Below are 72,089 nucleotides of genomic sequence, written 5' to 3'. Positions count from 1 at the left end.
TACCCAGAATCCTTTGCAAACCTCAAAATTTGGCTAAAAATACACATGTTCCTCACATTTCTGTGGCAGAAAGTTCTGGAATCTGAGAGGAGCCACGAATTTCCTTCCACCCAGCGTTCCCCCACGTCTCCCGATAAAAATGATACCTCACTTGTGTGGGTAGGCCTAGCGCCCGCGACAGGAAACGCCCCAAAGCGCAACGTGGACACAGCCAAATTGGTGAAGGAAAACAGAGGTGTTTTTTGCAAAGTGCCTACCTGTAGATTTTGGCCTGTAGCTCAGCCGCCACCTAGGGAAACCTACCAAACCTGTGCATTTCTGAAAACTAGAGACCTAGGGGAATCCAAGATGGGGTGACTTGTGTGGCTCGGACCAGGTTCTGTTACCCAGAATCCTTTGCAAACCTCAAAATTTGGCTAAAAATACACATGTTCCTCACATTTCTGTGGCAGAAAGTTCTGGAATCTGAGAGGAGCCACGAATTTCCTTCCACCCAGCGTTCCCCCACGTCTCCCGATAAAAATGATACCTCACTTGTGTGGGTAGGCCTGGCGCCCGCGACAGGAAACGCCCCAAAGCGCAACGTGGACACAGCCAAATTGGTGAAGGAAAACAGAGGTGTTTTTTGCAAAGTGCCTACCTGTAGATTTTGGCCTGTAGCTCAGCCGCCACCTAGGGAAACCTACCAAACCTGTGCATTTCTGAAAACTAGAGACCTAGGGGAATCCAAGATGGGGTGACTTGTGTGGCTCGGACCAGGTTCTGTTACCCAGAATCCTTTGCAAACCTCCAAATGTGGCTAAAAATACACATGTTCCTCACATTTCTGTGGCAGAAAGTTCTGGAATCTGAGAGGAGCCACGAATTTCCTTCCACCCAGCGTTCCCCCACGTCTCCCGATAAAAATGATACCTCACTTGTGTGGGTAGGCCTAGCGCCCGCGACAGGAAACGCCCCAAAGCGCAACGTGGACACAGCCAAATTGGTGAAGGAAAACAGAGGTGTTTTTTGCAAAGTGCCTACCTGTAGATTTTGGCCTGTAGCTCAGCCGCCACCTAGGGAAACCTACCAAACCTGTGCATTTCTGAAAACTAGAGACCTAGGGGAATCCAAGATGGGGTGACTTGTGTGGCTCGGACCAGGTTCTGTTACCCAGAATCCTTTGCAAACCTCCAAATGTGGCTAAAAATACACATGTTCCTCACATTTCTGTGGCAGAAAGTTCTGGAATCTGAGAGGAGCCACGAATTTCCTTCCACCCAGCGTTCCCCCACGTCTCCCGATAAAAATGATACCTCACTTGTGTGGGTAGGCCTAGCGCCCGCGACAGGAAACGCCCCAAAGCGCAACGTGGACACAGCCAAATTGGTGAAGGAAAACAGAGGTGTTTTTTGCAAAGTGCCTACCTGTAGATTTTGCCCTGTAGCTCAGCCGCCACCTAGGGAAACCTACCAAACCTGTGCATTTCTGAAAACTAGAGACCTAGGGGAATCCAATATGGGGTGACTTGTGTGGCTCGGACCAGGTTCTGTTACCCAGAATCCTTTGCAAACCTCAAAATTTGGCTAAAAATACACATGTTCCTCACATTTCTGTGGCAGAAAGTTCTGGAATCTGAGAGGAGCCACGAATTTCCTTCCACCCAGCGTTCCCCCACGTCTCCCGATAAAAATGATACCTCACTTGTGTGGGTAGGCCTAGCGCCCGCGACAGGAAACGCCCCAAAGCGCAACGTGGACACAGCCAAATTAGTGAAGGAAAACAGAGGTGTTTTTTGCAAAGTGCCTACCTGTAGATTTTGGCCTGTAGCTCAGCCGCCACCTAGGGAAACCTACCAAACCTGTGCATTTCTGAAAACAAGAGACCTAGGGTAATCCAAGATGGGGTGACTTGTGTGGCTCGGACCAGGTTCTGTTACCCAGAATCCTTTGCAAACCTCAAAATTTGGCTAAAAAAACACATGTTCCTCACATTTCTGTGGCAGAAAGTTCTGGAATCTGAGAGGAGCCACGAATTTCCTTCCACCCAGCGTTCCCCCACGTCTCCCGATAAAAATGATACCTCACTTGTGTGGGTAGGCCTAGCGCCCGCGACAGGAAACGCCCCAAAGCGCAACGTGGACACAGCCAAATTGGTGAAGGAAAACAGAGGTGTTTTTTGCAAAGTGCCTACCTGTAGATTTTGGCCTGTAGCTCAGCCGCCACCTAGGGAAACCTACCAAACCTGTGCATTTCTGAAAACTAGAGACCTAGGGGAATCCAAGATGGGGTGACTTGTGTGGCTCGGACCAGGTTCTGTTACCCAGAATCCTTTGCAAACCTCAAAATTTGGCTAAAAATACACATGTTGCTCACATTTCTGTGGCAGAAAGTTCTGGAATCTGAGAGGAGCCACGAATTTCCTTCCACCCAGTGTTCCCCCACGTCTCCCGATAAAAATGATACCTCACTTGTGTGGGTAGGCCTAGCGCCCGCGACAGGAAACGCCCCAAAGCGCAACGTGGACACAGCCAAATTGGTGAAGGAAAACAGAGTTGTTTTTTGCAAAGTGCCTACCTGTAGATTTTGGCCTGTAGCTCAGCCGCCACCTAGGGAAACCTACCAAACCTGTGCATTTCTGAAAACTAGAGACCTAGGGGAATCCAAGATGGGGTGACTTGTGTGGCTCAGACCAGGTTCTGTTACCCAGAATCCTTTGCAAACCTCAAAATTTGGCTAAAAATACACATGTTCCTCACATTTCTGTGGCAGAAAGTTCTGGAATCTGAGAGGAGCTACGAATTTCCTTCCACCCAGCGTTCCCCCACGTCTCCAGATAAAAATGATACCTCACTTGTGTGGGTAGGCCTAGCGCCCGCGACAGGAAACGCCCCAAAGCGCAACGTGGACACAGCCAAATTGGTGAAGGAAAACAGAGGTGTTTTTTGCAAAGTGCCTACCTGTAGATTTTGGCCTGTAGCTCAGCCGCCACCTAGGGAAACCTACCAAACCTGTCATTTCTGAAAACTAGAGACCTAGGGGAATCCAAGATGGGGTGACTTGTGTGGCTCGGACCAGGTTCTGTTACCCAGAATCCTTTGCAAACCTCAAAATTTGGCTAAAAATACACATGTTCCTCACATTTCTGTGGCAGAACGTTCTGGAATCTGAGAGGAGCCACGAATTTCCTTCCACCCAGCGTTCCCCCACGTCTCCCGATAAAAATGATACCTCACTTGTGTGGGTAGGCCTAGCGCCCGCGACAGGAAACGCCCCAAAGCGCAACGTGGACACAGCCAAATTGGTGAAGGAAAACAGAGGTGTTTTTTGCAAAGTGCCTACCTGTAGATTTTGGCCTGTAGCTCAGCCGCCACCTAGGGAAACCTACCAAACCTGTGCATTTCTGAAAACTAGAGACCTAGGGGAATCCAAGATGGGGTGACTTGTGTGGCTCGGACCAGGTTCTGTTACCCAGAATCCTTTGCAAACCTCAAAATGTGGCTAAAAATACACATGTTCCTCACATTTCTGTGGCAGAAAGTTCTGGAATCTGAGAGGAGCCACGAATTTCCTTCCACCCAGCATTCCCCCACGTCTCCCGATAAAAATGATACCTCACTTGTGTGGGTAGGCCTAGCGCCCGCGACAGGAAACGCCCCAAAGCGCAACGTGGACACAGCCAAATTGGTGAAGGAAAACAGAGGTGTTTTTTGCAAAGTGCCTACCTGTAGATTTTGGCCTGTAGCTCAGCCGCCACCTAGGGAAACCTACCAAACCTGTGCATTTCTGAAAACTAGAGACCTAGGGGAATCCAAGATGGGGTGACTTGTGTGGCTCGGACCAGGTTCTGTTACCCAGAATCCTTTGCAAACCTCAAAATTTGGCTAAAAATACACATGTTCCTCACATTTCTGTGGCAGAAAGTTCTGGAATCTGAGAGGAGCCACGAATTTCCTTCCACCCAGCGTTCCCCCACGTCTCCTGATAAAAATGATACCTCACTTGTGTGGGTAGGCCTAGCGCCCGCGACAGGAAACGCCCCAAAGCGCAACGTGGACACAGCCAAATTGGTGAAGGAAAACAGAGGTGTTTTTTGCAAAGTGCCTACCTGTAGATTTTGGCCTGTAGCTCAGCCGCCACCTAGGGAAACCTACCAAACCTGTGCATTTCTGAAAACTAGAGACCTAGGGGAATCCAAGATGGGGTGACTTGTGTGGCTCGGACCAGGTTCTGTTACCCAGAATCCTTTGCAAACCTCAAAATTTGGCTAAAAATACACATGTTCCTCACATTTCTGTGGCAGAAAGTTCTGGAATCTGAGAGGAGCCACGAATTTCCTTCCACCCAGCGTTCCCCCACGTCTCCCGATAAAAATGATACCTCACTTGTGTGGGTAGGCCTAGCGCCCGCGACAGGAAACGCCCCAAAGCGCAACGTGGACACAGCCAAATTGGTGAAGGAAAACAGAGGTGTTTTTTGCAAAGTGCCTACCTGTAGATTTTGGCCTGTAGCTCAGCCGCCACCTAGGGAAACCTACCAAACCTGTGCATTTCTGAAAACAAGAGACCTAGGGGAATCCAAGATGGGGTGACTTGTGTGGCTCGGACCAGGTTCTGTTACCCAGAATCCTTTGCAAACCTCAAAATTTGGCTAAAAAAACACATGTTCCTCACATTTCTGTGGCAGAAAGTTCTGGAATCTGAGAGGAGCCACGAATTTCCTTCCACCCAGTGTTCCCCCACGTCTCCCGATAAAAATGATACCTCACTTGTGTGGGTAGGCCTAGCGCCCGCGACAGGAAACGCCCCAAAGCGCAACGTGGACACATCACATTTTTTCATTGAAAACAGTGCCTTCCTGTAGATTTTGTCCTCTAGCTCAGCCGGCACCTAGGGAAACCTACCAAACCTGTGCATTTCTGAAAACTAGAGACCTAGGGGAATCCAAGATGGGGTGACTTGTGTGGCTCGGACCAGGTTATGTTACCCAGAATCCTTTGCAAACCTCAAATTCTGTCTAAAAAAACACATTCTCCACACATTTCGGTGACAGAAAGTTCTGGAATCTGAGTGGAGCCACAAATTTCCTTCCACCCAGCGTTCCCCCAAGTCTCCCGATAAAAATGATACCTCACTTGTGTGGGTTGGCCAGGTGCCTGCAACAGAATAAGGCCCAAAACTTGAAGAGATAGAGGGGATAGCATAGCAAGTTTATAAGGACATATTCTTTTATACATCTTTAGACTGACTCTGCTTTGGGGACCCACATAAGTGAGGTGTCATTTTACTTGGGAGGCTGAGGGGAACACTGGGGAGTAGGAATTTTGTGCTGGAGTGGTGATCCTACCAAGAAAAGTCAGGAAAATATGCTTTTTTTAAGCACATTGAGGTTTACAGAGGAGTCTGGGTAAGAAAATGTTGGGGGATCCACGCAACCCACACCTCCCTGGACTCCTTGGGGTGTCTAGTTTTATAAAATGTCTGGGTTTGGTAGGTTTCCCTAGATGAAGGCCGCACACAGGACCAAAAACATAGGTGCCCTCTCCCCCCCCAAACACAGGTAGTTTTGTAATATATCGTTTTGATGTGCCCACATACGTCCGTGATGTGCCAAACACTAAAATTTTGAAAAGAAACACAGTTAGGTTATGTGAAAAAGACCCCTCACCCACCAACCAAGTTGGTGGCATGCTTCATCATCGGGGTCCCACCTGAGGCACCTAGCGTGTCACAGGTGTGCTGCGACGCCTGATTACAGCGGAGCAGGTTTTGTCATTTTTACCACACATACTGGTTGGATTTGGCACGAGGGTGAGTGATGGTTCAGTGGATCAAATTTTACTAACAAGAGCTTTCACAAAAATGAAATGCACTGTTAGTAACTGAAAGGCAAAAAACTGAACCAATGACTCACAGCTCGTGAGCTGTAAAGCCGCGACAAGGCACCAACCGCTTTACAGTCCATTCACACAACTTTCATACATGACACACACAAGGCCATTCACACCGCCAGCCACGGGCCCAGCACATTACAACACTCACATCGACAGACAGCGCCACTCAAGGGCCCATCACTTACATACGCCCACGTGCCTGATACAACAATCACACCAGCTGATGGGAGTGTGTGGACTGGTGTTTGGCTGGCAGTGTGTTGCAGTAGCCAACAGCAAGTCAATATGTACACTCTCAGCCAAGCCCCACTCCACCCACAATGGCATCATTTTTTTTTTTTTTTTTTTAACAGAGGAACCCCTAACTAAGTAGAAAGAATTACAAAACTACAAACACAAAAGCTCTAACTAAGACCATGACAGAAATGCTAACCATGAAACTAAACACATGAAAATACAAAACAGACATGAGTTTACACTCATGGTTGTTCCCAGAAATTCTTCTGGGTGTGGTAATTCTTAAAACAAGCACCGACACACAGCCCAGGCTTTGAAGGACAATCCGGGCAGTACATTCGAGACTCCCTCCGGATACCTCTTCGAAAACACACTCTACATTTCTTAGCTGGAAAGTCTTTTTTGGGTGTGGGAGGAATGTGCTCAGCAAAGTGGCGATCTTTCAATCTAGCCACATCCTCCACCACTGCTTCTCTAGGAACTCTGGCCTGTTCCACCACAATAAGGCTCTCTATCACTGACTCCTGAAATTTCACAAATGTCATCTTTGACTCTGGAGACCTATCCCTAAATACAATAAAAGCATTGAAGGTTGCTAAGTGGAAGAGGTGAAGTGCTAACTTCTTATACCAAACGTAAGACTTACGAATAGCAGTATATGGTTCCAACCTCTGGTCAACTCTATCTACACCTCCCATGTGCTTATTATAATCTAAAATGCACACAGGTTTGCGCACTTCAGCAACCTGGCCCCAAACAGTCACAGGGGAAGTACTCTCATCATGGATGGTACTTAGCATGTAGACATCCCTCTTATCTGAAAATTTCAAAGCTAGCAGCTCCTTGTTCCGTAAGGCACAGCACTGTCCTCTCTCAAGTTTTTTACAGACAAGCTCCCTTGGATAGCCTTTCCGGTTAGAACGGATTGTGCCACAAGCAACTGTGTCCACTCTAAACAATTCCTTGAACAATTGCACACCAGTGTAGAAGTTATCTACATACAAATGGTGACCTTTGTTGAACAGTCGTCTACCAAGATCCCACACAATTTTCTCAGTAACTCCAAAAGTGGGAGGACAACCAGGGGGGTCAATATTGGAATCCCTACCAGTGTACGCACGGAAACTATACACATATCCTGTCCTACTTTCAGACAGCATATACAATTTAATTCCATATCGTGCCCTTTTGCTAGGAATGTACTGCCTAAAAACCAAACGACCCTTGAAGAGGACCAAAGACTCGTCCACACTTAACTCTTTGCCTGGAACATAGACCTCCGAAAACCGATCTACAAAATGATCAAGGACAGGCCTAATCTTAAAAAGACGGTCAGAATCTGGGTGATCTCGTGGCAAGGCTAATGCATTGTCAACAAAATGCAGCATCCTAAGAAGAAGCAAATACCGATTACGACTCATGGTCGCTGGAAATATAGCTGTTGCCATCAAGGGACTAGTAGACCAATAAGAAGCCAGTGACGGCTTCCTTATCAACCCCATCAAAAAAGTCAAACCCAAAAACTTTTTTAACTCCTCCAAATTTGTGGGAATCCACTGGGCAGCTCTAGAGTGTGGCCTAAGTCTAGCAGCGTTGTCCCTCAAATGCTGCTCCGCATACAAATTAGTCTGCTCAACAATCTTTTCCAAAAACACATCATCCATGAATAACTCAAAGAAATTGATAGGCATAAAGTTCTCTGTATTGGCGTTACACCCCGGGAGACCAGTAAAGGCAGGCAACTCTGGCTGCTCCATGTTTGGTGCAACCCAGACATCAGGTCTTATAACGGGAAACCTTTCAGCCCCAGGTTGCTGCACTATTGGCACATCAATGTCCTCCTCTAAAACAGGCCCTTCATCTGCACTGAGTGTGGCTTCATCATCAGAAGATTCCCCTCCAAGAGAAACATCACTGCCAGAATCTCTGACTTCCTCCTCTGCCTCAGATGCAGAGTCTGTCTCATAGTCATGATCAGACTGTGACTCAAAAAGCATACCAACCACCTGCTGAGCGGTCATCCTGCGGCTAGCCATGATATCTCCTGCTAAAATTAACTGGACAAATTCACCACCAACAACCAGCACTGTGTAAGACAAGTGACAAAGTGTAGCTTTGTTAGTAAGAGTTATAAACTCAAAAACTATACCGCTCACTTGCCTGAAAAAGCTTGATTCACCAGCAACTACACAGCAATCACCAATGATATCCCACTAAAAATAAAGAAAGAAAGGCAAATTAGAAATAAGACAAAACAAATATCATTGTGCACAAACCTAAGGACAATTTCACACACAATCCTGCATTTAGTACACCCCCTACAAACATGTCATTCATGCATGGCAACAATACTCCTTTGGAGTAAATTGTTTTTACTTACCTAAAACATGCAACTGTGCAAACTGCAGGTCAACCACCGCCAAAACCGCAAGGAGCCACAGCAAATAAAGCAAAAGCTTTGAACTAGAACAAAAAGGAGGAAAACATTTTTTATCACAAATGCAAAGACTTCCTCAGTTGACAAACACCCCACCATCAAACATTTAGAAATTGGTGCCTAAGTGGATTCTGCCATAGGGGCAGATGGGCCTACTAATAAAATAGACCTGTCTACCCCAAGGAAGCCAGAAAATACCTTTAGTAGTGTGTCCCCATGGAGAGCGACCCTTGCCAAAGGGGACAGCCATCAAAAAAAAAAAAAAAAAAAAAAAAAAACACACACAACACTATCCCTGGTGCCTAAGTGGCTTCTGCCCCCACATAAATACACATAAAAATAAAAATAAAAAACCCTGGTGATCTAGTGTTTTCTGCCCCCCTTGGGGGCAGATCTGGCTAAAAAGTAGCCAATCTGCCCTCAAGGGGGGCAGAAATGGCCCGAAAAGACATGCCCCCCAAAGGGGAGCGACCCTTGCCCAAGGGGGCGCACCCCCATCCACTACACACACAATCCCTGGTGCCTAAGTGGCTTCTGCCCCCCTTGGGGGCAGATGGACCTAAAGAAAATAGGCCGATCTGCCCCCAAGGGGGGCAGAAAAGGCCAACAGTTCTCTGCCCCCTTGGGGGGGGCGCCCCTTGCCCAAGGGGGCACCCCCCACACATAAATGCACATAACTATATACATCCCTGGTGATCTAGTGTTTTCTGCCCCCCTTGGGGGCAGATCTGGCTAAAAAGTAGCCAGATCTGCCCCCAAGGGGGGCAGAAATGGCCGTAACTAATTGCCCCCCAAAGGGGAGCGACCCTTGCCCAAGGGGCCGCTCCCCGCGTGCCAGAAACAGGTAAGTAAACAACAACAACAAAAAATCCCTGGTGTCTAGTGGGCATTCCTGCTGCCCAATCGCAATGCGATCGGGCAGCAGGAATGCTCAAAGAGACACCGGGGAAAAGGAAAAGCCTTTCCTTTTCCCCGGTGCCTCTTTAGCCCCAACCCCCCACCCACCGGGAAGAGATTCTTACCTCATCTCTCGTCGCCGCACAGGAAGCAAATGGCTTCCTGTGCGGCGAGGATCCCATAATGAAGTCTGATGTCATTATGGGGGGGTGGGGGGGTCGGGGGTGGAAGGGGAAGGGCTTCCCCTTCCATCTCCGACTTTGGGGGGTGGGAGGGAAGCAGACAGAGGGAGCGAGAGCGCTCCCTCTGGGCTGTGTGCAGAGGACGTAGTGGTTACGTCCTCGGCACAGCAGCACTGTGCCGCGGGACGTAACCACTACGTCCGCGGCACAGAAGGGGTTAAAGTGTCTGTCTTTGTTGGCGGTTTCCGCCACGGTCGTAATTGCTATTTTTTTACCGCCAGCCTGTTGGCGGTCTTACTGCCGCTTTAACACCGTCCGCCGGGGTTGTAATGACCACCTAAGTGTTTTGTACAGTGTTAAAGAAGAGATTCATCTTGCACATGTTAAATAATCAAAACAATATTTCAACTCAAAGTAGTTGCATTCAAATGGTTTGATGAAAATTATATCATGGGGGTGGGGCTCTTCAGGTCTGATGAGATGGATCCTGATAATTCTAGAAGGAGTTACACACAGAGAAATAGGAACCTCTTTATGATTCTGTCATCCTTCCCATTTTTCACTAGATTGTTCGATTTTAGGATGAAGTGTGCTGTTAGTGTAATGAATCATTACAGAACAAGGGGGTAACCCAAAAAGTGAAAGGGCCTGGGTATAATGCAATGCAAATGACAATTGGTCCCACAAACAAAAATAAAAACAGAACACGTAAAGTATACAAATTATATACAAATTAAATTAGCATACCTTGATCCTAATTAATACTGTAGTCTATTCAACAATCATATAACAAAGGAGTGAGAAAAAAATAACAACAACAAAAAAGAAAACTGAAAAGGCATAAGTTTGTTGTATTTCTTTGTTTCACTCTCCTTTGTTATGTGATTGTTGAATAGACTATTTAATAGGATCAAGGTATGCTAATTTATTCTGTATACTTTAGGTGAGTGCTTATCCAGTAGATTTGCTCACTTGTAGGCCGAGGCAGTGGATTCCCAGTATCTGACCTCAATATAGAATTTCCTGGGCTGACAAATACAGAAATATACATTTTTAGTGGCTCTTTAAACGAAAGTATACCAAAAAAGACATAAAACAGGCAACAAAGTACTCACCAATATAGGTGACCATCAGTGTACTCAAAAGTGGGAGAGCCCTGCCTGGGTAACTCAGGGACCAACTGTAAAAAGATTTGCCAGGATTCAAGTTTTCCTAAACGGCTGAACTGGAAATTCATACAAAGAAGACATGGGCGGGCAAGGTGGGTTGCTCACGGCTCATGCAATAATGCAGTCCATTTCCCTTGAGATTGCAACAAAGTCAGAGATCCCAAGAAAAAGAATTCAAATGCAGCATTGCACCAGAGTGCACGTCTGTTATACATAAAAAAAGAGAAAAAAAGGTGTTGCCAGAATACAAGTGAAATTAAAAAGGGGGCCAGACAGGTGAATTCACATAAAGACGACACAGGGGGTCAAGGTGTATTGCTTACTGTTCATACAACAATGTAACAATGTATCTCTCACGTTTGCAGCAAGGTCGGTGAACCCAGGGTAAAAGATTCAAACGCCACGAAGTGTCAGCACAAATAATTTTTCTACTGCGTAGAAAACAACCTATTCCAGTGGTTCCCAACCTTTTGACTTTTGTGGACCCCCATTTTATCAATACTGGAGTCCGGGGACCCCCACTGAATCATTATTGGAACACAGGGACCCCCACTGACTCATTACTGATAGCTGGGGCCTAATATTGTTAGATTTTTTAAGCAGTCGCAGACCCCCTAAGGATGCTTTGCGGAACCCCAGGGGTCCCCGGCCCACAGGTTGGGAACCACTGACCTATACCACATTTGTACAATTTGGTTTTCTTTCCACTTTCTCATAGGTTGTCCTTTTATTAGTTTCGCTTTGTCCTAATGAAGACCTGCGTATACGATTTGAATTGGCACCTTTTTGTTTGGGTTGAAACGTTGAACGCATTTTCCTCAGTCTGTACTGGATTTCATATCCCCAAAGGGTGAATGAAGCAGATTGAGTCAAACAGCCACCCCAACTTCATGGACAATAGTTGGATGAGTTATTGCTTGATCCAGACAGGCCATATGCAGTTGCTTGTGAGCCCTTCTGATTGAATTTTAACTTGTCTGTTGTTTGGCCTCTTCTTACCTCTTCGTCACTTACACATGAGCACTCTTTTGAGCACTTTGTCTACACATAATCGAGCACCCATTGCATTTAAAGTCATGTATATGTATCACTGATTTTGAATACGATTAGAATTGTTGTGCATACTTTTGCCTTTTTTGTTGTATTCCTTTGTTTCTCTCTCCTTTGTTATATGATGGTTGAATAGACTTTTGAATGGGATCAAGGTATGCTAATTTAATATGTATACTTTAGGTGTTTAATTTTTCTTTTTTTCGTGAGACCATTTGTCGTTTGTTAGTGTAATGAAACAAATGCAGTTATGTAAAGGACACTTTCATGCCTGTCAATGACCCCTGAACTCAGGACCCTACGTACAGTATTCCAAAAAAGGGTGCCATGTGTCAGAGAAAAACATTAAACTGATCTATATATTATTCGTCGCAAAAGCCCATCCAGCACATTTTAATTTTTTCCCTCTTGTCAGTAAAATAAGAGAACACCAGAGTCTGTCAGTAGTATGGAGGAAACATGAGAGCCCTTCATAGCCACCCAGGAAGTGTCATATGGAAGGGCTAGCCTGTGCAAAGGTATTATGGAGCAACCACTTGTCTTAAAGTGTATTTCCAAATTTCCAGTATGGATCCAAGGTAGTAGATGTTGACAACATATGGTATTCGTCACAATTGGGTTGTTGACACCTCTAACATAGGGAGTCTCATAAGCGTTTAGCAATCTGTAGTCCGTGCAGTGTTCTTTACCAATGTTGTAGAATTTTAAAGTAACTGATTTTAAGTTGTGCTTCTATGTGGTCTGTGTCATGACTCTCTGATAGTGGGAATCATTCCACATTAGTATAGTCATGCTTCAAAATCTATTGCCAAGTCTCTTGGTGCAAGTTTTCTAAGGGCTTAGACAACAGGTGGATGATTATTGATTTGTACAATCCATAAACTGCCTCTTTACGTTGGTCTCCATCTTTCAAACTTGGTATCCTGTTGCCCCAAATAAAAAATCTGATTTCTCAATCTATACTGCAGAAGTTTTAATACTGAGGACATAGAGGAAGTAACAGGCAACCATAATTTTATCAATCTGGCTTCAACCCCATAGGGGCAACTGTACTTGGAACCAACAGGCAAAGCCTTTCCTAGTTTATTAAATAAGGGAATTCAGGTTATCTTCCACCACCTGTTCTAGGTCTCTGTTTTGAGGATGACTAAATATTTCAGCTGGTCTTGTTTCCATTGGATATTGAAGTCCTCTATGCAAACTGCAATGGTAAACCTAGATATGGGCAGGGCCCAGTCTTCTCCCTGTTTATCCTGTACCCAGGGAAGTCCAAATAGTGAATAATTGTGTACATTAGCTCTGGTAAGAGAGGATATTGCTCTGATAATGTGGGTAGAATATTGTGGAAGTATAATAATCCCTTAAAATCCCTCATTTTAATCAGGATTCCGTTAATTATTTTATTCTTGTGGACAGCTGAAAGTATGGGGTCTAGACTTAGCAGGAATAGTAATGGGGCAAGTGGGTACTCCTGCCTCGAGCCCCTGTGTACTGGAAATGTGTCAGATTGGAGGGAAAAGACAAACACATGTGACCTGTGCTGTAGAAGTTCTATGTGGTATACACACTTTATTAAATAATTAATTCCCCTGGCCTGCCCTTTTGAGAGTCTTGAACTGTGCTTTTAAGTCTGATAGCTAAGTTTTTTGCTATATGTTTCAGGTCTACATTGATCAAGGACATCAGGTGATTACTGACATAATGTGAAGGAACCTTCCCAGATTTAGGAATAATTGAAATCAGAGCACTGATGGAGATTATTGTTAGATATCCCAATGTACAGGCTCCATTGTATATTTCGTACAGCAAATTTCCAAGTTGGGCTTTGTTCCACACAAAACCTTCCCAGGGATGGTCTCCTCTCCATTTGTTAAATGAGAGGTCTGAAATGGGAATGGTGATTGCCTCTGTTAATCTCTCACAATGCAGGAGACTCATTCCTTCTGATGATAAAAAGGGTAGACTAAGGCTGACAAAAAAAGTGTTCTTCATTGCTCCTGGCATCTCTTGCATCTGAACTGTACAGAACCTTGTAGATTGAGGCAAAGGAATTTGTGAGGTATTTGGGCTATCCCCAATACCATACAAATGCTTCTCCAGGTCTAAGGTGGGCTGCCGGTAGTAAACTGACTGCCTCTCCATATTCACAGCGACGACAAAGGTGAGAAAGTACATATGCTACTTTTGTGGTTTAATAGGGAGATGAGTGACAAATTTGCTTTTTCTAAAAGTTTATGGTGGTGTCAGTAAAGTGCAGAACATATTACCTGTTCTGGACACTGATAGAAGGTTTCAGTTATGTTTGTTTCAGTTTATTTTGTTTGTGGGAATGCCTGAATCCCTCATCATGCGGCCCTTTAATCTCGCCTTTCTGGCAGCCCATAGTGCCTTAGTCTGTAACATTAAATCCTTGTTGTCACCTATGTAATTACTAATGGTATCATTGAGCCTTTTCTTTTCAGTCAGTAGTTTATACAGGGAGATGTTTATGGTCAAAGGTACCAACCTGGAGTCCATATTCCAGGTTCAGTAATAATGGAGCATGGTTCGAAGTAGTGCCTTTCAGGATCTCACATCTAGAGATCCAAAAAGGCTATGATGTGGTTGCAAAGAATTAATCAGTCCTTGACTGTAAACCTGGTATGTTTGGAATAAAGATAAATGTGCAGTTGCAGGAGAGTAGCCTGTGCAGTGTAGCCCAACTTCACCCAGTCTTTAGTGTTCAGTTGCTGTATACTGAGGCCTTGCCACAAGTAGCAGGTCATGGGAGAACATACCACTATTCACACCCCAAACTCTTTCCTGATACAATGCTGTGTGCAGGGTAATAACTGATGCATTGACCCATTGCAGCTCCATCCAATGTTTGCATAAGCAATCTTTCATATAATACAGTTGTTACAAATTAAGACAGCTGTTCTTGGATGCCTTTTCACGTATCACAGCTTTGTGTCTGAATATAATCTCTGTAGTATTTTGAACATGGATGTGAGCAGATCCGTATCCCACACAGGCCAATAAAGATGGGTCTGTGTTCTTTTGTATTCCCTTTTTTTCTCTTCCGCACTCCTTCCATCCTCTAGAATTCCATCTAGAGCGGTCTTACTTAGGCTCCAACTTCGTCAAAGCTCACTGGGGTTACTCTGCCAACTTGTCAACATTTAGCTTTCATTTGCATCCTACACAGTACCTTCTACTGCATAACTCCATGTGATCCTCTGTATAGTAGATTTTCTTCTTACAGATGTAGGGGAGGTGGCGTCATTCTAGGAGTCTGCAGACATGTAAGAAGCTGGGACGTAGCAAAAGATTGGTGGCTGCTGAATTTTGAGAAACCCCCCTCCACTCCAACTGTTCCTAGGTTGCATATACATTTAAAAGTGACTTGGAATCTGTTTTGCCCATTGCACAAGATATCACATTGTTTTGTGGTCTACAGAAGTCTAAAATGAAGTGGCAATCTTGTCTGTGACCATGCTCCGCTTTTCCTTTCTTTGCCTTTCTGACCCAGATTCTCTTTGGATTCAGTTCTCTTCCTAGTCATTTGCTGCATCTTCTTGCGGGCTGACTAATTCACGTTCCTTACACCTACTCTTCTATTGAAACTCCTGCTTCTTCTACCAAGCTCCTCTTCCTCAAACCTTCCCTCATCATAGTGCTCCTTTGTTTGGCTTTCTGTTCCATCAATATTTCTGAAAGCTGCTAGTGCCAGCTCACCTCTCCTTATAATTGCCACCTAACACCTCAAAACCAAACTACACAGTTTTAGCCATTCCTGGTTGACTCATTCACTGATGAATCACTGCCCACTTGAGTAATATCATGCAAAGACCAAAATGGCAGAGGAAGCGAAAGAGACATAACACATCTTTGGGCCTCAATAACATCAAAGGAAGAGATATCAAATGTTGGCCCTACATCACAGAATGTATTGCCACGTGACCCTGATTAAATCACAACAATTGATGTCACTGAGAACCTAGGGCCATATGTACGAACACAATTTCCCATTGACACAGAATGGGCAAAACTGCTTGCTACATCTGGCCCCTAGTGTGTAACTCAAGTGAACATTTTTTTTAATGACACACAGAGATTTACAAAAGAAAAAACAATAGTGATCATGACCACCAGTGTTAATTCATATGGACCATATATTGAATATGAACTATGTAAAGGGCTTGATTTACTCTTGATCATTGTTAACATCTTTTGATTTATGATCACTTGAAATGAACATTCATGCTTGTGAAGCACAAGGGTGACTGTTTTGTTCATAATGTGTAGCCTAGAAATAAATTTCACAACCCTCAAGAAATGAGGGAAAAACATAAATAAAACTCAAAAATACACATACCTAGGTGCTTTGAGTCAGCCATAATTATCAATTGGTATGTTCAACAGTCACTCACATTTTACTTTTACCCACTGCAGGGTACAGCATAGAGCAATGGGTCAGCCCACATCCACTGCCTTGCGCTGTAAGAGCAGTATTTTTGCCTGATCACATATACATAAATGCCTACAAAGAAGTTCACTTTGTGCCAGAAATAGAGTTGGAGGCGATGGTGGAGGGAAGGTGGTCAATCACTTTATTTTTTCAATGCATATTTCCTTTTCATTCTTTATACTTCTTTTAAGCTTTTTAGTCAGCCTAGTGTGTATATAACATTTGTTTTCGGGTTACAGTACTTCAGAGCCATTAGCACCTTTTTCCTTGAGCTAATAAGAATCACGATCGATACCGTTCAAATTAAAAATGGTATGCATTTTTTAAAGTTTTAAATTGTCATTGCAAGCACTTTTAGGCAGCATTATTTTATTTTTATGGTGTATCCTTGCAATCAAAAACATATGCAAACATCTCACCAGCTTGCAAAGCCCAGACATATTTGCTTTGCCAGTGCTTATTTTTCTTGTGTTCACTAAAATGACGAGTGTCAATGTTTAAAACAAGCATTTGCAATGCATTGGGTCTTGCGTTTGCTCAAGGTATACCTATTAGCACTGTAAGGGCTGTATGTACGAACACATTTTCCCATAGACACTTTGCTACATCTGGCCCTAAGCTCCTAACTGGACTTTTCTTGCCACATAAATTGAAAATGAAAAGCTGACATAAGCAAGCCAATTCAAAACGCTATGGCCGACAAGAGCATGAGCATGATGGAGAGGCACAAAAGGAAAAACAGGTTCGCTCACAATCAAATGTATTGGCAAACTTACAATTATCCATGTAATAGGGTCGATGGCCAAGGCGGTAACGAAACTGCCCCAAGGTGGGACAAACGTAAAGCATTTACCAATGATAACAAATAATTTTTGAAAGGTAAGCCCATGAACGAGTTATAGTGATGGGCGTGCAGTGGCGTGGTTAAAAGCCCACAGATAGATTACAAAACGTCAGAGTGCTTTAGTGCTCGACCTAAAAATTGCATTTTTTCACTCGTTTTCTTTTATGATGAACTCTATAGGGTGCTGCATTACTGAACACATTTATTTTACCAGACAGTAATGTCCCAGTGGTGCCTGCAGAAAGTAAGTAATGCATTGTTTACCCTCTGTTCTTGACATTGCTTTTGCCAGCCTGGAGGACAGCAGTCGCAGGGGATAAGCAAGGTGCTGCTTATACGAAAGCCAGGGCCACTGGAGTTATGCGGCAGGGGAGGACCAAGTTATGCAATGGAGTGGAATGAATTCTGCTGCACGAAAAGACAAAAGATGCAGGGTAAAGTGGCACATTTTGTGGTTTTATTTTGGCATTGTTACACATTTTAACCGTGTCTGGACCAAGGTACCACCTTATTAGTACCCATCTAACACTTATGTACAGCACTAGGCAACAGATAAGTGACAAGTTATTTGCAAATAACTTTCCACTTCTCAGCAAAATATGTCATTGCGTTTCAACAACTTGATTTATTAGAGCTACAAACCAAAATATTTGTTGTCAAAATCTGCCAATTAAGCAGCAGACGATAGAATATGTAGTATATGCTGCAAATCTACAGTTATGCAAAAAAAAAAAAAAAAAACACTGCAGTCACAAAACCGCTTAATTCCAGAGGTCCTGGCAATATGATGGATGTTGGGTTGTGGGGTGGAACATCCCACGCTAACAGACACAGAGAAAGAAATTCAAAACAGATCTCTTCTCCACATTTCCACTATGGTTGTGACTGTCCAGTGAGCGACGGTAGTAATAAACAGACCAGGGGAACTTCCTCTTGCAGGACATAATACTGCAACTAGTGTCCGGAGTTGTTATTTCAGCATTGAATCCCAACTCTGCGCATGTCAGCACCTGTGTGGCCTACCTGCATGGTGAGAGCTCAAGGCACACTCCCAACAGGTGGAAACGAGGGCTCACACATATGCAAGTTTAATTGGCCACTACTAGTGCTCAGCATCACTGCTGTCTTGCACTCCTTCTGAGTCCCTGTGCATACTACAGCACAGCCAATACGGCCCGCTCCTGCGGTGTACTGTCCTGCTGCTGCTTTCCACGCCATTCTGCAGCCCCTCAGTGTCTCGCTGAAACCCTGTGCTGCTCGGGTCCAGCGTACCTGTCCTACTGTTGCAGTTATCAGGACAGGTCTGGCTCTCCTACTGCTGCCAAGTGGAGGAAGTCTCAGCTACTCACCCTCCTGCTGTGCCAATGCACCTGTGTTCCTGCCCCAACTGTTGCAGTTATCTGGGCAGGCCTGGTTCTGCTCCCAAGTGAAGAAAGTGTCATCTACACACCCTCTTGCTGTGCCACTGCCCCAGCATTCCTGCCACCACCGTTACAGCTATCTGGGCAGGTCTGGCTCTCATCCTGCTGGCACCATGCCTTACGGCCCTCTCAGCTCTGACATCCAAGCATGCCTGCCGCTTGTCTGCACCTCAGTCAGCTGCCAGATGTGGTGAGAAGTCTGTGACAGCCCACAAGGTTGGGGGAATAGAGGTACATCATCCTACACTCTACAATACTTCACCTGATTCTTCACCTTGGGCTCCTCATCTCCCTGCCCACGGCAAAGACAGTGTCACTCACTGTAGTTTGTCCACAGCTCCCAAAGACTAATGTCCAATGTCTGACCATGCACATAGGTGGCGTCCATACCCTCTCAAGCCTTTTGTGTGTGACGTCCCGCTATCATCTCAAGGGGAAAAATGGAAAGACTCAGTGGACCGTTCAGAGGCGTATTTTGCTGTGGTGGCCCTAGACAAGGACAGGAGCCATACCTTGCTTCTTCACCTAGAAGGTGCTGCCATTCACAAAATTGCCAAATCAGTGTCGGAGGTGGGACCGCCCTTCACATACAACACCTTAAAGAATGCACTGACAACCTATTTTGAACCTCTTTCTAATCCGGACTATGAGCATTTGCTATTACGCAAGCGAGACAGCAACATGAAGAATCAGTTAACGCTTTTTATGTCCATCTCAAGGAACTGTCCAGCATGTGCATGTTGCTTGATGTTGAAGGTGAAATCAGAGCACAGTTTACCCAAGGATGTTCATCTGCGAAGGAAAACATACTCCAGGTACTGGGGATGTCTATAGCTAACATACTGACACTGGGCTGTTTCAAAGAGCTCTCCAAGACTTGTGCTGTGCACATGAAGGCAGCACTGGAACGGCCCTCATTATGACCTCAACGGTCATTTTAAAAAAAACACCAAAGCTGCTGCAGCCAGCATACTGCCAGTGCTGGTGGTATGCTGTCTGCCCTATTAGGAGTTTTCCACTGCGTTTCTGCCTGCTGGCTCATCAGAAAATGCACCACAACATTGACACCGGCTCATAATTGAGCCAGTGGCAATGTTGTGGTCCGTTGGGTGCGACAGCCCCCATTGCGCATTTCCCTGCCCGTAATTCGGACAGTGAAATGCATGACGGAGCTGTCCATGGGGGCCCCCATACTGCCCATGCCAAGAGCATGGGAAATACAGGGGCCCTCATGGGGCCCTCGACACCCCCTTTCCACTAGCCTTTGCATGGCAGTGAGACCGCCATGCAAAAGCTGGCGGAAAGGGGACTCGTAATCTCCAGGGCAGAGCTGCTTGCAGCGCTGCCCTGGCAGATTGCAACCACCGAGACCGCCATACTGTCGACAGGTGGCAACCTGGTGGTGCTGGCGGTCACAGTCATAATAGGACGCTCAGACCGCCCTGTCTGCAGTGGTCTGACCGCCATCGCGAGTGTGGCAGTCTTCAGACCGCCACACTCGTAATGAGGGCCTAAGTCTGTCAACACTATAGCCACCTCTAAAACAGACAAGAAGAAAACTTGCACCAAGCATACCACAATGATGAAAGCCTGGTACTGGTGTGGGGCCCATACCCACACCAAGGCAAGTGTCCAGCACAAGCAAAAGGATGTACATCATGTAACAAACTTATTCATTTTGCAAACCTTTGCTGGTCTACGCCTAACAAGAAACCACAGAGACCAAAGTCTGTGAACACTATGGAAGAGCTGGAGGCCCATGAGGAGAAAGAAGACATGGATGATGATGATGTCGCAGGTGCAGTACATGTCATACATGCCATGCAACCAGTCAAACATGAAAGGTGCTGCATCCCGAAAAAAGCGTAGCATCCCGAAATGAACTGTCACTGTTGCGGGTCACCCTGTCCAGGCGCTAAATGACACAGGGGATTCAATCTATATCTTGTCCACATAAGCTATCCATACCAAATTTATGTCCTTTTTTTCAACAATCCTAGGGATTCTAGGGGTATCCAGAGTTTGTGGGTTACTCTGAAGGAGATCAAGAAATTACCCAAAATACAGCAAAACGTTCGGGTTTTTCAAAACAATGGGAAAAAAGGGCTACAGAAGAAGGCTTGTGGTTTTTTCCCTGAAAATGGCATCAACGCAGGGTTTGCGGTGCTAATATCACCATCTTTCCAGCTTTCAGGAACAGGCAGACTTGTATCAGAAAACCAAATTTTTCAACACAATTGTGGCATTTTACTGGGACATACTCTATTTTTACTATTTTTTGAGCTTTGAGCCTCCTTCCAGTTAGTGACAGAAATGGGTGTGAATCCAATGCTGGATCCCAGAAAGCTAAACATTTCTGAAATGTAGACAAAATTCTGAATTCAGCAAGGGGTAATTTGTGTAGATCCTACAAAGGTTTCCTACAGAAAATAACAGCTGAAATTAAAAAATATTGAAATTGAGGTGAAAAAAACTGCCATTTTTCTCCACGTTTTACTTTTTCCTGCAATGTCATATTTTCAAAAGCAATATACTGTTATGTCTGCTAGACTTTTCTGGTTCCAGGGCTATATAGGGCTTGTAGGTTCATCAAGAACTCTAGGTACCCAAAGCCAATAAAGAGCTGCACCTTGCAACGGGTTTTCATTGTATACTGGGCATACAGCAATTAATTTGGTGAAATATAAAAAGTGAGAAATAGGTATCAAGAAAACCTTTGTATTTCAAAAATGGGCACAAGAAAAGGTGTTGAGAAGCAGTGGTTATTTGCACATCTCTGAATTCCGGGGTGCCCATACTAGCATGTGAATTACAGGGCATTTCTCAAATAGACATCTTTTTTACACACTGTCTTACATTTGGAAGGAAAAAATGTAGAGAAAGACAAGGGGCAATAACACTTGTTTTGCTATTCTGTGTTCCCCCAAGTCTCCTGATAAAAATGGTGCCTCACTTGCGTGGGTAGGCCTAATGCTTGTGACAAGAAACGCAACATGGACACACCACATTTTTACATTGAAATATGACGTGTTTCTTGGAAAGTGCCTAGCTGTATATTTTGGCCTCTAGCTCAGCCGGCACCTAGGGAAACCTCCCAAACCTGCGCATTTTTGTAAGCTAGACACCTAGGGGAATCCAAGATGGGGTGACTTGTGGGGCTCTCACCAGGTTCTGTTACCCAGAATCCTTTGCAAAACCCAAAATTTGGCTAAAAAACACTTCTTCCTCACATTTCGGTGACAGAAAGTTCTGGAATCTGAAAGGAGCCACAAATTTTCTTCCACTCTGCGTTCCCCAAAGTCTCCCGATAGAAATGGTACCTCACTTGTGTATGTAGGCTTAGCGCCCGCAACAGAAGATACCCCAAAACACAAGGTGGACACATCACATTTTCCCAAAGAAAACAGAGCTGTTGTTTGCAAAGTGCCTAGCTGTGGATTTTGGCCTCTAGCTCAGCCGGCACCTAGGGAAACCTACCAAACCTGTGCATTTTTTAATACTAGCCACCTAGGGGAATCCACCATGGGGTGACTTTTGGTGTTCTCACCAGGTTCTGTTACCCAGAATCCTTTGCAAACCTCAAAATTTGTCAAAAAAAAGAACACTTTTTCCTCTCATTACGGTGACAGAAAGTTCTGGAATCTGAGAGGAGCCACAAATTTCCCTCCACCCAGCATTGCCCCAAGTCTCCCGATAAAAATGGTACCTCACTTTTGTGGGTAGGTCTACTGCCCGCAAAAGGAAATGCGCCAAAACACTATCTGGACACATCAAAATGATCAAATACAAAACTACCTGTTTTTGCCGATGGGGTGGGAGGGTGCACCTGCGTTTTTGGTCCTAAGCTCAGCAGCCATGTAGGTAAACCTACCAAAACTAGACACCCGAGGGAGTCCAGGGAAGTGTGGCTTGAGTGGATCCCCCAATGTTTTCTTACTGGGAATACACAGCAAACTTCAAATTTAGCTTAAAAAAAAAAAAAATTCACATTTTCCCCACATTTCTGTGTGGGATCACCGCACCGGGACAAATTTCCTACCACCCAACGTTCCCCTCAATTTCCCAGTAAAAATGATACCTCACTTGTGTAGGTGAGCCAAGTGCTTGTGACAGGGAAGAGCCAAAAACATGTTGAAATTGAGGGGGAACCAAAGTGGGTCCAAAAGGGCAGTTTGAAAAAACATTTTTATACTGACAAGTGCAGCAGAATTTTTACCGGTATATATGAGACAAAGCTGAGTGGTAGGAATTTTTTGCATTCCAGAAGGTTTCATCACAAAAATGTGGGAAAAATGTGTGATTTCCTGCAAAGTTGGAGGTTTGCAGGGTATTGTGGGTCAGAAAATGGTGCAGGGTGCATGTGAAGCACACCACCCTGGAATCACCCAGCTGTTTAGTTCTCAGATGGGTATTGGTCTTGTGGATTTTTCTACATGGCAGCGTCCCAAAGTCCATAAAGTGCAGCCCTCACCATTCCAAGTGGGACGATTTTGAGAGTTAGCCAAGCTCTCATGGCCCAAATGTAAAATCAAAACCGAAAATAATCAAATGTCCTCTTGCTTGCCATAGAATAAGATATTTTAGTGTGCGGGCGGGAGAGCTGAAAGACTGTTACCCACTTCAATTGGGTTGGGGGCATCAACAGGCCCATACTGGTTGGTAGCCACCACCCCACTATTTTTTTTTTATTCCCTTGCATCTAGTAGACTTTCTGCTCCACCAGGGTGTGGATCGGGGGTAATTGCCCCATCTGCCCACTGGTGGGCAGAACAACTTTGGCCCCATTTATTTGGGGTAGGTGTATGGCCATACCCCCACCCTCTTATTTTGGAAAAAAAAAAGCCTTCCCTGGTCTCTGGTGGGCTTTCTGCTCCCCTTGGGGGCAGATGGGCCTTCCAGAAAAAGGCCAATCTGCCCCCAAGGGGGCCAGATACGGCCAACAGTAATGTGCCCCCATGGGAAGCGACTCTTGACCAAGGAGCTGTCCCCCCAAACAAAACACACACACACACACACCAATCCCTGGTGCCTAAGTGGTTTCTGCCCGCTCCCCCCAGGCGGCAGATCGGCCTAACAGAAATAGGCTGATTTGCCCCCAAGGGGAGCAGAAATGGCCTAAAATTAATTTGCCCCCCAGGGGAGCGACCCTTGCGTGTAATTGGCGCAAAAAAATAAAAAATAAAAATAATCCCCAGTGCCTAGTGGTTTTTGTGCCACTTGGGGGCAGATTGGCCTAATAAAGATATGCCGATCTGCCCCCAAGGGGGGCAGAATTGGCCTAAAATAAATTTGCCCCCCTAGTGGAATGACCCTTGCCTAAGGGGTCACTCCTCATCTGTAAAACTAAAAAAAAGTCCCTCGTGCCTAATGGTTTAATTATAATATGCGATCTGCCCCCAAGGAGGGCAGAAATGGCCTAAAATAAATTTGCCCTCCTTCGGGGAGCGACTCTTGCCTAAGGGGTCGCACCCCTTGCGTGAAATTCACCTTAAAAAAAACTCCCTGGTGTCTAGTGGTTTATAAACCCAAGGGGGCCAGAAATGGCCTGAATATAATTCTCCCCCTAGGGGAGCGACCCTTGCCTAAGGGTTTGCTCCCCACTTCTAAAAAACAAAGATTTTTTTTTATCCCTGACGCCTAGAAGTTACTGTCCCCCCTGGGGGCAGATCGGCCTAATAACAATAGGCCGATCTGCCCCCAGGAGGGGCAGAAAAGGCCTTGAAAAAAATTGCTCCCCTGGGGAGCGACCCTTATGCCAATTTCGTTTTTCTAAATAATCCCTAGTGTCTAGTGGGCATTTCAGCAGCCAGATCGCTTCACGATCTGGCTACTCAAATGCTCTGAGAGACTGCTGTGCTTAATCGTTCTTGAAGGAAGCAGTCACTCAGCATATAGGGATGCCTACAGGCAAGGCCAAGCTTTGCTGGCCATTCACCAATCTTTATCTGAATCTGGTAGGGACAATTCATGAAATCATTATTTTTTAAGTGTTTTTCTCTGAAGTTTCAAACAGAAATAAGCACAATTGAAATTTTAAAAAATGTACCCCAAATGGTTTTTTTTTCATTTTGTTCTATGTGGGTGGATGCAAATTATTCCATTTGTGATTCCGACACTAGTATCAGCCAGCTGGCTTACTTCTGTATCAGTAGCCTGTCCCAGTATTTAAGTCTTGGCTGCAACAGCACGTGTTGCCTCTTGGGAGACATTATGTTAACTAAAAAGGGCTTGGAGCCTGCACATTGCTTGGCACTTGTTGGCTTCATAGCCATTCTTATTTGCTGGTTCCTAATTGATCAGCAAATCCAGGTTCCCTTTCCCTTCAGGTGAGTCTCTGCCAGGCTTGGAGAACTTTAAGTTATTCACTTGCTTTCAGCTCCTCCACCTCCCTATGAAACAGAGGGCTTACAAGAGTTCTGCAATCCGTTAGCTATTTTTTTTCCAATCTAAAATCATGAACATCTACAAAGTTTGAATCCTCAAACATAGAAGCTCAAATGTAAGAACACCTAAGCTTGAAGGTTCAGTTGGGCCTTCCAGAAACTTCAGAGGCTGAGGAGAAACACTTAGTGGTGCTCTCTTGTTTTCCTCACTACTGAACAACATAAAATCTGAATCGCTATTTGAACCTTGCTCCCCAAAAATTCCACAACTGGCAATCAGCAAAATAGCTCAACCACTAACATTATTTTGAATACATTAATTAGCTCAGGCTGCTACCCACATTTGTGGAAAGAGGCAGCAGTTAGGCCACTATTCAAAAACCCCAATCCTGACCTCAATGATTTTAAGAACTATTGGCCTATCTCCTTGCTTCCCACCATGGCCAAGACTCTGGAGAAACAACTAAACCAGCATCTCATGGATTATGTGGAGGAACATGGATTGTTGGATGTATCGCAATCCTGCTTTAGAAAGAGTCATGGGACAGAAACTGCCCTGGTGTCTGCAAATGACAATATTGGATGTCTAGCTGATTCGGTGAAGGTGGCTGCTTTGATCCATTTGGACCTATTCTCATCCTTCGATACCATCTCGCCAACATTGCCTATCGACCTACTAAAGGAACTGGGATTAGAAGGTGCTGCACTGAATCTGATCACCTCTTTCCTCAAGGACAGAGCCCAGAGTGCCACTGTGAACTGATTTAAATCCAAACCTTTCTCCTTGCCGTGTGGAGTTCCTCAGGGCTCGTCCCTGGACCCTACTTGTTCAATCTTTGTGTTTCCCCACTTGCTAAGGTAATACTCTCATTTGGACTGCAGGCTGTGTTGTACACTGACAACACACAAATCATTGTATTTTTCACCAGTAAGTAAATAAGTAATTTGTCCAAGCATACTTATTCAAAACTATTTTATGTGCATAAAAAAGAAAACATATTAAAATATTATCTTTGTGATACAATATAACCACTGTAACATTATGATTGAGAAGAATAGGTTTGGGCAATACACAATATCTCATTTGACTGTGTCGATGAATCTTCTCACAGTAACAATTTAATATAATCAAATAAAAACTACACCATAAAAATATTTACATTGACCAAGGCCAACTTCACAGAAATCCCTCCATCTTGTAAATAAAGTGCAAACATGCTGTGCAAACTTTTGACATAAGGTGCTTGTGTTTTACTTTATAATATACTAAGAAAAATTCAGTTTTATTTTTCACAGGAAAGTCTATCACAGACTAAGGGGCGGGCTATTTTGATATATACTACAATCCCTGCCTTGTTGTGCATCTGTTTTCATTTCTAATATACTAAGAAAATGCTATTTTTCTTAACAAACAGGTCTAAGGAAGTTTAGGGGTGAGAAATGTTGATGCATACTATAGTTCCCAGTCTAATAGTGTTGGTCACTTAAAAAGTTTAAAATACCAATCATTCAACAGAATACAACCTATGGGGAGAATCATAATTCTAATCTCAAATGAGAACACAAGTCAAAAAGTCCTCCGTCTGGTTGTGTTGGTCACTTTAGATTTTTAAAATACAGATCAAACCACTAAATACAACCTTTGGGTAGAATCATGATTCTAATCTCAAATGAGAGCACAAAAAAATTGAATCAAATATTGGATTTTGCCAGCTCCTTAGCAGCTAAATTTAGAAATCCTACTGTTTTATATGCTAATTGCACACAAGCTCTACCCAATAAGGATATGACAGCTGGTTGACATAACATAATTTTCAGAGCTCTTAGGGCCCGACGTATACATTTTTGTCTATGTGTTAACAAAACCGGGCAAACACACAGCAGATGAAGCAAAGAACAATTTTTTTGGCCACAAAGTTGGCACTCTGAGGCTGTCCACGCTGTTTCCAGGGGGCGCAAGATCCTTCGATACAAACACTCAAATATGTATTAGTAGGTGTAGGAATTTGGCTCTGTATATACTATCTCAAAGTAAGAGATAGTGTGCACAGAGTCCAAGGGTTCCCCTTAGAGGTAAGATAGTGGCAAAATTTGATAATTCTAATGCTCTATTTTGTGGTAGTGTGGTCGAGCAGTAGGCTGTTGTACACACACAGGCAATAAATGAGGAACACACACTCAAAGACTTAACTCCAGGCCAATAGTTTTAATATAGAAAAATATATTTTCTTAATTTATTTTTAGAACCACAAGTTCAAGATTTGAAGTAAACACATAAAATGTAAGGTACTCCGCACGGGTAAGTTAGGAACTTTGAATTAGAGCAATAACATATACAGTTTTGGTTAAAATGGCAATATGCTATTTTAAAAGTAGACAGTGCAAAAATCAACAGTTCCTGGGGGAGGTAAGTATTGGTTAGATTGTGAGGTAAGTAAGACACTTACAAGTCTCAGTTGCTGGGCATAGGCAGCCCACCATTGGGGGCTCAAGGCAACCCCAAAGTTACCACACCAGCAGCTCAGGGCCGGTCAGGTGCAGGGGTCAAAGAGGTGCCCAAAACACATAGGCGCCTATGAAGAAAAGGGGGGCAGACCAGGGGGGTTTTGTAGAGCACTGGGGGGGACACAAGTAGGCACAAAAAACACACCCTCAGTGGCACAGGGGCGGCCGGGTGCACGGTGCAAAGCAGGCATCAGGTTTTGTATTGGTTTCAATGGAGGGACCCGGGGGTCACTCTAGCGGTGCAGGCAGGGCACAGGGGGGCTTCTCGGGCCAGCCACCACCTGGGCTAGGCAGAGGGTTGCCTGAGGGTCACTCCTGCACTGAAGTTCGGTTCCATCTGGTCCTGGGGGCTGCGGGTGCAGTGCTTGGTCCAGGCATCGGGTCCTTTGTTTCAGGCAGTTGCGGTCAGGGGGAGCCTCTGGATTCTCTCTGCAGGCGTCGCTGTGGGTAACCAGGGAGGTCGCATCGGGCTACTCACAGGGTCGCAGTCGCCGGGGAGTTCTCCCAGTGACATTGGTTCTCTGGATCTCGAGCCGGGGGCGTCGGGTGCAGAGTGTGCAGTCTCACGCTTCCGGCGGGAATAGTGAGGTCTTTGAAGTTGTAGAAAAGTTGCAAGAATGTTGCTGTTTGTTAAGCAGAGCCGCTGCTCACAGGAGTTTCTTGGTCCTGGGATTCAGGGCACTCTTCTGAGGCTTCAGAGGTCGCTGCTCCCTGTTGGTTGCGTCTCTGGTTGCAGGTTTTCGAGTCAGGAGACAGGCCGGTAGGGCTGGTGCCAAAGCAGTTGTCTTCTGTGGTTCTGCAGGGCTTGTAGGTCAGCAGTCCTTCTTCTTAGCTCAGGTTGCAGGAATCTGATTTCCTGGGTTCTGGGGTGACCCTAAATAATAAATTTAGGGGTGTGTTTAGGTCCGGGAGGGCAGTAGCCAATGGCTACTGTCCTGGAGGGTGGCTACACCCCCTTTGTGTCTCCTCCCTGAGGGGAGGGGGGCACATCTCTAATCCTATTGGGGGAATCCTCCAAAACTAAGATGGAGGATTTCTAAAGGCAGGGGTCACCTCAGCCTAGGGCACCTTAGGGGCTTTCCTGACTGGTGGGTGACGACTCCTTGTTTTTCTAATTATCTCCTCCAGCATTGCCGGCAAAAGGGGGGGGCAGTGGCCGGAGGGGTGGGCATCTCCACTAGCTAGGATGCCCTATGGCGATGTAACAAAAGGGGTGAGCCTTTGAGGCTCACCGGCAGGTGTTACAGTTCCTGCAGGGGGAGGTGAGAAGCACCTCCACCCAGTACAGGCTTTGTTCCTGGCCAGAGTGACAAAGGCACTCTCCCCATGTGGCCAGCAACTCATCTAGTTGTGGCAGGCTGGCAGAAACTGGTCAGCCCCACACTAGAAGTCGGATTGGTATTCAGGGGGCATCTCTAAGATGCGCTCTGGGTGCATGCTACAATAAATTACACACTGGCATCAGTGTGCATTTATTGTGCTGAGAAGTTTGATACCAAACTTCCCGGATTTCAGTGTAGCCATTGTGGAACTGTGGAGTTTGTGTTTGACAAACTCCCAGGCCATATACTCTTATGGCTACCCTGCACTTACAATGTCTAAGGTTTTGCTTAGACACTGTAGGAGCATAGTGCTCATGCACATATGCCCTCACCTGTGGTATAGTGCACCCTGCCTTAGGGCTGTAAGGCCTGCTAGAGGGGTGACTTACCTATGCCACAAGCAGTGTGAGGTTGGCATGGCACTCTGAGGGGAGTGCCATGTCAACTTAGTCATTTTCTCCCCACCAGCACACACAAGCTGTGAGGCAGTGTGCATATGCTGAGTGAGGGGTCCTCAGGGTGGCATAAGACATGCTGCAGCCCTTAGAGACCTTCCCTGGCATCAGGGCCCTTGGTACCAGGGATACCAGTTACAAGGGACTTATCTGAGTGCCAGGGTTGTGCCAATTGTGGAAGCAAAGGTACAGTTTAGGGAAATAACACAGGTGCTGGGGCCTGGTTAGCAAGGTCTCAGCACACTTTCAATCATAACTTGGCATCAGCAAAAGGCAAAACGTCAGGGGTAACCATGCCAAAGAGGCATTTCCTTACAGTAGGAAATCATGTTTCTTGGCCCCTGAGAAGTGTGCAGATAAATACAGCTGAGAGCTTCAAGCTGCAAATGCCCTGCATGCCCTTTACTTGCTACAATAGCCTTGTCTATGACAAAAGAAGAAAGTTTAACAGCTTTATTTGTGATGCCTTTAAATTAGCCATAGTCCATGGGGAGTGAGTCATGCATCTTCTAGTTTGAGTGCTGCAATCGAGTGCTGTAATGCTGAGTACCCAGAATTATTTATGCGGGCCTGCCTTTCTGTTTCTTTCCAACACTGATGTGCAAGTGAATTAGCTTCAGCTGTCCCCGTCCTCCAGCAGAATTTTACCAGGGCTCCCTGCCTGCACGGACCCTGGTGAAGTAAACCAAATTCAAGTCTGATTTGGGATTGTGATACCCCCAATGGTATTGCAAAGAGTTTTTTTTAAAAGGCATGATTGTAGATTGTTTAGAGTTACAGCGTATTTCCCTTTAAGCAATTCGGAGCCCTAAGAAACTGAAGGCATTAATTTGGCTCCCTTGACCTGAAGGGGGTGGAGCGGCAAGGTATTAAATGTTTTATGTTTCATGGTTTAGAAAGCAAACAGCAGATTACTTGCAATAGATCTTTTTGAATGTAAATTAAATTGATAGGATAGATGGGAATCTAGATAGACACCAAAATACTTGTAGGTGTTGACCAGTTCTAAGACATTGCCATCAGCCTACCGTGTGTATTTAGGCTGCCTGGTACTGCCTCGACATTTAAAACAAAGAACCTTTGTTTTACTATAATTCGGTCTCAGTCACAAATTTTTAGTGTACCCCAGTAATTGATTTACTGACTACTGCAGCGTAATTGGGGTTTTAGAGAGGAGGACAATATCGTCAGCATATTGAAGACTTATTTTTTGTGCCTCGCCTAACCTGGGGGGGGGTGATCATTCTGCACTAGGGCCAGGTGGCTGTCAAGGTCAGCCATATAAATATTAAATAAACATGCATGGACGCACCCCAGTTTTATACCAATGTTCGCATAGATTTTATTTGTAACTCTTGAGCCGTCCCCTATCTTAATTTGTGCCCACGTGTTAGAATATAGGTTGATTATTTTTAGTGTTTATCAGTGAAGACATGGGTGTCATTGCCTCTAATTGCATGGAGGCAGTGGCCACGTGGATGGGTAAAAGCTGTCTGAAGCTCAACTGTGAGAAGACGGAGGTTATGATCTTTGGGAGCCATCCAACTTTATGAAACCATAATTGGTGGCTGGATATGTTTGGGGCAGACTATAATCGGTGGTCGCCCCCAGATTATTTAAAGAGAAAAATGGGGAGGCACAGCTTTTTTGGGTGTGGCAGCTAAGCTCTGAAATTTTCTTCCTAGTCACCTTACTTGCCTGAAGATACATAAGCCATTTAGAAAGGCTTTAAAAACCTTGCTTGTAATCTGTACAAAGATAAACACTGTATAACTTGAACTAGTCGTCAGCTGAGGTGTACCTCAGGACAAGCCATTAGCACCTTGGGGAATTTGCATGATCATATACATTTTCTTTTTCTTCTTTTTATTTGTTTCTCCTTCTGTGGGTGTTAGAGTGTGACTTTCATAATCAATGTTAACATGAAAGGCTTGTGATGTAATGTCTAATGAAACCGCATAAATGTAATACTAATGCACGTGTTTGAAATGTGCCCACAGGGAGTGACCACCAATGTATACGATGACTAATTAAACTGACTAATAATGAATTAATGATGTGCTCATGTTTGATTTTATATTAGCACTAAGAGTTATGTATTAAGGTTTTGCTAAATTATTCACTAGGCCTTAGTTAGCAAGGGTTTGGGCCTAGCTGCCTGGTCTCATATTAACTGTGTTTTCTAACGTGCAATGAGCTGCTTTCCTGAAGGACACTACGCTGTACTTTTCCGGAAGCTAGAGATATGTGTGTAGCCGTAGTAAATTCTTTCTCATGGGACCCGACTTGCTCAAGGAGACATTCTTGCCGAATGCAACAGTGCAATTCGCAACAGGTGCAAGGTCGCTTAAACTAGGAGAAGACAATGGAACTACTGACTGGAGCGACAAGTGTAACTTTTCCTACCTGACATTCTACCCATTGAAGACATCAATCACAGGAGCCAATAAACTGCATGAGAACTGTCTTAGGTGAAAATTCTAGTAAGGTATGCAACAGATTGTTGGACAGAGATAACGATGCACCAAATATTGCCCAATGGGAAATTAGAGACTTGTTCAACAACTTTGATATAACAACGTGACACAAGGAGAAATCAGCCATTCTTACTCTGCCATTATCGAGCCATTATCGGACATTCCACCGACCCATTACTTTGCCATACTTTGCCTTTCTGAGAGACTTTGGGGGTCATTCTGACTCCCGCCGGGCGCGGTCACCGCGCGCCCGGCGGGAGCCGTCAAAATACCGTACCGCGGTCGGAAGACCGCTGCGGGTATTTTGAGTTTTCCCCTGGGCTGGCGGGCGGCCTTCAAAAGGCCGCCCGCCAGCCCAGGGGAAAACGACCTTCCCACCATGAAGCCGGCTCGTAATCGAGCCGGCGGAGTGGGAAGGTGCGACGGGTGCTACTGCACCCGTCGCGTATTTCACTGTCTGCTATGCAGACAGTGAAATACAAGCGGGGCCCTCTTACGGGGGCCCCTGCAGTGCCCATGCCATTGGCATGGGCACTGCAGGGGCCCCCAGGGGCACCACGACACCCCCTACCGCCATCCTGTTCCTGGCGGGCGAACCGCCAGGAACAGGATGGCGGTAGGGGGTGTCAGAATCCCCAAGGCGGCGCAGCATGCTGCGCCGCCTTGGAGGATTCTGACGGGCAGCGGAAAACCGGCGGGAGACCGCCGGTTTTCCTGCACTGACCGCGGCCAAAGCGCTGCGGTCAGAATGCCCTGCGGGGCACCGCCGGTCTGCCGGCGGTGCTCCCGCCGACCCTGGCCCCGGCGGTCTGAGACCGCCGGGGTCAGAATGACCCCCTTTGTCTTTTACTTAAACCATCCTCACCTTTTCCTCTGTCTGATATGCACTTTTCCTCCTTATGAGTGAAGAACTTTTGCTATACCCTGCTGAGTCTTACCTGTTTATCATGGCTGATGGCGAATCGACTGATGTCCTGAGGACGAATACTGACACTGTATGCTGCCCCATTTGGATGGGTAACTAACTGATGATATATTGTAATTGTCTGTTTGCCTTTTCTTTCTAGGTACCAACTGCTCTTTTGATAGAGACCATAGTTAGATATTTTCCAAATTCATGTTGCTAAATTGTTTTGCATGAAGCCCAACATGCTGATGCTAATTTGAGGTTAGTTCGGGAGTTCACTAATATCGGGTGCAATTAGACGAATGACTGAATTCTTGCTTTGTTGAATAATGTACTAATGATACTCTGCTAAAGTCGACTCATGTTAAAGTTGTGCTTTGTTCTAATGTTCATGACCTATGCTTTGATAAAGTCTTATTCAATTTGCCCAATTATAGTAGTATTGATGTGCTTATTGATATTGCGACTAATAAATATGATACTAGAGTGTAACTAATAGGGAATAAATATCCTAACTCTTACTAGATTTGAGTGGTTATTCGTGGCTGCAAGGTCATGGTGTGTTTCATTTTTATTAAATGTTATTGATTAGGTTGATTGATTAGTTATTGTGAATATTGATTAAGTTATTGATCTATTGATTGAAATGCTAAACGGATATCTTGTTCTGGGAAGTCCCCAAACGTGGTCAAAAGATTAATTGGAGTAAAACGAGTCCCCTTGTAAGAAGAAGTAACAAGGTTTGGACGTGTTAACATGGGTCATGGGCCAAGTACTGGTGGCTTCTTTGCGATTTGTGTCCTTCCGCAGCTCACACTGCAATTGAGGCACCTCCCACATCAGTTGTGTACCTATCACCTCCCCATACCATCACCCTACCACCACCAGACTACAAGCACCACCCGCACCTCCCTGCCAGCACCAGACTACCAGCACCAACCTACCTGACACCATTGTTCCATAATCACCACCACTCTATTTTAACCTCCACCACCAACACCCCAACCATCAGCAACCTAAAAACCACCACCTTCACCACCACAATCTTCATCCTGACTAACCACCACCACCCAAATGACCACACTGACACCACTCAAACCACCACCCTAAACCTCACCACCTAACTTCCACCACCCCAACTATCTTACCACTACTCTACCACCACCATTGTATCCTTAACATGATTACCTCAATAAACACTACCAACATAATCAGCCAAACACCACCATACCCTAACAGCACCACCCTAATCACCACCACTCTACTCTGACCACAAACACGTTAACCACCACAATAACTACAAACCCCACCAACCTACACAACTTCACCCTTTCCTAACCACCCTACGAAATTCTTTACCAGCAACCTAACCACCCGTTCACCCTCACACCATACCATACCACCACCCACCCTAAATCCCCACCCTCACCATCAACACCACTGTCACCGCCATATCATAACCACAACCCTTTCACTAAACATGGCTGTCAATTCCTGTAGAAGCATTTCATTTTTTAACAACCATTTTCAGCTCATTACTTGATTCTTGTTTTCATGGAAAGTTCAGGCCCCCGTTTACTCCAGTTACTTATTCTCACCTGAAACTATGGATTTATGTATCCGTTAATGCAAAGTCTTATCAAAGATGAATGAACTTTTCATGTCATGTACAGCTTTCTTTTGACCAGTCAGCCTTATCTATGCAAATCAATATGTGAACATTTAAAAGGAATTCTATGGTATGATGGTGCTGTGAACTCTAGGGTGAGTGGTCACTGGCAGATTCAAATTTTCGTAAACTTCAAGTTCAATCGCCTTGTACTTTTTAATTGCTGTGCACTGGATTTAATGTTCATTACATTACGTGGCGTTCTTTTAATAAACTGCAGACAAAGACACTCCTACTTTGAAGACTGCTTGTGTGGGCTTTCCTTTCTCTTCTTGCGTTTGTCCCTCTTCTGGAGCATGGCCTCATTGCTTGTGTCCTTCCACCACTTACTTTTCAGACATTCCTTTTTAATTAAGCTCTCCAATCTAACTTAGATCAATAACTCAAAAGGGAAAAAAAAACCTCTTGCATGTGTGGTGCACACATATACAAAATTACACTGCTGCATCATGGCAACATTTTGTTGTTGTTTGGTTTTCTCTTTGGTTGTGCTGCACGGCACCACTAAATACCATTGGCACAGCCAATAGTTCCCAAAATTGTGAACTACTGGCTTTATTTGTATATACAGTAACTTTAATGTGTGACCACTTCACTATGTCCAAATTAATATGCACAACACCACCAATACTTCGGCAACCAAAGCAGTCCATGCAACTCAAATCTCAATTTTCAAGATTTAGGTTTATTGTGATTTTTTTGCAGTACAAAAAATACAGTTGATGAAATGATCAACATAAATACAAGTCACTTCAGATTCTAAGACTGCATTTCATATTGCACACAATTTTCTTTAACCCCCCGAACCCCTTACTGACTGAAACAAAGACCATCATAGGTAAGACAACTTTACAATAACACATCTATTGAAAAACATATAAAGAGAAGATCCCGCATTGAGTTTCACTTTGGTATGAATCAAAGAAGAAAGGGAATGCCACAGATAACTGGGTCAGCAGGAATCAACATTGTAAACATACATTTCTCATTCATTATTGCGTTGTAATAACTACATAAAAATGCACACAAACAGTCCCATTGTTCTTGGGGATAAAAAAAAAAAATCAAACACCATTGAAAATTCTGTAAAATACATCATCCTAGCAAGAAGGATTACAAATAGGAAAAAAATATTTTAGAACAAACAAGGTCGATTTAAAAAAAAAAAATGTCTTGTAAGAAGAGGCCTTTTCCATACGTCCTGATTCTTCACAGCTCATTGACTCCGATTTAAAAGAAACACTTCAAATTGTTGCCTTATATCTAAAATCTTTAAAATCTCTTTTCTAAAGTATAATGTCACCCTGAGATGTCTTCGAGGTACCAAAATCAGGAATTTGAAATGAAATGTAACTTGAAAAAAATGTTATTTGTAGTTCGTTTCAAAATACATCATCATAAAACCAGTTTCTTTCCACTCAGAAATGAATAGTACTGTAGCCGTTGTCTTACTTGTTCATCACTCTCAGAGGCTCGAACATAAATTTGCCAATGTTGGCTTTTTTTTGCAAAAGATTGTGGAATTATTGATTTTAGCAGCAAGAACCCCCGAGTTTGCATAAGCTCCATGTCAGCCTTTTTGCAGTGCAGCGCAGCAAAACTATCTGCCTAGACTGAGAAAAAAGATTTTGCCAAGGGCGTGCAGTGGGCTATACGTAAGTGCACACAAATGGGCAATTAAAACCAACAGATTATGGACTGGTTGAGGCAGCTCTTGCATGTACACACACATTTTAAAAAAGGATTGTTTTTTCCAGTTCCCTGGATATCACCTCTAGCGCGGATTGCTCCTCATTAGGGCACCAGGACTCGTGGATACATTAAACCCTACAGAATTAAGAGACACAAAGGTCACAAACCAAGCCAAACTGTAGATAGTGCATAGTCAGTCAACAGAATTTTAAATGCTGCAAGTCAGACGTATAGCGATATCGACTTGGATTCATGTGTCTGTATGGGGTAACCCATGTAAATTAAATAGTTGCACACCCCATTTTCAAACCTTCATTACAATTCCTCGATCGAGATGAGTGCAGGGTGAGTGGTCAGGGTTGGGATGACACTAACACCCCTAATTTAGATGCAACTCGATATTCCAAATACACTGAAGAATCCCAGGTCTTGCCATTGCCCCCACCAAAATGGTTGTCATGTCCTACGTAGATATTTTCAGCGGATACAGCTATTGAAAGTGCAACCTTTCTAGCACTTTCTTAAATTGGAAATTTAATCACATTGGTGGAGCACCTGCAGTTGATGAATGATGATAACTTAAGAGTTTCTCTCCGTCTGAGAAGTCTACATTTTTATGTGTGTTACTTTTAAGATCCCGTTATTTGTATTATCTCGCTGATTTTGCATGCAGTTAGGTGGAGGGCCATTTCCTGTGAATTTGTGTTATCATTTAGAGTTCTAATTGGCCATTCAGGATCCCACATGTACTTCATCTATTGCTGTAATTGTATTGAGTTCTGAAAATGTTAACTGTCCACGTAGTGTTCTTCCCAGCCATTCAGAATATTGCTTCCAAATCTAAGCCAAACAGAGTCTGAAACAGAAGGTCTACTATTAGACGATTTAGGTGTAGGATGACTTCAGTATTTGTCTGCCACCTATTTGAGCATTCGCCATCTGCGAATGCTGGATAACAGTTGACATTAATGGTAAGTGGACCAATTCACTTTTTTTATATTCGTCTCACTTGGGGATAACCTGTTGAGTGAATATCATGTTGTTAAACAGGAGTTGGTTAGGATGAGCATGTTGTGCATCATTACCAGCCTTTCAAAGGCTATAGACACTCGTCTTTCCACTTAAGTTCTTCTCACATTCGCTGCAGGAATAGTGCCTGCTCCCTTCGTGGATTCGTGTGTGGAAGGCGAGATGTTCCTTCTGGCTGAAACTCCTCTCGCACTTCTTGCAGGAATAGGGCTTGTCCTCTGTAGGCAGCCTGAGCTTCTTCAGCAGATTCCCATGATAGCTGAGGGACTGCTGGCAGTTACCCCAGTTGTTGGGGTCTTTCTCTTTCCCGGTCACTGGTTGCTCCGCTGCAGAATGAAAAGGAAAATCTAAATCATGGGGCGCCCTGATGCTAAAAGAGAGACTTTCAATGGTAGCTGAGTGAACAGGATAACTTTGAATATGCCCAGTGTTTGTCTTTAGGGATTCATACCACAAATACTGGGAGTCGGATGGTGAACAGCCTGACTTCAAGAGAAATTTGATTAACAAGTATGATTTCACTCCTGCAAAAATCTCTGCTTGCCTACCTACATTTGCTAAGTCTAGAAACTCGACTGACTCGTGTGACACCAGAATGTAACTGACTGGCCCAAATATACCATCCTTTCGGACGGACAAAAGTGACGTGTTGGGTCATTTCAGAGAAAACCAAACAGGCCATGGCTCCTCCCTCTGCTTCGTGTCACAATGTAGATAATTTATACTATGTGAGAGGAAGGAAACAGTACACTCAAGGGTGTTGATGGACTAATGCTGGCAGTCAACCATAACAAGGCAGACAAGCCTATGCTGCCAGTTCACTAGGTTTCTGCTGAGGCTTCCAGGGCATCCAACCTAGAAGGCTTGTGTTATTTAAAGGAAGGCTGATAAAGGCTAGTGTTTATACAGCATTTCAAGGGCGCGCACATAAATGTTACCATTGATGCAGGTCTTCCAGAGTGACCAGATAAGTGATATTCTAAACAAAGATGCTTGACTTAGCCCGGTGCTTCAGGAAATGGTCCCAGCACAGGCATATCCCCAATAGCTACAACAAGCGTTGGACCACTGGTTGGTTGGACCACTGACAGAGCAGAGAGTAGCTGAACTACGTGCACCTTCAACCCAAGACATCACATATGACCACTTTAAAAAGGAGACTGATGTAAGTGCCAGCCTTCAGCAATGAGGCACAGTCTATCTGAGATGGCCACCATGATATGTGCAGATTAAAAAATGATGGCTTTGTTTTGTAGGTCAACATACACTGAAGTGCCGAAGAGTTATGGTACAACTAGCTGTATCTTTCCATGGGTAAGGAACAGTGATCCTACAATGTACCATCTCTAACAGCCACCCATTGTACCATTGGCACAGACAGAATGAGACCCTGGTCTGACAGTAAGTAGAGATGTTGAGTGAAAGTGTCTCAGCCAACCACAGCAGAAGGTTCCAGAGCTTTGATCATCAGTTATTCTATGTCAGAGAGCTCGAAGAGCAAGAACGCCAATATATAGAAAAAAAATATCCTCCCTGCGAATTATCAGCCAAGATGCATTAGATACTAAAGGGCAGGTAAGCACAAGATCCTAAAACTATTCAAATGATGTGAAAGTCATCGATAAAAACCAATATAATGTTTAGTCCTAGGACATAAACAAGGGACACTGAATGCAATTGCACTGTAGGACAGTGATGGACAATGTCATCAATATCACTGAAAGTGTCTGAAAATACAATTTGACTGTTGGTGCTATAATGGAAGCCACTATTTGTGCCAGAAGCATTTAAAGGAAAACAAGACATCCAGCATGAGTTACTTTTCAGAACTGTCCAATTCATCAAGTACAGATGAAGAAGTTCCAAAGTTGTGTCAGCAAACGACTGGTGCAGAGTGGTGGCCTTTAGCCACATCACATGTTCTGAAGACCTCCCTGATGTGGACAGGTGGGCAACTATGTCACTATCTGTGCTTCATCTCAGTCCTTCATGTCGTAAATTGAGAGCATGCTACCCAGAATGTCAGTGTCAACCATAAGAGTCATGTTTTCCTGAATGAATGAGACCATAAAGGAAAATCCCTTTTTCGTACAAGAACAGCTGTCGCTGTAGACCACATAAGCTGTGTTGCGAACACTTTGTTTTCAAATTCTGTTCTAAGTTGCTATGCTTATCTCTTCTCAACCTCACCTACCGTTAGATAGGAGGAGCAGCGACGGCACAGTCCTGCACCCGCAGTGGCCAGAATAACCCGCTCGGTATGAAGAGCTAGCTTTTGGCACCATACCCCCATCGCATCCTGAAAGAGGCCACAAGTGGCACCAGCTCGAGAGACTCCTGAGTAGGGCAGTGGTGGCCTCGACATGCGGCTTTCGAGGGATAGAGAGAAAGTAATTAGCAGCGTGCGGGCGGGACCTGGTGCTAGACACCGAGCTCAAGCCCTGGGGTGAACATAAACTACATAATAGCTCTGGCACAAAGCAGAGGTTTGGGCAAGGCAGACCCAGCTTAGTGCATCAAGACTGGAATAAACAGGCCTTGAGAACTTGCAAAATGCACGGACTGGCCCAGTTACGAATTGCAAAACAACGCCATAATTTGAAGTTAAAGGGGCCTGGCGATCCAGCACTGGGGGACTAAGTGAGGAGGAGAGGATTACAATACAAGCACCTAGATCTACAGCTTGTGAATCATAGCTCAGGCGGGAGAAGGATAGCGAGCAGGTCCTGTAGGCTGCTATCTAGTATAGAGGGAGGGCCCAGGCCTGACAGAGGGTGATGGTCCTCTGGTTTGCTCCCTGGACACTGGGATGTGCACCAGCAACTCCTGAAAAAACAAAGGCATTAACAGGTGGTACGGCCAGTGGGTCGTGTGGCAGGGCCATTCGAGGCCCAGAGAGACATTGGGCTGAGAGACAGATCCACTGACCTTGCTGGACGATGCGGTCTGGGTTCCAGACCTGAGCTGTGCCTGATAATAGTGCCACATCCTGTTCCACCCTGCCTGCAGAAGTTTAGGCCCTGAAGTCAAGACCCCTGGAGCTGCACAGAAGACCCCTGGTGGAAGCTGAACTGGGGCCAAGCACTGAGACTATAAGAAAGGGGACTAGTTAGGAAGTGCAGCATGGTTAGAGATAAGCCACCTAAGAATGCACAAACCAACAAGATTGATAACTACACCAACCCACTGCCACCGGAAGGTGTGGTGGGGGAGCAGGCAAAGCAGGCTCACCCAGAAGACTTGGGATCCCCACAGCTGCAGGTATCATGGCAGAAATAAAGGTGTGCAGATAAGTTATGCTTGTGAAGATTGACACAGTGGATTTACAGGTGGGCCTGCTCCGTGCTGATTTCTGGAAAATATCAGAGAGAGAGTTGCAGAGGCGGAGTGCCATGTCACGGAGCTACAGTAAGAAGTGGACTCTCCAAAGAAAACTGTGCCCATGCATGGGTGAAAGGATTGAAGACAAAGCGGGCGATCCACAAGGAACCATCTCCACTTGTGGGATTTCCCGAGAGGGAGAAAGGCCAGTTGGTAGAGTTATTCCTGGAAGACTGGTGCAACCCAGGTGCCTCTCAAAATTCTTTACCATTGAAAGGGCACAGACAGAATAACCACCTGCCTGTTCAATGTCAGAAATAGGGACACAATCCAATTACAACATGTAAGGACCCGGGGCTCCCCCTAATATGAGAACAGAGACAACGATCTACTCAGACTACACTCAGGGGGTTCAGGACCTCCGCAAGGCTTACATGCCGACCAAGAATCGTTTGCTATAATGTAAGACTCCGCTACAGCTTCATGTTTCCTGTGAAGCTGAAGGGAAGGTTCCCTTCTTCACAACACCTGGGGAGGCAAATGATTGCTCAGGGACTACTGCCTGTAAATGTATAACATGGAACATAGGGGGGTTGGGCCGCCCAGAAAAATGGAGGAGAGTATACTTCTATCTCAGGTGTTTTGGGGTGTCATTGCTGTTCTTGCAGGAGATGCACACATGGGGTGACTGCATTGCAGATTTGAGAAAGCGGTGGCAGGGACACATCTTTGCAACCTCCTATTCTAGTTATGCTAGAGGAGCTCTGATCTGGGTGGCACCCAGAATCCCTTTTGTGGCCAAGGGAGTCAAACTGGAACCACAAGGGAGATATATAATTGTTTCAGGAGCACTGGATGCAAGAGACATATGCTGATGAATGTATAAGCTCCCAATGTGCATGATGGGGACTTCTTTGGATCAGGACCAGCTGGGATGGTGGTCTGGATCATGCCTCCAACCAAAGTAGACACAAACCAGGAAATGACAAGCTTAAAGAGATGATGGCTGTTCTGGGACTCCCGGATGTGTGGAGGGAGAGGTTCCTGGGAGGCAGGGTGTATTCCTGCTTTGCGCCCTCCACTGGGACACACAGTCGACTTGATTATTGTTTACTACCTGGGGCCCTACCACAATTTGCATGGGAGGTCACCTATCTAACATAATACTTATCAGATCATTCGCCCTCACTGGTATCTTTTTAGATGTCTAGGGAGTTCCCCAGGGTGCCCTTGTGGAGGATGCGGGCAGAGGCACTGTCAGAACCGGTGTTCACAGGAGCGGTGGCAGAGGTCCTAAATCACTGCTTCACTAAGAATTGGGAGGAGTGCGACATCGAGAGCTGTAGAATGGGAGGCTATGAAGGTGGTGTTAGGTGGAGAATGCCTGAAAGTCACCTATGGGGTGAAATAACTCTCCAGATTCTTAGATGACCTGGAGAAGAGGCTTGGAGATTTGGAGAGGTACATGCCTGAGCAGCCTCAGAGACTGCCTGAATGGAAAGAGTGTAAGCGGGAGTTGCTGGAGACTTGCGATCGCTTAGACAAGTTTGTGCGCACTAGTTACAGGCAGACTCCAAATGGAGGATGATGAGGCGAGTTGCCTACTTGCTGCACTTCTCGGGAATGACACTCCGGGGGGTCCTCCATTGGTGGGTATCCTCGATGCACAGATGCACATGATACACACGCAAGAAGACATTACCAAGGTTTTTGCCACTCACCTGCAGAGTATTTATGCAGTGTTTATGCAGCACCACTGAGTGACACTGCACAAGAGAGGGACGTGTATTTGGCCAGCCTTAAGATGGCCTCCTTAACTCAAGAGAAAAGTGATAACTTGGACATCCACTTGATTAAAGGGGATCTAATGGTAGCAATCTGAGCCTTGAAGCCTGAACTCCCCAGGCGGAGACGGCTTGCCCGCGGAATTTTAACAGCATAGGGCGGAGACAATGGCAGACTGACTGTTGGAGGTGTATCATTAAGCATACAGAAAGAGGTTGCTTCCTGCTTTCTTGAGGGAGGCACTGATAGTTATGCTCGACCCACATTCCCCGAGGCCCCCACGGAGTCACAGACTATGGCAGCTCTGCTTAATCCAGCGGGTGGTGGGGAGTGGTGTCCACAACTAATGTCACATCTTTAGGGCACTGAGGGAGGACGTACCACAGGCAGATCTCCCGATATGGGGAAATCCCTTATAGCCAAGGAATGGGGGGGAATCCTCAATGGGGTGAAGACCACCTCTTCAAACGTAAAATTTAAATGAGTCCACTTCAATCGAATTTACCAGGTCTACCTCACTCCTGCAAAACTGAATATAACCGGCATGTCCTTCTTGCCCCAGGTGTGCTAGGTTAAATGCAGAATTTCTGCATATGCTGGGGGGCTGCCCCAAGCTGAACAGTTACTGAAAGTAAGTGCTTGAGGCCCTGAACAGGACCTCAGATTAGTCCACACCCAGAGAGATTGGACAGTGCTTATTAGGTTGGATCCCTGCGAAAAAGGAAGAGAAGTTGAGCAGGAAATTAATTTTGTTGGGGCTGACACAAGCCAAGCATAGAATGATCATTAGATGGTCAACCCCCGTAGCTCCTACCTCTGATGAATGGATGTGGGCTATAGCTGAATGGGAGAATGCAAAGGAATTCCACATGTGCAAAACATGCAAGGACAATAGACTTGGAGATGGGTTGCAAGCATGGGCTGCGATACTTTCCGAACTGCTGGACCTTCCGGATGCACGACCCTCCAGAAATGGTTGGCGCAAATAGACTGGGAACACGTACTGATTCATCGCATGAGGAACAAAGCACACATAGAATCCTATGACTGCTATGTAATTTGTGTCCAAAGCCTACCCCAGCATTTTCTTTCAATGCAATGTCTGGCGTTCTGTGTTACCATAAGAGGAAGGGAGATAGTAATTGTGGGATGGAGAAAGTGGGGGAACTGTATATGTTTCTGTGATCCGGTGCATCCCCCTGTACAGTTGTAACAGTGTAACATTATCGTTTCATGTATTGTACAAATGCTAATAAAAAAAAACTATACACAAAAAATGTAGCAAGAGAATGTATCAAGTCTTCTGTCTAGACACTTACACAGCAATGGTCTTTGCTCTCCGTTAATATCCAACATTATAATAATCTGCCCTTTACAGGCTGCAGGAGGTTTCTAGACTTAGTTGCATAAAGAAGTTGTCTTAGATAAATTCTACTTCCAATTCACCGTTTTTTTTCTTTTGCAGGGCACTATTATCCCTATATATGGTTTACCTCTCAAGTATATCAGGGCAACACCTGAAGCCCATATTTTTCAAAAAGCCTACTCAATTCATCCATCCTCTGTTTTCTCCCTAGTTGCAATACAATTGAGCATACGCCTTTGAGGCTCTCTGTAGCCTTCGGTTCACGATGTTGCCCATTAAGAGAAGCTAAAAATGTAATTATTAAGATGTCACTTTCTAAACCCATTGATCCAAGGCCCAGGCTCTAGTTGTAGGGCGTCCAGTGCCGGGGCTGTGGGTCTACTAAAAGCATAACACCGTGCCCTTCATTCAAACCATTTGAAAATAAGTTTTCCAGAACAAGCCAAAAACATGCTTGTGCTGTTTAAATGCCATTTTTTATTTTGAAAAAGTATATTTTCGGGAAGTATTATCCAATTTTCAGTTAACCTTACATTTCTTAATTCTCAAATTAAGTTCCTGCGTTTTTTAAAACGTTGATTATTCAAATCAATATTCATTCAGTTGCCTATCCAGCAATGTGGCACGTTATCAAATACCTGACTCTGAGGAGTCCGAGTAGCTTACTCAACCTAACAATGTGAAAGCGTTCTATATTGGGGAAGATTCCTCTGGAAGTTAGTGTTGTGGGTCTCGTGCTTCAGTGAGTTTTTAGATATTGGACCCCGCCCACTCCCTAAGAATCCCAGAAGCAGGACTGCGGTGTTTTCTCAGTTTAAGCCACGTGGATACCTGGAGCACTGCTGGAAGGAGTAACACTTGACCCGCTGCTATAGGACGATTCTTTGGAGTCCATCTTGAATATAGCGGATGGTTTCCTGAAGACTGTGCCTGTGGTTTGGAAGAACATTACATTTTTTGAGAAAATACTTCTTTATAAAGAACAAAAACCTAGTAATGCTACAATTACTACGTCATATTTATTTACATAGAAATCGATCAGGTAGGTAAGATCGTAGGAAAGGAGCAGGCTAAACTTCTAAATGAAGAGAATAAAAAGCAGCCAATACACAGAAATACATCTTCTAGGGAAAAGGGGGATAAAATTACCAATAAAGTCAATACAAAATTCTAGACACTCTCCTTAATCTAGGTCTCTTCGATTAGAGCTCTGTTCAATGAATCAGCCATGATATCACTACCCTCTGCTCATAATTATGAAGTTGAACACACTTTTTGCCTGATCTTTCAGCATCCCCCTTTGTTGGCGCATTTTCTGTAGCTTGCAGTCCTTACTGTATTACTTAGTTCTTCAAGCAAAGGGAGGGTCGCTCAGTCCACTGCAGGGACAAAATAACTCTAAATATCACAACGTAATACAACAGTTCACATCACCGCCCCAAGCAGAAACATGCATCCTGCCCACTAGAGTGAGTGACCTCCACCAGGTGAAATGAAAGCACAGTAGAGAGAAACCTGACATTAGGGATACAAAGACGAAACATGAAACTGATCAACTACGTTCTCTGCACACCATTTAGACACACTAATGTGAGAATGGATTAACGAGACATATGGTTTAGATAACAAATAAATATGTGGATTAGATCTTAATACAATTTTAGCATTGAAGGTCAGATAGCAAGTGATGCTCGATTTATGGAAGTTTTAACTATCCCCCTGTTAAAATAGGTCCTCCTAGCCTCGTTAGAGAAGACGTCTAACCTTTCAGCATGATGAAGACATTCTTGAATCATTAAGCAACAAGAGTCGGGCAGATACAAGATGAAGGGTGACCAAGAGAATTCACACAAAAGCAAAGATTATGTTGTCAAGAAAAACGTGGCAATAGCCCTTTTTTATTGGTGACACTAATAGTCATCTCCATCCTCCTTACTTCTGGTTATTACCACCTCCCTTCACTTTCCAGTATTGTGGACATTACCACACTAAGCCCCTTTAATCAGAATATTACTAACCTTCTTCTTTCGGACATTCTTCTGGACATAGCATGCAAACTTTGAGGCAATTTGCCTGGTTATGGAACCTGTCGGTCCTTTGCCATAGCCACTTGAGTTATCTGTTTACTAAGCTCCATTTCCCTCAAGTTTCTATTCATTTCCACCTAGACTCATGTACACAGGAGGATAGGACACAATCAGGGTTTCCCCCTTTGTGCAACATCCCTTCAATTTATGTTTAGAAAACAACAGAAAATATCCTGTTACTTTTCAGAGTCATTTATTTCTACAACACAGTGCAGACCAAGCTAAGTTTAATAGAACATTCTCATTGCACATTGACGTTGTACACAGGACTGTTGTGCAATTATTAAATGGTAAAACCGAACTAGAAATGGTCCTATCCAATCGGTTTACATAGGTGTTACAATTTTCCCTAACAACGTAGCATCCCTGTTTTCTTTGGAATCTCCATCCACGTCGTTCATGATTCCCATCCCTCATTTGCTACTGTATCTATGTCCGTTTCTGCTCCCGGTCAAGAGTTTCCCAAATCTTGCGTCCCTGTCCTGATTTCCTCTCTGCCTGCCACAGCAAACCAAGTACACGACCAGCAATCTCACTCTACCTTATTTGCGGGATCTTGTAATTATGGCAGTCACTCAATTACTTCAGTAATTGCGATCATGGGTGAGGTTGTGCATCTCACAGAAAAAAAAAGATTTTTGAGTAGCACCAATGCTACACAAGAAAACCCCTCAGATCATTTGAAAAGGTGTGGTGGTAAACAATCTCCGAATCAGTCCTAGCACTCCTTTGTAACCCAAGGCAATCCTACAAAACATGCCATAGAAGCAGAAGTCCATAACAACTCAGTGAAAACAGACCAAAGTTTAAAGCCTAGTACTACTGAAGAAACAACATATTCGGACAATTTTTTAAGAATTTTCACACTATGCAGATACCAAAATCAAAGCTACGGTAGCTTCTCTTTTTTGTGCAAACACAAGTGCCGCCCTGACAGGAAAATCAACTGAAATCTGGTCAAGCTCTAGAGACCTAACCCAGTCTGAAATGATAAAATGCATCTCTAAAAGAATCCCTTCCGGCCAAATCTTGACTTGCTAGCCTGCTAATCTAGTTAAAAAGATGCAAAACACTTGTATGCCTCACTAACATTATCCAACTCTCCGTTCAGCAAGACTTTTCACTGACTGCCTAAAATTAGGGCAAGTTCCTCCCTACTTAAAAGTTCTTGGCCAAAATCCTTGCGGGCTGCATAAACATAATTATTAAACAATTTGTAAATGACAATTTTCTGCTTAAGGACTTTCACTCAGGGTTCGGAGGTTGTTGGAGCACTAAGACTGTCTTTATACATGAAAATTGATCATTCTTAAGCATCGTGGACAATGGCGACTCCTTCTACTTGACCTCTTAGAGGCATCCGGTACTGTCATATCCTTGCCTGCACCTTGAATGCAGAAGTGGATCTCAACAGGAAAGTCCTAGAGTGGTTAAGCCAGACATGGAGAACCGCTCACAGATTACTAAAGTAGTATATGCATTCTCAAAAGCCGTAAAAGTATCTCAGGCAGTACCCACTGGCACCATTATAGCTCCTGAACTGTTCAACATTTACCTGGAACCACCGAACAATCTACTTAAGAACTCCAACATACACTAGCAATTTGTGAATGCTGTCTAACTATACCAGAGAGGACATCCCCTGACTAACTAAATTCTAGACAAAATACAAGCCTGGATGACAACCCATCAACTAAAGCTAAAGCCAGACTAGTTCCTTCTTTTCTCATCCAACTCATCTGATGCCAGTCGAAGAATGGTTACCCTCAACCACCTTCCCAGACTGCCACGCATCCATCTCCCAAATCTCTTTTCTTCACTCTGGACAGAAAACAAAATTACCTAGATCTCATAAAGGCCAACTACCAACTCAAACTAATTTGCTGCATCAAAGCACCCTACATATCCAAGACGTGAAAACAGTAATACAGGATAAGGTCCTATCCGGATTGGACTATGGGAATTCCACTGTAGCTGGGATCCTCAAAGGTCTCATGGGCAAATAAAAGGCCTTAGTACAAGTGGCTGCTTGCCTGGCCTCAGGTACAATCTATCTTACTGCATCACCATGATCCCGTCCACCCTATACCTGCTGTCTGTTGAAGGAAGATTCATGTTTAAAATTGGCTATGCAGGATCATCCATTCTGACCAATTGCATTACCTAGCCAAAAACATGGAAGCATTGTAGCAACACTCACCAGCTGAGAAGCACAGATACACTACAACTTAAAAAAACAAAACAGTCTTCAGGAAGAAACAGACCATTAACCACTCATTTTCAGGATATGTCCCCAGAATTTAAAACTCAATCCCCCAACCCCCGAACTACGGGGACTCAAACTTCCCCCATCAGTGTTCAAAGCACAATTCAGTCTTTCTACATACTAAATCCTACCTAACCACACCACTGTCCAAACTGGTTTAATGGTCTAATAACCCGTCAACAGACTTGGGTATGTGATGTAGCCATCCTGCACACCAGACCGGAGCCAGACATTGAATCAGGAGGTAAAGTGTAAGACCATGTTCATGCCATAGAATCTGAGAAGGATCAGGCCCTAAAACATGATAAGTAGGTATATATCTGGGCGTGCGTAAGCAAGCCTTCTTCATGTAACCAGGAATGCACACTCCTTAGTACCTGGGAGATTGTGGTAGGACTACTGATCTGATGGCTTTTCATGCTGGGGACTACTTGTGCATTTATACGTTCTTCTATATGTTGTTTGTTATACTATGTACAGTGCTGAGGTGCTCTAGGGCCTAGTTCACGGCATGTGAACCGTTAATGACACAAAATAAATGTCAATAGTCAGTGAGGTAGCAGAGGGCATATTGTATGTTGAGCAAATATCTCACACGCTCATGCTAATTAATATGGTATTTTTGGGGGGGCTTTTGACTAATGGAGATTGTCAGGAGAATTATCATTCAGATGTAATGCTTTAATTTTTGTGCATTCATAACTTCAATGATTCGCTGGCCCAACACTAATATTGTCTAAAAAAAAAACGACGTTTATCTTGCCTGAAATAATGAGTCTGCTTTCTAGTCCTACAGGGATAGTTAAAAAAGACGGATTTTTGAATGATGTGTGCCATCACCCTGTTTGCTTTCTATTTGTCAAACACCTTTTGTTGGAAAATGGGCTATTGGTAGGGGCAGGTAGGTACCTACACTTAGCAATAGGCCACTAACCTCCACTTAGGTCCAGTTAGATCTCAGTAAATTAAACCCAGCTCAACCCTTGGTAGCTTGGCAACGAGCGATAAGGCTTAACTTAGGAGACAGAGTGTAAAGCATTCAAATATCACAAAACAGTAATTAAATAAAACACAAGAAACAGTCTAAAAATCCAAAACCAATTTATAAACAAATATTATATTTTTATCTTTAAAATGACACAAAAACGAATAAAACCGGATAAGGGGAACCGGAGATATTAATTTGTAAAGTATTATTATTTTCTAGCACATAGAAACAAAAAGTGCCAATCTGGCTGCACCTCGACCGGGGCAAAGTCAAAGTTTAAGGCCGACCGCGATGGAGCCTGGCTCGGCTACAGCCCGCGGAAGGCCTTCGGCAAAAGTTTACCTTCGGACATAGTTGTTTTTCTGAAGATTTTCTTCAGCGGGACGAACCTGCCAGTCCAATCCAACCTCCTGGAACTCTCCTCCAGATACGCATTGCGGGAGCCCTCGGTGGAGACTTTTACCTTCAGACATAGTCATTTTTTTTAGGTGAAAATCCTTCGACCGGGGCAAACCTGGATCTTGATCCAACGTCCTTGGAGCCCTCCTCCGATACGCTGGCTGGGAGGTCCCGGTCAACTTTCTACGTTCGGACGTAGTCTCTTTTTTTGGAGATTTTCTGCACTGGGACAAACCTGCAAATCAGTGCGGGTCACGGCTGAGGCAAGCCGGCTAGAGTTGCCGCGGCGGGTCGGTCCCTCTATAGAGCTTTTTTTCAAAAGTTCTCCAAACTTCTGGATCTTCTTCCAGATGTTCAGTTAACGTTCTTTTGGGTCCACAGCTCACCCCAAGGTTCCAGAAGCTCTGAGATGATCCTTGGGGGTGTGGACTACAACTCCCAGAATGCACCTGGTGCAAACTCCTTTTTGGTCACTGGACAGTGGTCAGCTGGTTGATTTCTTCAGGAGTTGGTGCAGGGGACTCTGGTTAGCAATTTTTCACCTGTAGCAAACAGGGAGTCCCTCCTTAAATCAGTTCAAACCAGGCAAAGTCCTTCTTGTGGTGAAGCCCAAGTGTGCAGCTGGTACAGTCCTTCAGAGTGCAGGGTCCAGGTGCAGGCCAGGGGTCCAGCAGGGCAGTCCTTCTTCTTCTGTGGTTCTTCCTTGTTGGAATCTGATGGGGATCTGAGGTGTGGGTGCAGGTCTGCCAGTTTTATCCCTGCTCCTGTGTGAAAAACAGGGGGGGGTCCTGGTTCTCCAATCAGGGGCAGGGTCCTTCCCCCTGTGATGACCACTTCCTGGGAAGTGTGGCAAAAATCAATCGCAGGGAGCAACATTCGTCAAAAATCCATCATGGCTGAAAGTGATTTTTGGAGGTTGCATCTGGCTGAGCCCACCCAGTGGTGTGGCTACAAATCCTAAACACACCCCTCTCCTAATCTAATCAAGGAGGGACCTAAATGTCTGGGTTTGCAGGATGTGGGGGTGTTGCTGGGTTGCTCCAAATGTCATTCTCTGCCTTTGAAGACCAGTTTGGCAGCCCTCCCCCTTCCTGCCTCATCATCTGCTGAGGGGAGATATCCTCCCACAGGCACATCTCTTTGTGTGAAGCCAGACCACTTCACACCTCATCAAGGCAGCCTGCCCAAGCTGCCAGAGGCTGGCCAATCAGAGCACAGCAGCGAAAACACTGCAGGGCTGAAGTTGGCAACTTTTCAGGTAAAGTTTAAAACTCTTTACCTGAACAAGTTATATTAAATCCAACAACTGGAAGTTGTGGGATTTATTAGAACAATTAATTTGATACCAAACGTATGGTATCTGTTACTTAAGGGGATTTTTAAAATTAAAATAAAGTCTCCACATTCTAGCCCATGGGTACTCGCAAACATTTTCCCAGGGGCCAAAAAGTTTGGTCTGTGACGTGCCTGGGGGCCGTATTGATGCCAGGGTGGTGGCGATCGGGTGGGGTGACTAGGGGGATTGGTGGCAAGGTAGGTGTAGAGGAAGCAAAGGATATACATTTAGTGGCTGAAATAAACAATGGGAAACCAGAAAACCTGGAATTAATCCCGGCTTACCCACTTTTCCAAATTTTGTGATCCTAGGCAATTGTTTAGTGTCACTTTCCCTCCTTTTTCTGCATTATCACATTTAAGATGACCTTGAAATACATGATTCATGGTGAGCGCTGTACAAAACCTGCTTCTATATTTTATTTAATAAACTATAATGTTGTTTATGTATGATACGAACCCAGGCCACCCATAAAGTGCACATACCCAGTGACTTGTCTCTTTAATTTACTATTGGTGGTGTTCTCAGGGTAAGGGAAATAATTAATGTTTCCAAATGTATGTTTGAAATCTATCACTTTAAAATTAATACAGCTCAATGCACTGATAAAATAAATTGTACTAAGGCGTAAAGGTTCTGCATGTTAACTAAATACACTTAATAAATGTTAAAGAGACTGTCTTAGTTTTACACTTATGCTGCAAGATGCCTTTAAAAATGAAGGCATTTCTAAAGTTAAGTGCAGGAGTCCCTAGTTACTTCCTTTCTCTAACACCAGTTAAGTTTTAAATAAATGATTGTGTGTGTATTTAATATTTTTATTGTTAGTGCAGAGTAGAGCAAACAGCTGCCAGTGCTCCTGTTGCCCCAGGGGCCACATGTAAAGGTCAGAGGGGCTGCATGAGGCCCGCAGGCCGTACTTTGAGTATCCCTGTTCTAGCCTATGGGGGCCATTCACTACAATGAGGGAAAAACGAGTTTGGCTGTTTTTACCTCACCAGGGCTTATAAAACTATTTTTTATAAGGTTACTTGGCACCCAGCCCTAGGGGCACATAGGGCATACCTTAGGGGAGACATGTAAAAATAAGGTAGCTTAAGACTTTGGAACTACTTTTAATTCCAAAGTCGAATTTGCATATAACTTTAATTTAAAAGCAGCCAGCAAGGCAGGCCTGCCTTTTAAATAACAGTGGGCACCTCAGCAGTGCACCTATGGGTGCACTACCTATGCTGGGGTCCCAAACCTACATGCCCTACCATATACTAGGAACTTATAGGTAGGTTGACTTAGCCAATTATAATTAGCCTAATTTGCATACTGATTTTACACAGAGCACAGGCCCTAGGACTGGTTAGCAGAACCCAGGGCACCATCAGAGTTAGGAAAACACCAGCAAAAAGTAGAAAATGGGGGCAAAAAGTTAGGGGGCCTCTGCAATCAGCCCTGTTCTCTCACACCTTTCTATCTCTCCACATATGTTCTTCCCTAAATAACTCACCCTTCTGTGTCAGGAATAACAGGGGAGAGGGTATGGGTGAATTAAAACATCCTGAATAATGTGGTTTTAGTGTAATAGCTGGAACAGAGATAATGGAGTGATAAGCACAGAATATAAAGGATAGTTGTAGAAAAAGAATGAAGAGGACCTGTGGTGCTTGGTAGAGCCATACGTCATAAAATGCAGCCAGCAGGAATGAGCAGTGTGTAGTGAAAGGGGTGAATTAACGTTTTTGTAAATGTACTCTTACTGATTTAATGCTAGTATATTTTTACTATGCAATGATAGACTCCCCCCACCCCCCAAAGTTATATTTTACTGATTCTAATCTAAATGCCCCCATTAAGCTCCATATCTGTGGTAACAGTACCTCAGAAACAGGGTACCCTAAGGGCTTAACCAAACACCTGATTCTGATGGATAGCTACTAACAGCAAATTCTTCACCTTATGAATAGTTCACCAGCTGTCAGACTGGATTTGGAAACTCAAAAGCAGTAGTCCTGCATGCTGGTAGTTGGCATTGTGTAGCTCCTTCTTGACACTGATCTGCTTCAGAAGTTATGGTAAAAGATTTATGGGCATAGCTGCCCCAGCAAAGGGGATTCCCAGCGCTGTCTTTTCCAGTTTGCAAAGGGCAACATGTCACCTCCCAAGATTACTTAGTTTAAACATTGTAGGGACTGTTGCAAGCAAATGTCTGTGACACATGTCCATGAGATATGTCTGTGGTGCCCGAGTCTAGGGCCAGCAAAGACTGTGCCCACAGCCACCTTACAGGACTGCGTAAACATCAGAAGGCTACATGACATGGCCAGCCAAAGTCAAATGAGAGATCCCTACCCGAAGTCATTTCTGCAGCAGAACCTCAATGTTGAAGCCTTTTGGTAAGTCTGAGAAGATTCATAAGAAAGCTAAGAAAGAACCAGCCATTTGTTGCCACTTCAAAGGTGGCACGAGGGAGTCATTGTGCTTCCTGGTCTCACCTTCTAACTTCTGAGGAGCCAATTCAGAGTTTGGTTCTAATGCAGTTCGAGTTTCTGGGCCTGTCAGCGATGTTACTGCAAATAGAAGCCTTCAGGGATGACTTGCTGTGTATATTTAGAATGCTTATGGCTCCTTCTGGCGGGCTTTGCTCTTTAGAGGCCCCCAGTAGGAATCCCACGGGTGGGAATACCCATGGAACATCTATGCCTCTTTAACCTGTGTTCAGTTCTGCCCAGATATGGTGCCGATTTTTGTGCCAGCACCTCTGTCTGTTCCGGTTCCTTTCTCATTGATGCCAGTACTGTCAATGAACGAGGGGTCAGCACCCATAGCAGTCACTGACTCTGCTTCAAATCAGCTTCAACTGAGGCAATGCTCTGATCCCATGGGGAGGGGCACAAGCTATAGCCAGTCCCTCATACTCCGATACCTTGCATGTGTTAACTGATTTAATACACAGCTTACTTCCCCCTCTATCACATCACTGTTTGATACAAATCTCTTGCTGGTTATCTCCCTCTTATGTTCACCACATCCCTTTCCTACTCTTTCCACCACCATCTCTCCCCTTCTCTTGCTGATTCCATCAGCTTAACTCTCCCATTCCTGCTCTACAATTCATTTCCCTGCCATTTTCTACCCTTCTCTTGCTGGTTCTGCCCTCCTTACATCCACCTCCCCCCCTTCACCTCTAATCTCTCCCCCAGCTTTTCACTTTTTTCACAATTGTCACATCCACCATCTCTAGTTCCCCTCCCTGCCCTAACCTCTTGAGTTTTCCTGCTAGTTCCACCTCTCTTATGTTACCTCTTCCCGCCACTCACCTCTCCCACCTCTAAATTCTGATTGCCAATTCTGCTCTTACATCTACCTTTTCCTCCCATGTTCAATACTTCCATCCCATTTCTCCCTGGTCTCAGTTTCTTGCTAGTTTGGGCCCTCCACACCCACCTCCTCACTTCCCCTCCCTGCTGCTCCTCTCGGTCCCATACCTTCTACTGCTGGTTCTGCCCTTCAGTCAACAGACGAGGGGAAGTCAAAGTACTCTTAGACTATTTCTTTTTGTGCCTCTTCCCGAGTGCCTGGAGGACCTTGAATGGGCTGAAGCGGACTTGGGGCTCCTGGAGCGGCCCCACGACCTCCTCAATTGTGACAGTCGACGAGTCGCGCCAGCTGATGTTGACTGCCGGACACCATGAGCTTCAGGGACCACTCCCTCAAAGTTTTGGAGCCATGACCCAGCAGTGCGAACACCACTTTGAGTTGTGGTCCGGGTCTACGCAGCAGAGACATACACAGTGGGGGTCCTACACCGATATGGCGCAGTGGCTGGTGTTGCACGGCTTGAACTGCGTCTTCCTCAGAGCCATTTGCTCCTCAGATGAAATTCTCGACAAAAAGGTCAAAAAAGGGCCTATCCAAAAAAGACAGAAGGTAGCTCAATTCCGGATCTGCGCATTACCCGGCGCGGAAGAAAAAGAACTGACATTTGTGCGCCTGGGTGGTGCGACTGTGATGCCACAGACCACTCTGCTGCGCCATGCAGAACCAAACGATCCCACCCAACGTCGAGCGGAATGGTACTGCTCTGCAAAAGTTCCGTATTACAGGCTGACGCCAGGAACTTCTAATGGTAAGGAATGTGCAGCTAGACACTTCTCCCCTCACTGCTCATCCTTTCCCAGTATCTTACCTTCTCACTGTTCTGTTTCATATACATCCACTTCTCCCTTTCATGGTGAACTCTTCTTCTATAACTACCTCCTGGCTAAAAGTGTACAATTATGACTGATATTTGTGAGGAAAGTCAGGTTTATAAAAATAAAAAAGAAGGAAAAAAAGAGAGAAGAAAATAAAATCTTAGGAGAGAAAATAAATAAAAAGGGGCAAAAGTATTTTTCCTCCTAAACATAGGTTAAAATAGTAAATACAAATATAAATCAAGTCAAAGGTATGTCCAAGCAATATATAAGGTTCTATGAATTTATTTATAAACTCACGTTTATGACTGAAAATACTTATATATGCTTGCCAGGTATGCGCAAAAGGATTACTGGCAGGTGTAAGTGCATTTACTAATGCAGATTTGTCCAGGATGAAAAATCTGCAGTAATATATCTCACTCAAAGGCCTATTTTCTACCCTAAAAATGGTCATAGATCTACTCCAACCATGGTTTGGAGCAACTCTCCCGCCAGGATAGAATGATTCTTTCTTCAGACTGTCACAGGGTCACAGCCTTCTTATCCCTGGGTGGCGGGGCTATGCTGACTTCACACCTGTGGACACTCTACTAAATCTCGTGGCGCAAGAGGCCCTGCAGGAGAAGCTACTGAAGAAAAAAAAAACACGCGAAACGCAGACGCTCGTTTGTCACGCTGACGACAGTTTTTGGAGGGCAGGTGTTAGCAGCAGACTCTGCCCGCATGATGGAACCCGAGGGTGTGTGCGGGAGAAAGAACCGTGTCAGCCCAATGACCGTTGCGCGCCTGCCTTGCTGAACGTAGAGGGGTATTCTAGGTGGAAGGGACTATTTTACCCAACAAAAGGGAGATTATCCACTGGAAGAGGGGCCGGGAATTAGAGTTTGGCCACCTAGAGAAAGACGAATCATGGACAGGGAGCCCCTCACTCACCTTCACGCCCAGAGACATTAAACCACTTATCCGATGACCCCCTAGAGACAAAAGGGAGAACAGACGCGCAGAACTCGGTGGAGAAGACGGGACACTCGTTCGCTCCCATAAAATCAAGAATAAGCACGAGCTCAAGTCCACAGCAGTTTCAGGTGTGCGAGAGCTCACAATTTACCCTCTAGGGGTAAAAGACCAACTCTCCACAGGACGCTTAGCACTCACGCACACGGCATCCTCTGAAGTATAGCGCTGTGAAGCAGAGCAGCATGTAAGGTACGGCGTTCGCGCGCCTGTGCCTTAGCGCCTCCAGGTCCCACCAAGCCCTCTGTGGATGTCTGGAGACCCTCTTTTGTCCCACTCAGAAGTTTCCCTGTGATGTCGATGTACAACGGAAAGCAGTTAGAGGCTATCTGAGAAAACAGATCTTGGCAGAGATAGTGACATAGTCTGCTCATGTCAAGAAAAGAAGGCGCCACTGTCCTTAAATGCAGTCTAGTGAGTCCCAAAAAGATCAGAAAATGCGTAGACCCCTATTGACGCAATGCAACTGGAGAGGATGCTTAGTCCAGTTTCGCTTTGCATTCTGGCCCCTGTAGTCAATGTCCGAGAAGTGACCATCTGAGGGTTCTCAGGCTGTGTGAGTATTTTAATAATGAAGCTCTGTCACGATGATGTGTTTCATGACTTTTGGGCCTCCTCGAAACCATTACAATATGAGACGTGTAGACAAAAATGTGAACTGTTTCTACGACCACAACGCCCACTTGCGTCTCTCACTTTGCACCCCAAAGTTTTTATGGAGGGCCCCAGAGAGAAGGGTAATCTGGTAGGCAACTCACCGTGAAGAGTGGGGTCTGCTCAGCGGTCCTTCCTCAGTGGAGGTCTGTTAATGCCAGAACTATTCGATCAAGCCTATCTCGGGCCTCGTGTGATATGAGATCTCAGGGACGTCCGGTCCGGACCGTGCAGCGCTCTCGGGCCAGGCCTTCTCACGCGGACAGAGCCATCTGCACATCAAGGTAAAGTTCACGAACTAAGACCCTCATCGGGAAAGCGTGGGGTGTGTCTGCTCACAGTGCTCCCGTCCCACCACCTCTTCTGTATTTACCCACCGCACCCCCTCCCCCATGTCCCCCCCGCCTCCACAGGAAGGTGGGAGGTTTCTGAAAGCCATTGTGTTTCCACTCCCCCCACCCCCCCCCCCGGGGTGCCTTGATAAGTGTCCGGCCCCCGTGTATTAATCTAGCTCTGCCCCTGAGGCCATACTTTTCAGGGCTCGCCCATTGTCCACTTTCAGGTGCTCGTACAGTAAGCGGCCCACACTCTGCGAGGAGGACCCGGAACCCCTCCCTGCAGTCCAGGTGCCATTAACACTCCCCAATGCCACAAAAAAGCTGGGAATGGGGGGTCATTTCCCGCCTTTCTCGGGCTGAGCTGAAGTGAAAATACCCCTCCGTGCGACGCACCTCAGCGGAGTCATGGAGGGCTTCAAGACAGTTTTGTTCTGACTTCTCTGAATGCATAGCTAGGTCGCCTATATTGCAAATGAAAAAATATGTATAACGCTTGCGATCTCGCCTTTTTCGTCTTCCCTGCCATTATTTAGACCTATGAAAGGTCCGGACCTAAAAACTTATCTCGTCCAAGAGATCTCTTTCCACACACCTCAATGAAGTTATGCATAATATAGGTTTCTGACACAGTTCGGATCTCATGCACGCCATACTGAGTCCTGGGGCTCGGGCACAGTCGGACTGGCCTAGAGAGCGATCCGGTACTGCCCCAAAGGCTGGTCTGACAGATCATTGTGGGGGCCTGGTTTACGGTCAGTTTTTACAATTGATCCTCCTGCTATCACTGCAAAGATTGCAGTAAACACAATGCATGCAGCCCTCAAACGTCCGTACAACGTGTCTTCACAGGTGGCCCGATTTGCAAAGGTGAGACACTTTTCACTGTCTGTTTCTTTTCTTATATATTGGCGCCTTCGACGATTGTTCGTCCCAATTCGACCCTGGGTTCGGTCACATCCAGGGGCCTATCATAGGCCCCACAGCCCCAGCGGTGCGGTAGAGCCCAAGGCCCCCCTCAGCACCGTACCCTGACCTGAGAAGTCACGAGCGGGGATCTCTCCAGTTTTGTTACTCTACTGGTCACATCTCCTTCCTCTCAGGGCGTCTGTTTGTTTTTACCTTTATTCTACCCCATTAAGCGGTCGGGGAGTTCGAATTTCAATGCACAGTCTCGCCTAAATCGAAAAGTGAGATATTTGCACTCAGCCCATTATCTCCTAAATGCAGGTGGGTACTGGATGAACCGGAACGGAAGTGACGTTTTAGAAACGGGCAGGGCTGCATTCCGCATCATCCACCTGCGAGATGTGCGCTCTACAAGGAAACGCTGGTGTCTTGAAACCTGTTCAGATGCAAGTGTTTGTCCCATATACTCCTCCAGTTATCCAGATGATCCGGGTCAGGTGCGCAGCTGGCTTAATTTTGGGGTACCCTTGGCATCTTGATACTTGTAGCTCTGGAAAACGTGTATTAGCAGCGAATCCGTCTTCAGGTACAATGCTACCCATGGGAGGCTACATGAAAACACACAGCACACTAAAAGTCCTCGAGTTGAGCCCCGATTGCACTTTTTGGAGGCGGGGGAGGGGGGACGCATATCTTAGTTTTCTGTCATTAGACTTTGACCCAGAGAAAGGGAAAAGGGTATGGAGCCCATTCGCAGGGAAGAGGCAACGGAAGGGTTAATGATGAGATGGGCCGTGGGGAAGAGCCTTGCTTCCCCCGCAGATCAAACAGAAGAGTGGGGGAGGACAGGGCTCTTGGGTACGGCAGAGGGGTGCATCAGGCATAACCCTGCAGGGGTGAAGGGCAGAAAGGGGCTGCTGGGGTTCAGGCGAGTCGGTGTATCTCCTCAGTCAGGACATCAAGAATTCATTAGGTTGTTTCTGTATGTGGCTTTGCCTACGGTTCCCCGATCCCATTATTTTTGCAAGGACCCAGCATCATCCCGGCTGCAAGGTTCCTGACCTTCCACAGCCCAACTGTACCACCCAGTGAACAGACTTTTACTTCAGCCTGATGTTTGCACCAGTGTTATACGCCTCTTTGCAGGGGGGCTGGCAGGGCTGGGTCGGCCATTTCTCCTGTCGGGTGTGAAGCTATTGGAGATCGGTTTTAAGGCGAGGGCTCTGCCTCTGTCACTCTCTTAAGCTCCCCTGTTGTTCACAGTCGGAGGCACGGCAGTGAGGTGGGGGGAGGTGGAGATTTTTGGTTCCCAATCTGACTCTGGGTCCGGGTCTCCCTTTGTATCTCTTCCAACTCTTTTTACTCACCCATATTTTTTAGGGTTGCCTGTTAGCCGAGACTATTTACTTTTCTTACAATTATTTATATAAAATATACTTATTTTATATGGGCTTTCCGTCAGGCTTCGTCATCCCTTGGTCTGTTGCTGTGCCATTTATATTTTGCTTCTGCCAGCTACAGTATACAGCATGGGGCAGTCAATGGCTACCTCCTTGAGAGAGACGGCATTCTGCCCTTCCTCAAGGAGCGCACCCACAGGCAGGGACGCTACTAGACCCGGACTTCAGCGGGAGCTGGGGTTGGAGGCAGGGCTACCACTTTAAACATCAGGCAGAGTTATCCTTAGACCGAATACATGAAAACAGAGTGTTAGACTGTGCACTGTAGATATATTCGTCAAAATCAATACAAATACAACAAACGTTTTAGTGGATTTGACGAGGTTTATCTGCTACTGACAGAGATCATTGAGAAGGGGAACGAGTGATGTTGGGACAGAAAAATCCAAACAGTAAACCCCCCCCCCCCCCTTATGTTTATCTTCTCACTGTACAAAATTAAGCCTAAATCCTTCCTTTTGTTAAATCTTTTGAAAAACCTATCGTATACCACAAACACATTTCCATCATTTTTCAACAATTACATACACACTTATTAAAACTTAATATTGACACTAAATTTATTCACTAAATTACACATCATCACACATTATAAACATTAGATTTCCATTTTGCTCAGTCCCTGAATATATGCACAATTCTTCATGCAATTAATATCTTTTATACAGGTACTTTTCTGGTTTACTCCACCTTCTTCATGTCATACATATTAAAATGATATGTGAATGTTTTAAACCCTAAGCATAGAGAGAAGAAGACAATTGTTTTATTTTGCAGAGTGTTATACACAGGCTAAGCAAGCTTCTGGGTAAGTGAACACCATCACCAATCAAGATCACTTCTCATAGCGCCTGGAGCACCAGCATCTGCCTGCCTGCCTAGACCCGAGGACCCTGTGAGGTGGAGGAGAGTTCCTTGAGGGAGTGAGATAGAGTGCAGATCCTGTTGAGTGGACCCCTTAACCAAGTGTGAGATTCACAGTCCATGCGGGACTGCAGCATCTATTGGGTTGTCTGGTTGTGTGCTGCTCAGTGGACCGTTGCACAGTAAGGCTGCCTGGCCATGTGCCACTCAAGTCTGCCACCTCCTATGCCGGTGGGGCTCATGTCAGTATTATTGGCCATTACTCTTGTGCATCAATATGGCCTTCGATTTGTGCAGAGCTGTGAACTGGGGGGCATCTGCCCATGCGCCGCTCATGCCTGTGACACAATTTGTCAGGTGGGGCCACCGTAAAGATTAAAGGCCATCACTCTGGTGAATTGCTGTTATCAAAAGATGTCGCCCTGTGCAGCGCTATGACCTGAGAGGGCCATCGCCCTGTGCACCACTATTTGCGACTCTCATATATGGTGTGGATGTGTCAGAGAAGAGAAAGGGCCCACCACCCTTGTGCGGTGTGTGAAAGTAAAGCGCATTGGGCTCTGACCTGTGTATCTACAACATTCACTGTGTCACTAGAGACAAGAAGCCACTGAGACCCACATCTGGGATCAGGAGGACTTACTATCCAACCAGAGAAGCACCTTGGACTTCCAACCAGCACCTGTTCACTATGACCTTGTGAGAAATTGGGTTGCTGGTGGAGGAGGGTGTGAGCCCTTGTCAAGCAACAGGCACAATCCCTGTCAGGGTGAGCAGTAAAGTCACTAAATTAACCCGTGCTTACCCCTCTGGTAGCTTGGCGCAAAAGCAGTCAGGCTTAACTTGGAGGTTATGTGTAAAGTATTCATGCAGCATACAAACAGTAATAAAATAAAAACACAATACAAGAAAAATCCCACACCAACTTAGAAAAACAGAATACATTTTAATAAATTCAAACCCAAGATATGCAATTTTGAACATTTAGGTAAAAATAGCACTTACAAACAAAAAGCACCAATAGTGGTTATCTGGTCTCGCTGGACTGGGACAAAATCACAAGTTGAGGGTTAATGTGATGGAGCATGGGACAGATACAGGGTCCAAGTGTGGCCTGCTGAGAATTGTACCATATGTCCTTGGTGTGGGGCATTGCGCAGCACAGTGGTGGTTCCCAGGGGTGATGGTGGGTCCTGTGTTGAGTTTTGTGGTGCTGCATCGGTTCCAATGAGGAGCTGCATGGGCTACGATGTGAGATGCATTGAGCTGTGTTGGTTCTGATGAGGAGCTGCAGGGGCTGAGTAGGGATGTGTCGGGTCTGATGGTGCCACAGCTGGGCTGGCAGAGCACCTTTATTCCCACTTCCAAGTGTCCAGGACTGGAGTGGCACCAGTTGGGGTCTTGGGAGTCACAGCGGGCAGAGTCTAGATGCAGGGTTTAAGATGGTTGGAGTTGTTTCTGTACTTAAGGGTCTGATCAGGAGACCAGCAAACAAGCCCTTGGAATCACTGTGGGGTCCTGGGTTCAAGGTGCAGGTCTAGTGCTTCTTCCTCCAGTAGCAGGGCAGTCCCTCCTGCAAGCAAAGCAGCAGAGCAGTCCTTCTTCTGAGTCTTTCACAGGTGAAGAAGCGATCTGAAGTGGGTCTTAGGGTCCAATATTTAAACCTGCTGCCCAGTTTGAAGTGGGAGACGTTTTTGGAGTTTTCCCCCCTACAGGGTTGTCTGGAATTTCCTGCTTCCCTGCCCTGGCCCTAGTCTGTCTTGGCACACAATAGGCTAGCGTGAAGTCCTTTGTGTGCGAGCTGGTAGGTGACAGCCTCACCCTCCTATCAAGTTAGAGATGACCCATCCTGTCAACACCCAGGTTCTCTATAATGTGGCTATCAGGGAGAAATATACAAAGGCCAACTGTCACTCACACCCATTCATGTAACCCATCCTGTGAACACCCAGGTTCTCTATTACGTGGCTATCTGGGAGGAACATACAAAGGCCAACTGCCACTCACACCAAGTCATGTGACCCAGGAGCAGACTGCAGGCACCGAATGGTTACGGTAAATACATGCCAAATTTCTAAAAGTGGTATGTAAAAAATATGACTTAAAATTTGACTTTACAATTGAAGAGGATTTTAAATTACAATTCCTCAGATACCAAAAATAACTTTCCCACCTGCTCCCAAGCAAAAGTTGTCATTTTTAAATGTAATAATGTAACCAAATGTTATCCTATCCTAAGGGAAAGGTAAGCATCACAGTAGTGAAAAAACACATTTGGAGCTTTTCACTACAAGGACATGTAAAACTTAAAAGTACATGTCCAAAGTTTTAATTACAGTACACCCTGCCCTGTGGGCTGTTTAGGGCCTACCGTAGGGGTGGTGTATATGTATTAATAAGGGTTTTTTAGGCTTGGCAGAGTTGTTATTTTGCCAAGTCGAATTAGCAGTTTAAAACTGCTGGCAGGCTGCAATGGCAGACATAAGACATGTTTCAAAGCATGTCTCGAGCGGGTAAGTCTGATCACTAGGTCACAGAGCCCCTGTGGGAACCTACTCTGACTATAGCGCTATGGGCTGAGACACTGACTTTGAAAACCATCTTGGAACTTCTAAGACTCGTCCTTACTATTGGGCTTAGCCTGAATGTGTCTCAAGTGAAAGGAAATAACCACAGGTAGTAACTTGGGGAGTGGGGCACAATGCTAGAGCACCAGGGCTTATGAAGACTGTGTTTATTATTTGTTGTGTGCCATATTTTACTTTGCATTCATATAGAAAAACAAACATTTTTTTCATAAAATCAAGTATTTTTCTGGGCATTTATTTGTTGGGGTTGCTGAGTATATTTTGAGTCTTTTGCTTGGGTAACTCTTGCACCTACCTCCTCTTGCGAGGCCTTGGACTTCTTGACCCGCACTATCACTGAAAGTACTGAAGGGGTAGTACTTGGCTTAGCTACTCAGAGTGAATTTACACTGGGCACAGGAGTAAAATACCTCGACCTCCATGTTTGTCCTAGTAACTCCTGTGTGCTCAGCGACCCTCTTAAATGGGTTCCAACAAGTGTTTTGAAATTTTTTAAAAAGGCTTCTGTAAATTTCAGGACAAAGCGATATAGAACCAATTTTCACAAAGTTATTGCAAGATGATGACACTTTTTGAAAGTTCTTTGGACGTTCCTTCTGTGAAATGACAGTGAGCTCATGGCATATTTATAATTCCATCTTCAGAAAGAGGGTCCTTTTGGTCTGTTAACCACAGATACATTTTCAGTTGGCTCATTGGAATGTTGCAACATGTTCTTGTTTGAGGCCTCACACGTGCAGGTTTCTGAATAATAATCTTAGTGGGTTAACACAGCTGTTTTTGGGATGTGTGACTGACAAGTCTTTTTTTTTTTTTTTTTTCCTAACGCTTCTTCCATTCCTACTAAGGTAGAGTATGTAAGTGTGAATAAGTTGGCAATAGTACAGCATGTTAGCAATTGTGACAGCAATTCGAACTTTTCCAAATCATAATAAAATTGTTGTTCGTACCCCATTTTTAGTCATTCTCACACGAGATGACTCGGATACATCCATGTAGGAAGCCACCATGCCTAAAGAACTAGAAGAAATGGTAGTTTCCTTGAAACAACTCTGCATTTAATGGTGTAATGGCATTTAGAGAACACAATTAATCCTTCAAGCACCACAACAGATGGAATGTGTGGCTAATGGGCAATGTCCAGCAAGGAGGTCTCCCCAACAGAAATAGAGCCCATTAATTGCTTCTAGTATAATAACAAAAATCATTATTTCAATTCTGTTCAGAAGCCGTAGGCACATGAAGTATAAAACCTACTGAATATCAATATTATTTTTAATTCCTGCAAGGGCAGTGTGCATTATAAAATACAACATTTTTAAAGAATTTCTTCATCATTGCTTTGAGGAGACTGACCATAGTATTTATAATGGTTGTGCCTAAAGGTGTATGCTAATTATAGCAATTATTCTGGCCTAGATACAGTAAGGGACAACTTTGAATGTGGCACAAGAGAGACACCAGGTAGGCAACATAGTTACTGGTGTGTCATTGTGACACTGGAAAAAGTAATCTATAAATTAGTGTTTTCAATGTGAAATGCCTTTGCATCGGTAACCTGTTGTAAGGCCACTGGAAATATGAGGCAGAGGGACAAATTATTCAGCAGGGTTGAGTTAATTGTGCCACAAGAAATAGCAAATTAATGGGCGCAATGCAGCACATTATATGATAGTAATACATCATTATTTTATTATTTTTACATTTGTTACCACTCTTTGGGCATTGGTTGCACCTTGTTTGTTCGAGGTGAACACTCAAATATAGCAACAAGCAACATAAGGGTGACCAGTCAAGATTTGCATTGGGCCTTCCACTGTGCGGCAACATGTGCTGTTGCACTTTAGTAACTTTAGAACTGTTTGAGCTAGAAGTATTTTATTTGGTTAAAATGTACAGATTATGCAGCAGTTGGTGAATTATGTGACAAGTGCTGCAAATCTATAATTATGTGAAAAATGCTACAGCTGCACAATCGCATAAGTTCAGTGGCCCTGCCTATTGTACACAATACCAGAGTTATGCTGCATTTGTCAGATGCTGGCTTAGTTTGATAGCAGACCATGGTTTCACAAGCATTTTGCTACTGAACTACACTAGCATGAAGAGGAAGGACACAGTGGTGCAATGCCTACAGAAGGGGGGTGCAGGTTTACTGCCTTTTCATAGACAAAATCCCAGAGAAAAAATGCACAATTCATACCTTAAAGCAAATTCTATACCTGTCTTACAGTGCACTCTCAGAAACCAATCATAGAGGTGTTTGGTTTAGTTAGCATAAGTATGCCACTGGTTATATATAAATTATATATCCATCCATCAATTCTGCTTGAAATCTTTTAAAATTCCCAACGTATGGGTGAGTCTTCCTAACCAAAGTATGGTCTTCTATTTTGCAGAGGCCAGAACTGAGTGTTTTCCAACCAGAAGAAGAAACAAAACAGAAGTAACCTCCCCTTATATCTCCTCCCATCTAGCCATTCTAAATGGGAGACTGGTAGGTGGATGGAACAGCCAAAATATAGGGATCGCGTAGACCTGGAAGCAAAAACACACAGCATGAGGCCTATTTAATAATAGGCTCCATGGACAAAGCCGAGCACCTTATAATAGACCCTTCTAGAAACTGGTAACCAGTGGACCTTAGAGCAAGCTTCTGACTTGGGGGTAAAAATTGACTTCTTTAAAAGGGTTTGAGGACCCTTTTGTTCCATCTAAGAACAGTCCTAGCTAAAAATGTGTTAAGGATGAACGTAAAAGAAGGTGTAACAATTACAGATAAAGACTTAAAGCCCTGACTGGACATACATCATCTGGGGAGCCCAATGTCAAGGAGAAAAGCAAGGAGGAAACCTCCCCATCTTCCTCCATTATTGGGAAAATTGTGAAAGCAGTGACAAAAATCATGATGAATGAGACTGGATTAAATCGGAAGCCGGGAAATACAATCATGTATAACGGTAATGTTCTCATAGAAAAAAGGATGCAAAAAAACTAGGGAGAGGGGACAGTCATTTTGACACGGGCCAGTTGGAGACATTGGAAACTGCCTGGAAAAGAGCCTTTGAGGAGTTGGAGGCCCGAGAGACAGAATTCGGACTAAAAGAAGGCTTAGTAATAGTAGTAGTAGTATGGGGCAATTTATAAGGCTTGAGTTGGCATTTATATGGTGATTTCAAAATTATGTGTGTGCGTGGATACATGAAAGTTGTATATAGAATGAGTGGAAGGGCTGTGTTTATACTAGAGGTGTGTCCAATGGTCCTGCTAGCCACTGTCTCTGCTGGTGTTAATGTCTGCCAAGGATACACCACAAAACAATGGTGGTTATCCCATCCTATAGAGGGCATAGCTACTATTACACGGTCCACACGATTATACTAGGAAGGGCATTGATATAGAGCTAGTGACTGCAGGAAAATGGACAGAATAGATGGGTCCTCTCACCACCTGCACCCCCCTCCCTCCCCCCCACACACACACATATAGCCACTACTCTGTTTAAAATGTTCATGCGTATTGTCAGGGCAAAGACAGAGATGAAGGTATATCAGAAGCACAAAAACAGATTTAGAGACTAAGACCTTGGTTCCACTTTATGTAGATTTTAGGTGATAATTAGTGAGCACAGTAATTGGTGTTAAAGTGGGGCGGGGTACTGAGTGGGTAACATAATTGAATTCTCCTGAGTTCCCCCCTCACACTGAAGCCCAACATGTGGAATCTGTGTTTTATCACATCATTTACTGCGTGTTTTACACTTATGTCTCTGGATATCATCCTGATAAATTCCCTCAGGGTTTTTTGTGCTTAAATTGCATAATGTGGTCATTGGTGCACAACTCAGAATTCAGTCTGTGTGCAAACATCCATTTGTTCATGGGTCATAACTTAAAACACAACTTTTAATCAAGATGCAAGTAAAGTATGTAGATTTATAGAAGGCAGGGATATGTTAAGTCAGTAGAGATTTGCCTAACTCTGTTTTGTCATTTTTATGGCTTCATGCTGCTGTAGGATTACAGTCTGTTGGAAGTTATAGCAATTGTATTCATACAGTACTCCCACTGAAGCACCAAAGCACATTGGGAAAGGGTAAGCATTCTTCTCCATGGAGTGCCATTGATGGAGCAGTGTGTGCTTGTCGTCTGGTGGATGTGGGGAGTTTTTTGATGGCATGCGTTATGACCAGAGTTTTGCTCTTAATACGTTTTGATGCCATGACTGAGAATTTGAAGAGAAAATGAGTGCGAGATAGGTTGCTTAAGCATTCAATTGTGATTGATGGACATAAGTGTGTTGGTGTTTTCTGGTTTGAAGTGTATTGTTGTACAGATATGCCTGAAACTGTGAGATATACATCTGTGTAACAGAGCTTACTCATGGGGTGTAGGAGAGAAGTGTGAGGACAGTTGCGGCTGCACAAGCCTATATCTGCCATCCATGGGTGGTCTGTGTACATGCAGTCCGAACCACATAGAATACAGGCCTAAGAAAGTGCGCATTGATGACAGCAGCTATTGGGGGTGCAAAACCAAGAATTCAACAGTTATGAGGCCCAAGAGTACATCTAACTAACCCCAAGAGAGCCTCTGTGGAAGGAAAAAGCTGTATAAACTTCAGTGTAACAGAACCTACAGCACCCAACACTACACTTTGTGTGGGGCAACCATTACCTGGAGTCAGGAAAGCAGACAGGCTATAAAGGACTGGGAAATAAATTAGAAACATTGCCAAAGCCTGGTGGAAGATACACATTTCTTCTTTCGAGTTTCTGTTTAAAGAGTGCTTGATATTATGAATAGGTTCAAAGCATTTAGAAAATAAAACTAAACAACGTTTGTACCAGATCTGTGCATTTGGGCCTCTTAAGAGTTAGGGAAATGGCTGTGCAGATAACAATGCTATACAGTGTCAATTGCCTCTTGCTACTACATTCAAATGGAATCTTCCATTCTCTGTCTTTTATTGAAATTAAAGTGTGGCGAAGTACTACTGCTGTGTATCTATAGATGCTGTGGGAAGTCATAATTGGGCCTTTTGTCTCTGTTGATCGATCCACTAGCACTTTAAGTACCTCACTATGGCCCAGATTACAATATGAATGGTGCTGGTAGAGCTCAAACTCTGCACCAGCAGCCACCAAGAGTGTGCAGTAAGAACCTACCAGCACTGTGCAATTATGAGTGAAACCCAGGAATCAGAGAATTGCTACGTGAACCCAGATTTACCAGGCAGCATTCTCTTTTCCATGGGGTTTAACCCTCACACCTACCACCTGCTTTCACCAGGTGGTAAATGTGTGCATAGAACTCTGGTAAAAATGTACAGAGGGCTATTTATTGTAAGGCCTATGTGAACGGAAGGGACGAGGAGAGTGAAGGCAGGAGTGGAGATTGTTGACTAAATGTTGGGAGGATGCAATTTTCATGCCTTGTTTGATGTTTGGCAGGGACCATTGACAGGGTCCTGACTGCAATGCAGCTTTTTTCCACTGTGATTTTTGTACTGAATTTTCAAGGCAGTAAAATCTGATTTGTTGTTCCCGCACCCGGTAAATCTGGAACCAGAAACATTGGACCTCTAATAGTTGTGCAGAATCGAACTCCACTTGGAAACAGCTCCACACAGTACTCAATTAGGGCACTGTGTTTTAAGGGCACCTTGCAAGTGGGCTGATTGAGCAACAAGAGTGTGACACCTGACGGCATAAGAAGCAATGAAATATCAAGCAAGGTCTCCTGTACTTATAAAAGGATTTTAGATGACCTCAGTGGTTGATGTGTGTGGGATCTATTGGGAATGATTTCCCTAACCAAATAATTTCCGAATGGATCATGCCAGCGTTCAGATGCTGCTGGCTCATAAAGAAAGGATGAGTCATCTGTTCTGTGAAGCCAAGGTAAGGGCAGGCAGTGGAAATAGAAACAAGCCTTCTCCATAGGGTCCTTGCACCTGAAAGAAATGTGAATGTGTATAATTAGTTAATCTGCAAATCAGTATGTTGTTTGGAATCCAGTATATGGCTTTAATTGATGGATTCATCGTTTGAAGCTTCATGGTGACAGATTTATTATTTGTAAGAGGTTATCTAAGGGTGTGATCAGCTGAGTTCTGAAATGCCACTTCTAATGGAAACTCATAAAAAAATGTTCACACTAGATATGGTCTCCTTGCTTATTCATAAAAATAGATTTCTTATACACGTGTTTTATCTTAAACAATACACCCCTTTGCACTTTTTCCAGTAGCCAATCTTATACTTTGCCTTACAGTATACTTATTTAAAGTAATGCCTTAATTATTGGCGGTGCTTTCAGTCACAGGCTGAGACCTTGTAATTCCACAAATACATGTCACGATTCCTGAGTACACCACCAGGGACTCCGCTCTGTCATCTGTAGTGAGCACATCAACCAGCTGAGCTTGTATATCATAAAAGATTTATTGCCTCACTGATTACTCTTTTTCAGTGAATGCTGACAAAATAGTTTCAGAAAATGTTCTTTGTAGCCACCTGTCTGGTCCCAGCCCCATCAGACTCAGGAACACTGATCCGATACTACATGCACTTCCGCCTCCAGGTGGCCTGTGAAATGCTCAGTACAAGACTGTCATTGCCGTCAGCTGAGCAGCTGTGTGTGTGTCCTGGCAGCCCGGACTAAGACACAACAGCTGGAGAAAGTCACCGAAGCCCTTCAGCCCAATGAGCGTCGAACGCCTGCACAAAGTTATTGCAATCAGTACCAGGGCTTAATCTAGCGGGCTCCCCTTTTTGAGATCAAGAACATATTTTTGCTGTTATCCAATGTCTTTGATTCAGATTGACGGGCCTGCGTGTTCCTCCTCCCAACGCCACGGTCACATCCCCCACCATTAGCTCCTCTGGTTGGTTTTTGTTCCCCTGATCGCTGAATTGCTCAGCTCCCATTCCACAGCTATCAAGTTACCCAGTTCCTTTCCTGCGCAGCTCATCCAGCCCGGAATTTTCTTTGAATTCTGGAACTTGTTGCCCCAGCTTTATGACGGGTAACATGGACTACAAATATTTGGACTGAATACGTTACCCACGCTTGCAACTGGGAAGCTTTGAGATCGCTGCCTTTCCTCCCACCAATCCCCGCTCTACATGGTCTCTGCCCCCTTTTCCCGGCACCACATTCCCCTCTGCATAGTTTCTACCCCTTTCCGCCTCACCAACCTCATCTCAATTGTCTTTACGCGCTTCCTCTCCCGCACTTTCCTTTTAATGATCTCTGCTTTATTGGCCTTTCGCCCATCAGTCGCTGCGTTTCCGCCCTAAACCGCGTGTTGCCCCTCTGCTTTGGCAGGCACCACGCCCCCAGTTTGCACCTGATAGAGCGTTCCGACCTAGTAAATTACCTGTATTTGGACGCTCTTGGGTCGATGAATCTTTTGACCAAGTGGGGCTCTCTTCACCCGAGATTAGTCAATTTAATCAATCAATAATCAATAACGAACATAAGCAATACCCTGATCAACATAACACTTCACAATTAATCCAGAAAGCATTTCGGCGAACCATGACCTTTCGGCCATGAATAACCACACCAGTTTATTCAAAGTTAATGAATTTATTTCCCTATATTAACAAAGCTAGCACAATATAAATGTGTCTCAACACCAAATGATATATGTAAATGAACTTTAATAGCTGTCCATAACGGCGAAACAGATGCAATCTATGCAGCATTTGAATAACAATGCATTCGATAATAGCAATGCAAACCACTAAAACTATAATCTGTAATGAGCTAATTGCATACATTAGTCAGCATAACAAGGTCTCAAATTGCATCGTGCAACAAATGAATCCTCATCTAACCTCAAATTAGCATCTGCATGTGGGACTTCATGCAAAAACAATTTAGCAACATTAATTTGGAAAACTCCTAACTAGGGCTCTTATCAAAAATCAGCAGTTGGTTACCTAAAAAGAAACACAATGCAATTGTACATTTTCCTTTCATATTTACCAAATTCAATCAGCATTCAAGGAAGTCTTCGTCTCACAGGTACCGGATTCGATCAGCATGGGACGGGGCAAAGGGGCAGGGTGGACGGGGCAATTGCCTCACAGCGGCAAGATAAAAGGACAAAACTACTACTTCATGCAAGGGACGAATCAAAGTTAAAGTCTCTAGGGCGAGAATTACTTAAAGTCTCTTTCTCTCGATTAGAGAAAGCATCAAAGTCTCATTCAAAAATGGCGTCGGACATCAATTGGCATCGTAGAAGATGGCAAAATGACGAAGTCGGCAGGATGGGCCATAATGTCTGCAATGTCCTGTAAAAGGCGGGTAATGGCGGGTAAAAGGCTAATTTCCTCTTGTGCACCAGGTTTAAATAGACAACAGTTCAAATCCAGTAGGGTCTTCCATTGGAGAGTTCATAGGTTGGCTTCAAATTGTCCAATCAAAAACAACTATTCACAAGCTTCTACCTAGGCATACATTATCCTTGGAGTCGGGAACGTAAGTTGCAACATATTTTACCAATTAACTCACTTTCAGAGCGTCCATTGTCTGCACCTGCAGATTGACCTTGGAGCAAAGAAGAAGATGCCAGGCTGGCACGATACCTTAAAGATAAGCATGTGAACCGATCTCACTGGAAAAGTACAGCTTCAAGCAAGAATACACGTTTTATTAGCACATTAGAAAAACACGAGCATCTAAACCGTGAGACAAGGCAACTAGGCCGAAGCCTCCACTAAAGTTATGCTAAGGTAGAACATTTCAAACAAGCAAATCATGGCACACGTTTACGGTTATGTCAGATTAGTACAATTCTAATACATCACGTTATATAAAGCACGCTTATAAATGTTGGCGAACTACTCTGAGGGCACATTTGTCCCCGTACAATATTTATTAGTTCGGTTAAAGTCACACTTGATTATTGCAGCACTACGTTTATGTGCTAATAAATGTAAAACCTTCATTTCCGCGTCATCAATCCCTCCTCTGATGACTACTTGTCATCACACAAAACTATTCCCACAAATTTTATTCCATTAAAATTCTGTCAGTTCTCTTTGCCTTTTAGTTCCCCTTGTTCTTGCCTTGTATTCTTCTGCCATTCTTTTCATCACCTTCTCTTCCTTCCTTCTCTTAATTCTTGCCATGATCATTAGTATTCCCCTCTTTATTCCCCAAATCCCAAAGATGCAAATTAGTACTATTAGTATTCCCTGTATTATTTTTAGTAATATTCCATTCCAAATGCCACCAAGCCAATTTCCTACTGAAGCAATTCCCTTTCCAACCTTCTCCCACACTCCTGGTTCTTTCAATTCCTTCAAGTCTTCACTCTCTTTTGTTAGATTTGCAAGCATTGTTTTAATTTTCACACTGTTGTCTGGTATATACGTGCAACAGTGACGCGCACCAAGCATTTTGCAAACGCCGCCATCCTTTGCTAAAAGAATGTCTAGGGCAAGCCTGTTTTGAAGAGTCATAGCTCTTTCTGCTGCAAGCTCAGCATCCATCAGGATTATAGCACCTGAA

The 72,089-nt window shown here is 44.7% G+C and overlaps 1 protein-coding gene across 3 annotated transcripts; it reads right to left on the bottom strand.

Moving 5' to 3' along the window:
• Positions 1-34,946: 34,946 nt before the first annotated feature.
• LOC138288361 (zinc finger protein 776-like) lies at positions 34,947-56,769 on the bottom strand. Of its 3 annotated transcripts, none has more exons than XM_069229917.1 (4): positions 56,508-56,769; positions 44,742-44,848; positions 44,301-44,399; positions 34,947-37,323 (listed from the first exon to the last, which is right to left on the bottom strand). In XM_069229917.1, exons 2-4 carry the CDS (start codon positions 44,779-44,781, stop codon positions 37,061-37,063), a joined length of 402 nt encoding a protein of 133 aa, XP_069086018.1. In that variant the 5' UTR covers positions 44,782-44,848; positions 56,508-56,769; the 3' UTR covers positions 34,947-37,060. The 3 variants fall into 3 exon arrangements, with proteins under 3 accessions (XP_069086018.1, XP_069086019.1, XP_069086017.1); XM_069229918.1 differs by lacking the exon at positions 56,508-56,769 and adding an exon at positions 54,726-54,744; XM_069229916.1 differs by lacking the exons at positions 44,742-44,848; positions 56,508-56,769 and adding an exon at positions 55,669-55,790.
• Positions 56,770-72,089: the final 15,320 nt, after the last annotated feature.

The sequence above is a fragment of the Pleurodeles waltl genome, chromosome 4_1 (genome assembly GCF_031143425.1).
Source record: "Pleurodeles waltl isolate 20211129_DDA chromosome 4_1, aPleWal1.hap1.20221129, whole genome shotgun sequence".
In the NCBI taxonomy this organism is placed as follows: domain Eukaryota; kingdom Metazoa; phylum Chordata; class Amphibia; order Caudata; family Salamandridae; genus Pleurodeles; species Pleurodeles waltl.
The sequence above is the reverse complement of the archived record's forward strand: the minus strand, read 5'-3'. Positions and strand labels throughout refer to the sequence as shown.

Bases quoted from the DNA above. Each gene is read 5' to 3' on its own strand.
- LOC138288361 (XM_069229916.1), bottom strand. From the start codon at position 55,777: ATGGGAGCGAACGAGTGTCCCGTCTTCTCCACCGAGTTCTGCGCGTCT. The intron at 44,400-55,668 runs GTGAGTGAGGGG...TCCAAACCACAG, and splicing joins TAATGTCTCTGGGCGTGAAG to GCACAGTCTTCAGGAAACCA. The intron at 37,324-44,300 runs GTATCCACGTGG...TTCATTCTGCAG, and splicing joins TCCTTCCAGCAGTGCTCCAG to CGGAGCAACCAGTGACCGGG.